Genomic DNA, 53,401 nt, shown 5'->3' on the forward strand with positions numbered 1-53,401 from the left:
TCGCTAGCAATTTAACTGAAACGATGTCGCTAATTCCATACCCATCCCCCTCTTTTCAATTTTTTTATTTTTTTTATTTCTCTTCCATAACTACAAACTATCGTATTCATGTTCTTCAAAATATATTTTCCCATGCTAAATCTATTATAATTAATATTTAAACAATTGAAATGAATGATTTAAAACCTAAATTTAAAGATATTCTCATATTTTCAACTTTAAAAATCAATGAAAAATAGTTTTCGAAAAAAAAATTCAATTGAAAAAGAAAAAGAAAAAAAGGAGTGGTAAAAATGTTACGATCGGTACTTTTGTTCTTATTGTCCAGGGAGGGAGTTGCTAAAAAGCTAGCGATCATATAGAATTACCATCGCTAGGTCGCTAGCAATTTAACTAAAACGATGTCGCTAATTCCATACCCATCCCCCTCTTTTCAATTTTTTTATTTTTTTTATTTCTCTTCCATAACTACAAACTATCGTATTCATGTTCTTCAAAATATATTTTCCCATGCTAAATCTATTATAATTAATATTTAAACAATTCAAATGAATGATTTAAAACCTAAATTTAAAGATATTCTCATATTTTCAACTTTAAAAATCAATGAAAAATAGTTTTCGAAAAAAAATTCAATGGAAAAAGAAAAAGAAAAAAAGGAGTGGTAAAAATGTTACGATCGGTACTTTTGTTCTTATTGTCCAGGGAGGGAGTTGCTAAAAAGCTAGCGATCATATAGAATTACCATCGCTAGGTCGCTAGCAATTTAACTAAAACGATATCGCTAATTCCATACCCATCCCCCTCTTTTCAAATTTTTTATTTTTTTTATTTCTCTTCCATAACTACAAACTATCGTATTCATGTTCTTCAAAATATATTTTCCCATGCTAAATCTATTATAATTAATATTTAAACAATTGAAATGAATGATTTAAAACCTAAATTTAAAGATATTCTCATATTTTCAACTTTAAAAATCACTGAAAAATAGTTTTCGAAAAAAAATTCAATGGAAAAAGAAAAAGAAAAAAAGGAGGGGTAAAAATGTTACGATCGTTACTTTTGTTCTTATTGTCCAGGGCGGGAGTTGCTAGTAAGAAAGCAATCGTTTAGAAGTACGATCGCTAGCTCACTAGCAATTTCCCTGAAACGATGTCGCTAATTCCATACCGATCCCCCTCTTTTCTATTTTTTTATTTTTTTTATTTCTCTTCCATAACTACAAACTATCGTATTCATGTTCTTCAAAATATATTTTCCCATGCTAAATCTATTATAATTAATATTTAAACAATTGAAATGAATGATTTAAAACCAAAATTTAAAGATATTCTCATATTTTCAACTTTAAAAATCAATGAAAAATAGTTTTCGAAAAAAAATTCAATGGAAAAAGAAAAAGAAAAAAAGGAGTGGTAAAAATGTTACGATCGGTACTTTTTTTCTTATTGTCCAGGGAGGGAGTTGCTAAAAAGCTAGCGATCATATAGAATTACCATCGCTAGGTCGCTAGCAATTTAACTAAAACGATGTCGCTAATTCCATACCCATCCCCCTCTTTTCAATTTTTTTATTTTTTTTATTTCTCTTACATAACTACAAACTATCGTATTCATGTTCTTCAAAATAAATTTTCCCATGCTAAATCTATTATAATTAATATTTAAACAATTGAAATGAATGATTTAAAACCAAAATTTAAAGATATTCTCATATTTTCAACTTTAAAAATCAATGAAAAATAGTTTTCGAAAAAAAATTCAATGGAAAAAGAAAAAGAAAAAAAGAGGGGTAAAAATGTTACGATCGGTACTTTTCTTCTTATTGTCCAGGGAGGGAGTTGCTAGAAAGCTAGCGATCATATAGAATTACCATCGCTAGGTCGCTAGCAATTTAACTGAAACGATGTCGCTAATTCCATACCCATCACCCTCTTTTCAATTTTTTTATTTTTTTTATTTCTCTTCCATAACTACAAACTATCGTATTCATGTTCTTCAAAATATATTTTCCCATGCCAAATCTATTATAATTAATATTTAAACAATTGAAATGAATGATTTAAAACCTAAATTTAAAGATATTCTCATATTTTCAACTTTAAAAATCAATGAAAAATAGTTTTCGAAAAACAATTCAATGGAAAAAGAAAAAGAAAAAAAGGAGGGGTAAAAATGTTACAATCGGTACTTTTCTTCTTATTCTCCAGGGCGGGAGTTGCTAGTAAGCAAGCGATCGTTTGGATGTCCGATCGCTAGCTAACTAGCAATTTCCCAGAAACGTTGTCGCTAATTACATACCGATCCCTTTCTTTTCAATTTTTTTATTTTTTTTATTTCTCTTCCATAACTACAAACTATCGTATTCATGTTCTTCAAAATATATTTTCCCATGCTAAATCTATTATAATTAATATTTAAACAATTCAAATGAATGATTTAAAACCTAAATTTAAAGATATTCTCATATTTTCAACTTTAAAAATCAATGAAAAATAGTTTTCGAAAAAAAATTCAATGGAAAAAGAAAAAGAAAAAAAGGAGTGGTAAAAATGTTATGATCGGTACTTTTGTTCTTATTGTCCAGGGAGGGAGTTGCTAAAAAGCTAGCGATCATATAGATGTACCATCGCTAGCTCGCTAGCAATTTAACTGAAACGATATCGCTAATTCCATACCGATCCCCCTCTTTTCAATTTTTTTATTTTTTTTATTTCTCTTACATAACTACAAACTATCGTATTCATGTTCTTCAAAATATATTTTCCCATGCTAAATCTATTATAATTAATATTTAAACAATTGAAATGAATGATTTAAAACCTAAATTTAAAGATATTCTCATATTTTCAACTTTAAAAATCAATGAAAAATAGTTTTCGAAAAACAATTCAATGGAAAAAGAAAAAGAAAAAAAGGAGGGGTAAAAATGTTACGATCGGTACTTTTGTTCTTATTGTCCTGGGGGGGGAGTTGCTAGTAAGAAAGCGATCGTTTAGAAGTACGATAGCTACCTAACTAGAAATTTCACTGAGACGATGTCGCTAATTCCATACCGATCCCCCTATTTTCAATTTTTTTATTTTTTTTATTTCTCTTCCATAACTACAAACTATCGTATTCATGTTCTTCAAAATATATTTTCCCATGCTAAATCTATTATAATTAATATTTAAACAATTGAAATGAATGATTTAAAACCTAAATTTAAAGATATTCTCATATTTTCAACTTTAAAAATCAATGAAAAATAGTTTTCGAAAAACAATTCAATGGAAAAAGAAAAAGAAAAAAAGGAGGGGTAAAAATGTTACGATCGGTACTTTTCTTCTTATTGTCCACCGAGGGAGTTGCTAGAAAGCTAGCGATCATATAGAATTACCATCGCTAGGTCGCTAGCAATTTAACTGAAACGATGTCGCTAATTCCATACGCATCCCCCTCTTTTCAATTTTTTTATTTTTTTTATTTCTCTTCCATAACTACAAACTATCGTATTCATGTTCTTCAAAATATATTTTCCCATGCTAAATCTATTATAATTAATATTTAAACAATTGAAATGAATGATTTAAAACCAAAATTTAAAGATATTCTCATATTTTCAACTTTAAAAATCAATGAAAAATAGTTTTCGAAAAAAAATTCAATGGAAAAAGAAAAAGAAAAAAAGGAGGGGTAAAAATGTTACGATCGGTACTTTTCTTCTTATTGTCCAGGGAGGGAGTTGCTAGAAAGCTAGCGATCATATAGAATTACCATCGCTAGGTCGCTAGCAATTTAACTGAAACGATGTCGCTAATTCCATACCCATCACCCTCTTTTCAATTTTTTTATTTTTTTTATTTCTCTTCCATAACTACAAACTATCGTATTCATGTTCTTCAAAATATATTTTCCCATGCCAAATCTATTATAATTAATATTTAAACAATTGAAATGAATGATTTAAAACCTAAATTTAAAGATATTCTCATATTTTCAACTTTAAAAATCAATGAAAAATAGTTTTCGAAAAACAATTCAATGGAAAAAGAAAAAGAAAAAAAGGAGTGGTAAAAATGTTACGATCGGTACTTTTGTTCTTATTGTCCAGGGAGGGAGTTGCTAAAAAGCTAGCGATCATATAGATGTACCATCGCTAGCTCGCTAGCAATTTAACTGAAAAGATATCGCTAATTCCATACCGATCCCCCTCTTTTCAATTTTTTTATTTTTTTTATTTCTCTTCCATAACTACAAACTATCGTATTCATGTTCTTCAAAATATATTTTCCCATGCTAAATCTATTATAATTAATATTTAAACAATTCAAATGAATGATTTAAAACCTAAATTTAAAGATATTCTCATATTTTCAACTTTAAAAATCAATGAAAAATAGTTTTCGAAAAAAAATTCAATGGAAAAAGAAAAAGAAAAAAAGGAGTGGTAAAAATGTTACGATCGGTACTTTTGTTCCTATTGTCCAGGGAGGGAGTTGCTAAAAAGCTAGCGATCATATAGATGTACCATCGCTAGCTCGCTAGCAATTTAACTGAAACGATATCGCTAATTCCATACCAATCCCCCTCTTTTCAATTTTTTTATTTTTTTTATTTCTCTTACATAACTACAAACTATCGTATTCATGTTCTTCAAAATATATTTTCCCATGCTAAATCTATTATAATTAATATTTAAACAATTGAAATGAATGATTTAAAACCTAAATTTAAAGATATTCTCATATTTTCAACTTTAAAAATCAATGAAAAATACTTTTCGAAAAACAATTCAATGGAAAAAGAAAAAGAAAAAAAGGAGGGGTAAAAATGTTACGATCGGTACTTTTGTTCTTATTGTCCAGGGAGGGAGTTGATAGTAAGCAAGCAATCGTATAGAAGTACGATCGCTAGCTAACTAACAATTTCACTGAAACGAAGTCGCTAATTCCATACCGATCCCCCTCTTTTCAATTTTTTTATTTTTTTTATTTCTCTTCCATAACTACAAACTATCGTATTCATGTTCTTCAAAATATATTTTCCCATGCTAAATCTATTATAATTAATATTTAAACAATTGAAATGAATGATTTAAAACCTAAATTTAAAGATATTCTCATATTTTCAACTTTAAAAATCAATGAAAAATAGGTTTCGATAAAAAATTCAATGGAAAAAGAAAAAGAAAAAAAGGAGGGGTAAAAATGTTACGATCGGTACTTTTCTTCTTATTCTCCACAGAGGGAGTTGCTAGTAAGCAAACGATCGTGTAGAAGTACGATCGCTAGCTAACTAGCAATTTCCCTGAAACGAAGTTGCTAATTCCATACCGATCCCCCTCTTTTCAATTTTTTTATTTTTTTTATTTCTCTTACATAACTACAAACTATCGTATTCATGTTCTTCAAAATATATTTTCCCATGCTAAATCTATTATAATTAATATTTAAACAATTGAAATGAATGATTTAAAACCTAAATTTAAAGATATTCTCATATTTTCAACTTTAAAAATCAATGAAAAATAGGTTTCGATAAAAAATTCAATGGAAAAAGAAAAAGAAAAAAAGGAGGGGTAAAAATGTTACGATCGGTACTTTTATTCTTATTGTCTTCGGAGGGAGTTGCTAGTACGCTAGCGATTATGTGGAAGTACGATCGCTAGATAACTAGCAATTCAACTGAAAACAAGTCGCTAAGTCCATACCGATCCCCCTCTTTTCAATTTTTTTATTTTTTTTATTTCTCTTACATAACTACAAACTATCGTATTCATGTTCTTCAAAATATATTTTCCCATGCTAAATCTATTATAATTAATATTTAAACAATTGAAATGAATGATTTAAAACCTAAATTTAAAGATATTCTCATATTTTCAACTTTAAAAATCAATGAAAAATAGTTTTCGAAAAACAATTCAATGGAAAAAGAAAAAGAAAAAAAGGAGGGGTAAAAATGTTACGATCGGTACTTATGTTCTTATTGTCCAGGGAGGGAGTTGCTAGTAAGCAAGCGATCGTTTAGAAGTACGATCGCTAGCTAACTAGCAATTTCACTGAAACGATGTCGCTAATTCCAGACCGATCCCCCTCTTTTCAATTTTTTAATTTTTTTATTTCTCTTCCATAACTACAAACTATCGTATTCATGTTCTTCAAAATATATTTTCCCATGCTAAATCTATTATAATTAATATTTAAACAATTGAAATGAATGATTTAAAACCTAAATTTAAAGATATTCTCATATTTACAACTTTAAAAATCAATGAAAAATAGTTTTCGAAAAACAATTAAATGGAAAAAGAAAAAGAAAAAAAGGAGGGGTAAAAATGTTACGATCGGTACTTTTATTCTTATTGTCCTCGGAGGGAGTTGCTAGTAAGCTAGCGATCATGTAGAAGTACGATCGCTAGCTAACTAGCAATTTAACTGAAAACAAGTCGCATAGTCCATACCGATCCCCCTCTTTTCAATTTTTTTATTTTTTTTATTTCTCTTACATAACTACAAACTATCGTATTCATGTTCTTCAAAATATATTTTCCCATGCTAAATCTATTATAATTAATATTTAAACAATTGAAATGAATGATTTAAAACCTAAATTTAAAGATATTCTCATATTTTCAACTTTAAAAATCAATGAAAAATAGTTTTCGAAAAACAATTCAATGGAAAAAGAAAAAGAAAAAAAGGAGGTGTAAAAATGTTACGATCGGTACTTTTATTCTTATTGTCCAGGGACGGAGTTGCTAGTAATCAAGCGATCGTTTAGAAGTATGATCGCTAGCGAACTAGCAATTTCAATGAAACGATGTCGCTAATTCCATACCGATCCCCCTCTTTTCAATTTTTTTATTTTTTTTATTTCTCTTCCATAACTACAAACTATCGTATTCATGTTCTTCAAAATATATTTTCCCATGCTAAATCTATTATAATTAATATTTAAACAATTGAAATGAATGATTTAAAACCTAAATTTAAAGATATTCTCATATTTTCAACTTTAAAAATCAATGAAAAATAGTTTTCGAAAAACAATTCAATGGAAAAAGAAAAAGAAAAAAAGGAGGGGTAAAAATGTTACGATCGGTACTTTTGTTCTTATTGTCCAGGGAGGGAGTTGCTAGTAAGCAAGCGATCGTTTAGAAGTACGATCGCTAGCTAACTAGCAATTTCACTGAAACGATGTCGCTAATTCCAGACCGATCCCCCTCTTTTCAATTTTTTTATTTTTTTTATTTCTCTTCCATAACTACAAACTATCGTATTCATGTTCTTCAAAATATATTTTCCCATGCTAAATCTATTATAATAAATATTTAAACAATTGAAATGAATGATTTAAAACCTAAATTTAAAGATATTCTCATATTTTCAACTTTAAAAATCAATGAAAAATAGTTTTCGAAAAACAATTAAATGGAAAAAGAAAAAGAAAAAAAGGAGGGGTAAAAATGTTACGATCGGTACTTTTATTCTTATTGTCCTCGGAGGGAGTTGCTAGTAAGCTAGCGATCATGTAGAAGTACGATCGCTAGCTAACTAGCAATTTAACTGAAAACAAGTCGCATAGTCCATACCGATCCCCCTCTTTTCAATTTTTTTATTTTTTTTATTTCCCTTACATAACTACAAACTATCGTATTCATGTTCTTCAAAATATATTTTCCCATGCTAAATCTATTATAATTAATATTTAAACAATTGAAATGAATGATTTAAAACCTAAATTTAAAGATATTCTCATATTTTCAACTTTAAAAATCAATGAAAAATAGTTTTCGAAAAACAATTCAATGGAAAAAGAAAAAGAAAAAAAGGTGGGATAAAAATGTTACGATCGGTACTTTTATTCTTATTGTCCTCGGAGGGAGTTGCTAGTAAGATAGCGATCGTATAGAATTACGATCGCTAGCTCGCTAGCAATTTAGCTTAAAAAAAGTCGCTAATTCCATACCGATCCCCCTCTTTTCAATTTTTTTATTTTTTTTATTTCTCTTATATAACTACAAACTATCGTATTCATGTTCTTCAAAATATATTTTCCCATGCTAAATCTATTATAATTAATATTTAAACAATTCAAATGAATGATTTAAAACCTAAATTTAAAGATATTCTCATATTTTCAACTTTAAAAATCAATGAAAAATAGGTTTCGATAAAAAATTCAATGGAAAAAGAAAAAGAAAAAAAGGAGGGGTAAAAATGTTACGATCGGTACTTTTCTTCTTATTCTCCACAGAGGGAGTTGCTAGTAAGCAAACGATCGTGTAGAAGTACGATCGCTAGCTAACTAGCAATTTCCCTGAAACGAAGTTGCTAATTCCATACCGATCCCCCTCTTTTCAATTTTTTTATTTTTTTTATTTCTCTTACATAACTACAAACTATCGTATTCATGTTCTTCAAAATATATTTTCCCATGCTAAATCTATTATAATTAATATTTAAACAATTGAAATGAATGATTTAAAACCTAAATTTAAAGATATTCTCATATTTTCAACTTTAAAAATCAATGAAAAATAGGTTTCGATAAAAAATTCAATGGAAAAAGAAAAAGAAAAAAAGGAGGGGTAAAAATGTTACGATCGGTACTTTTATTCTTATTGTCTTCGGAGGGAGTTGCTAGTACGCTAGCGATTATGTGGAAGTACGATCGCTAGATAACTAGCAATTCAACTGAAAACAAGTCGCTAAGTCCATACCGATCCCCCTCTTTTCAATTTTTTTATTTTTTTTATTTCTCTTACATAACTACAAACTATCGTATTCATGTTCTTCAAAATATATTTTCCCATGCTAAATCTATTATAATTAATATTTAAACAATTGAAATGAATGATTTAAAACCTAAATTTAAAGATATTCTCATATTTTCAACTTTAAAAATCAATGAAAAATAGTTTTCGAAAAACAATTCAATGGAAAAAGAAAAAGAAAAAAAGGAGGGGTAAAAATGTTACGATCGGTACTTATGTTCTTATTGTCCAGGGAGGGAGTTGCTAGTAAGCAAGCGATCGTTTAGAAGTACGATCGCTAGCTAACTAGCAATTTCACTGAAACGATGTCGCTAATTCCAGACCGATCCCCCTCTTTTCAATTTTTTAATTTTTTTATTTCTCTTCCATAACTACAAACTATCGTATTCATGTTCTTCAAAATATATTTTCCCATGCTAAATCTATTATAATTAATATTTAAACAATTGAAATGAATGATTTAAAACCTAAATTTAAAGATATTCTCATATTTACAACTTTAAAAATCAATGAAAAATAGTTTTCGAAAAACAATTAAATGGAAAAAGAAAAAGAAAAAAAGGAGGGGTAAAAATGTTACGATCGGTACTTTTATTCTTATTGTCCTCGGAGGGAGTTGCTAGTAAGCTAGCGATCATGTAGAAGTACGATCGCTAGCTAACTAGCAATTTAACTGAAAACAAGTCGCATAGTCCATACCGATCCCCCTCTTTTCAATTTTTTTATTTTTTTTATTTCTCTTACATAACTACAAACTATCGTATTCATGTTCTTCAAAATATATTTTCCCATGCTAAATCTATTATAATTAATATTTAAACAATTGAAATGAATGATTTAAAACCTAAATTTAAAGATATTCTCATATTTTCAACTTTAAAAATCAATGAAAAATAGTTTTCGAAAAACAATTCAATGGAAAAAGAAAAAGAAAAAAAGGAGGTGTAAAAATGTTACGATCGGTACTTTTATTCTTATTGTCCAGGGACGGAGTTGCTAGTAATCAAGCGATCGTTTAGAAGTATGATCGCTAGCGAACTAGCAATTTCAATGAAACGATGTCGCTAATTCCATACCGATCCCCCTCTTTTCAATTTTTTTATTTTTTTTATTTCTCTTCCATAACTACAAACTATCGTATTCATGTTCTTCAAAATATATTTTCCCATGCTAAATCTATTATAATTAATATTTAAACAATTGAAATGAATGATTTAAAACCTAAATTTAAAGATATTCTCATATTTTCAACTTTAAAAATCAATGAAAAATAGTTTTCGAAAAACAATTCAATGGAAAAAGAAAAAGAAAAAAAGGAGGGGTAAAAATGTTACGATCGGTACTTTTGTTCTTATTGTCCAGGGAGGGAGTTGCTAGTAAGCAAGCGATCGTTTAGAAGTACGATCGCTAGCTAACTAGCAATTTCACTGAAACGATGTCGCTAATTCCAGACCGATCCCCCTCTTTTCAATTTTTTTATTTTTTTTATTTCTCTTCCATAACTACAAACTATCGTATTCATGTTCTTCAAAATATATTTTCCCATGCTAAATCTATTATAATAAATATTTAAACAATTGAAATGAATGATTTAAAACCTAAATTTAAAGATATTCTCATATTTTCAACTTTAAAAATCAATGAAAAATAGTTTTCGAAAAACAATTAAATGGAAAAAGAAAAAGAAAAAAAGGAGGGGTAAAAATGTTACGATCGGTACTTTTATTCTTATTGTCCTCGGAGGGAGTTGCTAGTAAGCTAGCGATCATGTAGAAGTACGATCGCTAGCTAACTAGCAATTTAACTGAAAACAAGTCGCATAGTCCATACCGATCCCCCTCTTTTCAATTTTTTTATTTTTTTTATTTCTCTTACATAACTACAAACTATCGTATTCATGTTCTTCAAAATATATTTTCCCATGCTAAATCTATTATAATTAATATTTAAACAATTGAAATGAATGATTTAAAACCTAAATTTAAAGATATTCTCATATTTTCAACTTTAAAAATCAATGAAAAATAGTTTTCGAAAAACAATTCAATGGAAAAAGAAAAAGAAAAAAAGGTGGGATAAAAATGTTACGATCGGTACTTTTATTCTTATTGTCCTCGGAGGGAGTTGCTAGTAAGATAGCGATCGTATAGAATTACGATCGCTAGCTCGCTAGCAATTTAGCTTAAAAAAAGTCGCTAATTCCATACCGATCCCCCTCTTTTCAATTTTTTTATTTTTTTTATTTCTCTTATATAACTACAAACTATCGTATTCATGTTCTTCAAAATATATTTTCCCATGCTAAATCTATTATAATTAATATTTAAACAATTCAAATGAATGATTTAAAACCTAAATTTAAAGATATTCTCATATTTTCAACTTTAAAAATCAATGAAAAATAGGTTTCGATAAAAAATTCAATGGAAAAAGAAAAAGAAAAAAAGGAGGGGTAAAAATGTTACGATCGGTACTTTTCTTCTTATTCTCCACAGAGGGAGTTGCTAGTAGACTGGCGATGATATTGAGGTACGATTGCTACCTAACTAGCAATTTAACTGACACGATGTCGCTAATTCCATACCGATCCCCCTCTTTTCAACTTTTTTATTTTTTTTATTTCTCTTACATAACTACAAACTATCGTATTCATGTTCTTCAAAATATATTTTCCCATGCTAAATATATTATAATTAATATTTAAACAATTGAAATGAATGATTTAAAACCTAAATTTAAAGATATTCTCATATTTTCAACTTTAAAAATCAATGAAAAATAGTTTTCGAAAAACAATTCAATGGAAAAAGAAAAAGAAAAAAAGGAGGGGTAAAAATGTTACGATCGGTACTTTTGTTCTTATTGTCCAGGGAGGGAGTTGCTAGTAAGCAAGCGATCGTTTAGAAGTACGATCGCTAGCTAACTAGCAATTTCACTGAAACGATGTCGCTAATTCCAGACCGATCCCCCTCTTTTCAATTTTTTTATTTTTTTTATTTCTCTTCCATAACTACAAACTATCGTATTCATGTTCTTCAAAATATATTTTCCCATGCTAAATCTATTATAATTAATATTTAAACAATTGAAATGAATGATTTAAAACCTAAATTTAAAGATATTCTCATATTTTCAACTTTAAAAATCAATGAAAAATAGTTTTCGAAAAACAATTAAATGGAAAAAGAAAAAGAAAAAAAGGAGGGGTAAAAATGTTACGATCGGTACTTTTATTCTTATTGTCCTCGGAGGGAGTTGCTAGTAAGCTAGCGATCATGTAGAAGTACGATCGCTAGCTAACTAGCAATTTAACTGAAAACAAGTCGCATAGTCCATACCGATCCCCCTCTTTTCAATTTTTTTATTTTTTTTATTTCTCTTACATAACTACAAACTATCGTATTCATGTTCTTCAAAATATATTTTCCCATGCTAAATCTATTATAATTAATATTTAAACAATTGAAATGAATGATTTAAAACCTAAATTTAAAGATATTCTCATATTTTCAACTTTAAAAATCAATGAAAAATAGTTTTCGAAAAACAATTCAATGGAAAAAGAAAAAGAAAAAAAGGTGGGATAAAAATGTTACGATCGGTACTTTTATTCTTATTGTCCTCGGAGGGAGTTGCTAGTAAGATAGCGATCGTATAGAATTACGATCGCTAGCTCGCTAGCAATTTAGCTTAAAAAAAGTCGCTAATTCCATACCGATCCCCCTCTTTTCAATTTTTTTATTTTTTTTATTTCTCTTATATAACTACAAACTATCGTATTCATGTTCTTCAAAATATATTTTCCCATGCTAAATCTATTATAATTAATATTTAAACAATTCAAATGAATGATTTAAAACCTAAATTTAAAGATATTCTCATATTTTCAACTTTAAAAATCAATGAAAAATAGGTTTCGATAAAAAATTCAATGGAAAAAGAAAAAGAAAAAAAGGAGGGGTAAAAATGTTACGATCGGTACTTTTCTTCTTATTCTCCACAGAGGGAGTTGCTAGTAGACTGGCGATGATATTGAGGTACGATTGCTACCTAACTAGCAATTTAACTGACACGATGTCGCTAATTCCATACCGATCCCCCTCTTTTCAACTTTTTTATTTTTTTTATTTCTCTTACATAACTACAAACTATCGTATTCATGTTCTTCAAAATATATTTTCCCATGCTAAATATATTATAATTAATATTTAAACAATTGAAATGAATGATTTAAAACCTAAATTTAAAGATATTCTCATATTTTCAACTTTAAAAATCAATGAAAAATAGTTTTCGAAAAACAATTCAATGGAAAAAGAAAAAGAAAAAAAGGAGGGATAAAAATGTTACGATCGGTACTTTTATTCTTATTGTCCTCGGAGGGAGTTGCTAGTATGCTAGCGATCGTATAGAAGTACGATCGCTAGCTCGATAGCAATTTAGCTGGAAAAAAGTCGCTAATTCCATACCGATCCCCCTCTTTTCAATTTTTTTATTTTTTTTATTTCTCTTACATAACTACAAACTATCGTATTCATGTTCTTCAAAATATATTTTCCCATACTAAATATATTATAATTAATATTTAAACAATTGAAATGAATGATTTAAAACCTAAATTTAAAGATATTCTCATATTTTCAACTTTAAAAATCAATGAAAAATAGTTTTCGAAAAAGAATTCAATGGAAAAAGAAAAAGAAAAAAAGGAGGGGTAAAAATGTTACGATCGGTACTTTTCTTCTTATTGTCCAGGGAGGGAGTTGCTAGAAAACTAGCGATCATATAGAAGTACGATCGCTAGATCGCTAGCAATTTAACTGAAACGAAGTTGCTAATTCCATACCGATCCCCCTCTTTTCAATTTTTTTATTTTTTTTTATTTCTCTTACATAACTACAAACTATCGTATTCATGTTCTTCAAAATATATTTTCCCATGCTAAATATATTATAATTAATATTTAAACAATTGAAATGAATGATTTAAAACCTAAATTTAAAGATATTCTCATATTTTCAACTTTAAAAATCAATGAAAAATAGTTTTCGAAAAACAATTCAATGGAAAAAGAAAAAGAAAAAAAGGAGGGGTAAAAATGTTACGATCGATACTTTTATTCTTATTGTCCTGGGAGGGAGTTGGTAGTAAGATAGCGATCATGTATATGTACGATCGCTAGCTAACTAGCAATTTAACTTTTTCGAAGTCGCTAATTTCATACCGATCCCCCTTTTTTCAATTTTTTTATTTTTTTTATTTCTCTTACAATAACTACAAACTATCGTATTCATGTTCTTCAAAATATATTTTCCCATGCTAAATCTATTATAATTAATATTTAAACAATTGAAATGAATGATTTAAAACCTAAATTTAAAGATTTTCTCATATTTTCAACTTTAAAAATCAATAAAAAATAGTTTTAGGAAAAAAAATTCAATGGAAAAAGAAAAAGAAAAAGAAAAAAAGGAGGGGTAAAAATGTTACGATCGGTACTTTTCTTCTTATTGTCCTTGAAGGGAGTTGCTAGTAAGCTAGCGATCATGTAGAAGTACGATCGCTAGCTAACTAGCAATTTAACTGAAATAAAGTCTCTAATTTCATACCGATCTCCCTCTTTTCAATTTTTTTATTTTTTTTATTTCTCTTACCATAACTACAAACTATCATATTCATGTTCTTCAAAATATATTTTCCCATGCTAAATCTATTATAATTAATATTTAAACAATTGAAATGAATGATTTAAAACCTAAATTTAAAGATATTCTCATATTTTCAACTTTAAAAATCAATAAAAAATAGTTTTAGGAAAAAAAATTCAATGGAAAAAGAAAAAGAAAAAAATGAGGGGTAAAAATGTTACGATCGGTACTTTTCTTCCTATTGTCCTTCAAGGGAGTTGCTAGTAAGCTAGCGATCATATAGAAGTACGATCGCTAGCTAACTAGCAATTTAACTGAAACAAAGTCGCTAATTTCATACCAATCCCCCTCTTTTCAATTTTTTTATTTTTTTTATTTCTCTTACCATAACTACAACTATCATATTTATGTTCTTCAAAATATATTTTCCCATGCTAAATCTATTATAACTACAGTGTTTTGGTGGAGTTTTTTCAATCCCCTCACAGATTGGCTTTTAAAATTGGCATTGTTTATGACTACACGCACACATTGTCAATTCCCATAACAGATTGAAAACTGACTTTGGGAATGCAGGATATCATATTGTCAAAATTGTGTTGTAAATTTCAAATGTAGTAATACGAGTTGCTCTATACATAGAGCACTCGACTGCAATCAAAAGATACATAAAAATATAAAAGAAGAGAACGAGAGAAAAGATCAGTAACATCATCTATTCCTCTGCCTTTTATTTGTTATCCTCTTGTGCTATAATTTTAGTGTGACATTTTACATCTGCCTCGCACCTACCATTAAAAAGGTTACCTCTCTAACTTTGATCTATTTATAACAATACATAAATTTTTGGTGGGGGTTTGAAATTTTCATTGATTTCCAAGGCAGCTGCGTGCGTGTCACACGCATGGAGCCTCATCCACTCGACCCGACCCGACTCCGCCTCCGGAGTTCTCGGAACACAATATTTACCTCTTTACATTTCTCCAACGACTAACGGCAACCATTTTTCAGTTTCTCCCTTCTTTCTTCCTCTTCCCACTTTGACTCTTCCAGGTATCTCTGTCTCTGTCTCTCTCTCTCTGTTTGGATGCCGAGAAAATCCCAATTCTCCACTTTCTCCTTCAATTGGATTGAAATTTGTTAACTTTTTGTTAAATTCGTTAGCTTGTAAGTTGTAACTTTGTGGTTCAATTTGTGAAGGGCATTTATGGAAATGGAAATTGATGATCTTCTGGGTCGCAACCGGCCGGTTAGTATTCCGACGAAGAGTGCGATTTACGTGTGGGGTTACAACCAGTCCGGGCAGACGGGTCGGAACGGGAAGGAGGTGCAGTTGAGGATTCCGAAACAGCTGTCGCCGGAGCTTTTTGGATGCACGGCTGGGGCTAATTCGCGGTGGCTGGACATTGCTTGCGGCCGCGAGCACACCGCCGCTGTTGCCTCCGATGGGTCGCTTTTCACTTGGGGTAATTAAGCTTTCATCTTTTTGTTTTATTGTCTTAATTAAAAAAAAAAAAAATTCCATTTTTGAATTGTTTGATATGGTTTTTGGTGGATTAGCTCAGATGGTTTTTTATTTTTTATTTTTTATATCTGGGGTACGATTCATCCGTACGGTTTTGTGAAAATAATCTTTCCATTTATGAGTTCAATCATTTGCTTTGTGGGCAAGGACGATTTCCCGTCTTAAATCGCCATCTTTTGGTTTGGAAAATGGTTGGTTACAATGATGGGGACTAGCCATTTGTTTGCGGTAGCTGATAGAGTAAATATGTATTGTATTTGGTTTTTGTGCACTTTGGATAACCTGGATGTGTAAGCAATTGACCAGGAGCTAATGACTTCGGCCAATTGGGAGATGGAACGGAGGAGCGAAGAAAAAATCCGAAGAAAGTGAAGCAATTACAGACAGAGTATGTGAAATCTGTGTCTTGTGGAGCACATTGTACCGCTGCTATTGCAGAACCTCGTGAAAATGATGAAACCGTCTCAACAAGAAGGCTTTGGGTGTGGGGGCAAAATCAGGTCCTACTATGAATTTCTTTAGCTTCATTCCTACTTTCATTCCCTTCTGGCAGATATAATAATTTGTTTACCTTTTCCCCTACTTCTCATACAGGGATCGAATTCTCCACGTTTGTTTTGGGGAGCCTTTACTCCAAACACGGTATGCTACACTTCCTATTCATTATGCTTTTCTTTTTAGGTTGGAATTGTTCGGTATTAGAACTACTATTTTGTTTGGATAGTCGATTTACAAATGACTTGGTATGAGCTCATCAACTTTCAGTTGTGGCTAAAATCATTTTCTTTTATCAGGTAAATTAGTTCTATTAAGAAAAAATTGGGGCGGTAATTTTAATAACCTTGATTTTTGTCATTACCTGGGTTGGTTCATGAACAACTACTAGGGTTTTCTGTCACTGCGGGCAATGCATTTAAAAGTGAGAACTAGTCTTAGATCACAACTCTAAAACCTGCAAGAAGATAGATACGAATACCTGTCATATCAAATGCTTAACTAAAGGAACACTACATAATGGAATCGGAATTCTTTTACTAGAGTAGAGTGGATGGTTATCAAATTTAATACCTTCTACTTACTAAAAAGTCTTTCACAGATTATCTGTCAAGTGTCTTGTGGGGCAGTTCATGTGATCGCTTTATCAGAGGATGGCCTGCTACAAGCGTGGGGTAAAAGCATATTCCACTTCTTAGTTTCTGATAATGTCGTACATTTTTTTTAAAGCAGCTTCAAGGTACATATGTTAGAGCTGAATCTTATTCTAGCGAAATTTTGCTAGAGTTACTGCCCCTTAGAAACTGAAAGAAACCTTAAATTCATCTTCTCCCACCTCTAATTTGTCAAACTTTAATACTGTGATGATACACCAGGATATAATGAATATGGTCAGCTTGGCAGAGGATTTACATGTGACGGATTACAGGGGGCTCGTATAATAAATGCATATGCAAAGTTCCTAGATGAAGCCCCTGAGCTTGTGAAGATTACCCAAGTGTCATGCGGGGAGTACCACTCGGCAGCTATATCTGAAAAAGGCGAGGTGTAAGTGATCTGAGGAATTCTTAGATGGAGATTAGGTTCTATAGTTAAGCTTAAGTATTGTGGTTATCCGCATGGCACATTTAACTCAGAAGGTTTGCGAAAATCTTCGTATAGGAATCTCACATTTGAAAGGAGACAGGATGCCTAGAATACTGGATTACATTTATATTTGTGTTTTAATCTGTGATTTGAGTTGTGTCTTCAGAATTTTTTTTTACCTCAGTTGTTTTACTAACCAAGGTTCTAGATAAAGAGGTTACTCTGATATTGATACATGTTATGAACTGATATTTCAATTATACTCATATACTCTTTATCTGTTATGTAGTCTTCCCATCGAGTAAGTCGTATTCTGTTCATTTGTTTGTTTATCTTTGGTTTCTTTGCTGAATTCTTCTTCACAATAATTTTATTTGGCCCTCGTAGGTATACTTGGGGGCTAGGAAACATGGGTCAACTTGGGCATTCTTCCCTTCAATCTGGGGAGAAAGAGTTATTGCCTAGGCGAGTGGTTGCACTTGATGGAATAGTCATAAAGGATGTTGCATGCGGTGGCGTACATACGTGTGCTGTGACTCAGAAGGGAGCTCTTTATGCTTGGGGTGGTGGTCGAGCAGGGCAGTTAGGCCTTGGCCCTGAAACGGGATTATTTTCATGCAACCCTAATGAATCTCAGTCTTTTTTCCGTAACATTCCTGCATTGGTTGTTCCAACTAGTGTGCAACTCATTGCGTGTGGACACTCCCACACACTTATCTCTACAAGGGATGGAAGAATTCATGGATGGGGCTACAATAGCTATGGTCAGGCATCTAACGAGAAATCAACTTATGCTTGGTATCCATCCCCGGTTGATTGGTACGGTACAGATAAATTGTTCATGATCAGGTTCTTCGTGGTTTTCTTGATTGGTACATTGATTGAAGTTTGCATCACACAGGTGCGTTGGGGAAGTGCGAAAACTTGCAGCTGGTGGTGGCCATTCAGCCGTGTTGACTGATGCATGTTCCTTGAAGGAATTGTGTGAATTTAGGCTTGCAGATAGTGTTAATCTAAAGAATGCTTCTACAATTGAAGACATTGCGTCTAGAACAGGCTCAGATGCTTTAGCACGGCTTTGTGAAAGATTAAGGTATGGATTTCTTTTCATGGCTGGTCCGATTGTCAGCAAATTTAACCTTCTTCCATGATCTGATTCCACAATTATATATTGAATTATTGATCGTTTATCTGCCTTGGTAAAAATAGGAGAAAATATTTTAGAACTCTGTTTGAATCGCATTGAAAATGTCAAGAAATAATGGTAAATTTGTTAAAATTAGAATTACAGGGAGAAGATTGGAATCAGGTTTAGACTATAGTAACAAAAAGTGTAATTTAGCTTCTTTTTTTATGGAGTTATTTTAATAAAAGGGAAGAGTGGAGAGAGGTCAGAACATATGTCATACAGTCAATAGGAAATAGAAACACAGGAACTGAAACTACCTCGTAAGAGTTCTCTAGTTCATAGAGGCGCGCGTCTCCTCCTTACAGCGTTCTATTTGTTGATCACATAATATTCCATTAACTCGTAATGCACTTGGAGCTTTGCACCATTGGTTTTGAAATGCTTCTGTTCTCGTGTTCTTTATTTTTATCTTTGATGAAGATGCCAATGTATTCGTTTCTTTTTTCTGCAGGCAGCACGTCCTCGAGGGTGGCGACTGTGAATATGAAGACAATTAGGCCAGCGGTTATAGCAAGTGAAGAAACAATTGGATTAGATTTAAAACTGACATCCATTATGTCAATTTGTGTCAATGTAATCACTTTATTTCCAATCTGGTTATGAATTAGGTATTCGGAGTTGTCGTTATCAGATTGTGAAGGGGTTAAACCCTTTGAATTTATGTCAAACTGCTATAATTTGTAACCAAAACTAAGAAGTACGGAGTTAGTTGCGTCAAGAACCATCATATTGAGATGTTGAACTTGTTTACGTAACCATTCACTATTAGTTGTATAAAAAACATGAAATAGACTTGATTATCGACCAAGATTTCTTACTATTAGCTACTAAATAATCTTATGTTCAAGCTGGAAATTACGTTTTAACTTCTGTCTGTATCGACATCAACGACATGCCAATAATATGGCACATATGATTGTTAGGTTTTCGATGTGGGATTTTACATACTTGTATCGTATGTGAACCTCAAAATTCCTTTCAAGATGATTAGAATAGTACAAGACTGAAGAAACATTGTTTTTCTTATTCTTTAATTATAATAACAAAAAACACATTAACAGTAGATGTAAATTAAATGTTGATTAGTGATATGCATCTTGGAACATTTCCACAACCCAAAACATTTTATTTGACTAGTAGGCACGGCAAAGCTTATATTTCATCCAAATGGCGAAGCATCCACAGTGGCATGTGTGTGTTTTTAGCAGCAGGCGGTCGAGGTCTTCCCTCGTAATCACCGTCATCCGTTGCTCCTCTTGCCTGGAATCCCCCACTGCATGATTTTCTATGTAGATATAATTAGCTTTTCCATGCAACCCAAATGTCATTCCACTTCTAAAACTTTATATAATTATAAGGAGGCTTTTTAGCTAAAATGGTCTTTAAGATTGGTATAATTCCTCATTTTATTTATTGAGATTGAAAATCGATAAAACCCTAAGTTTGTCCACCGTCAATCATTTTGGTCATTCCGTATCTTCGTTAAATTGAGGGTATTTTCGTTCAATCAAACCCTCCAATTACTCTTCCATTTAACGAAGATTTTTCAAAGAAGAACCAAATAATTAACAGTGGACAAACTCATGGACCACTTCTATCGATTTTCAAAAGGACCAAGGAGAGAAGTTATGCTAATCTCAAAGACCATTTTGGCTAAAAAGCCTTCTAAGAATACTAATTAATTATGCATGAGCATATGATCTTATGGAAACATTGCTGTGGGGAGAGAGAGAGAGAGAGAGAGAGAGAGAGAGAGAGAGAGAGAGAGAGAGAGAGACCTGGTGCTTCGAGAAGTAGGTAGTGATGGTGTTGATGGGGGTTGGGGTGGCGGCATTAACATGAGGGTGGATGAGTTGTGGCGGCCTTGGTTAGTTTGCTGCTGCCGCCCTACTACCTGCACCTGATCATGCTCTTCCTCAACCATCTTTCCATTCTCCTTCACCTTGAATCAATTAATATTTGCTGTTAATCCAAGATTTAATTTTATTATTATTCTAAGAAAATATTTCTCAAATAAACATATAAGAGCGCTTTTGAATTTTTTAATACCTGCTTTGCTAGCGAGTTGTTTAGTTCCCGTAGTGCCTTTTGCTGTTACAAGTCAAAGTGTGAGATGTGCGACACATGCATGCATAAACACCAGTTTCATTCATCTTGAATATGATGCTAATCCAACTAAACAAACCTAAAATATGATGCTAAAACCCACCTGAATGAAGGTATATGCGTAATTAAGGGTACAATTAAGCTAATCAACCAGAAACATATAGATTAATGTCCACACAGATGCATGAGGTATTACTTTATACCTTCTTGTGCATCTCTGAAATGGATTCATGCATGAGTTGGTTCTGAAAATGCCAGAATTATATATGGAATTAGTATTAATTAAAAATCGTTTATTAATTAGTTGCCCAGAGGTAGCATACCTGTAAATTATATATGACAGGTTTAATATTAATTGAGGTAACTTCATTACCTTTCTTGTTCGTATGCGCTTAAGAGCTGTATCAAGCTGTTGCTCCAAATTTTGAAGCTCTCTCAAGCTTAAGGGTTCTAAATCTTCTCCCGTAAAATTCCTAGATCGACGTTAAACACAACCCATGAACATTTTATCATAACATTTACAATAGCTTAAATAATTTACCTCAGCTTCCTTTGTATGACTTCAATCCTTGCCGCAAGTTTGGGGTATTCCACAGACCAGTTTTCCTATAAGAAGTATACAAGCTTTATTAACGCAATCTAAAATTCAGAAGTTATTGCAAGTGACCTTTTACCACGGTGGTGGAGAGGAGCGTTGCCCTTGCATCACGGTGTGGGTTCGGCTCTCTATTCTAACATCTAATCTAACAAATCTAATGTTTGACAAAACAAAAAATTCAGAAGTTATTACAAGGGTTTTCAAATGCAGGAAAATCTCCATTAGTATTACAAAAATTGGTTAGGCGGCGGCTCACATTATTTCTTTGACAAGGTTCAAACCATGACAAGGTTTAAACGAGGCTACATTTTGCACCCTTGCTTTTGTACGGTTCTTGAATATTAAAGATTATCGTACTTATCTAAAAAACAACGAGGTGAATATATAATGAAACATATAAATAACAGAAAACAATGGATTCTGCAGGATCTCAACATGAGGTGAATATATATGAAACGTATAAATAATAGAAAACTATGGATTCTGCAGGATCTTTATTAATGGCTTAACCTAATCCAATCCTATTAGAAAGACAAGTTTAGCAATCAATTAACAACCCTAAATCCTCTCTTGCCTATCAGTATTGCACTGAAGGAAACACACTCATATAAATCGGATACAGAACATGAAAGGAGAAAAATGCTCTCAATTTGTAACCAATTCTCAACTCTAAAAGCATATATACAAGAAAGAAACCTAACTGATGCAACTTGTCATCTTCTTCTACATATTAGTACTAGTACTAGCTCCAGGATGCATATATAAAATACCTGTGATTCAGAATTAGTTCCGTTTAGTTGCCGTTCTGCAAAGGTATATTGTTCGTATCGATCCAGAATCCTCTCCATGCTTCACAAAAATGAAATCTTTCAGAACGACAAGCCAATGAGAAGCTTATAAATATGAAATAAGCGCACATCATACATAGTTGTCCAAGAATATGCATATCAGATTCATAAAAGTAGATGAATTGTTGAAAAGCGAAATTCAGAAAAAGATCACCAAAGCACAAAACTTTTGTTATGTATAGCCTTGGATACTTATCATCTGGAAATTAAGAAAGAACCCCTAACTTGAACAATCGGCGCATATATACATGCAACCTTCCATATTTTGGCCATATAAACTTGCTCTAGACCTAATATGCTGGCAGAGAAAGAAATACGTAAGTTCCGTTTAGTTGTAGAGTTCTCCAACTATATGTGCAGCAACTTACGTATTTCTTTCTCTGCCAGCACCACTCACTATGAAAAACCGCAGATCCAGTTCAACATTTGCGGTTGTAATCTAGTGTAATGGCTTAGACTTCAGTAGTGATTACATTATAGTATTGTGCAAGTAATTAACAGTGTGTATTATTCCTAATACGAGAAATGGAAGAGTTCACCATGCCAAGCACGTGAACGTAAATGTTTGGTTTTTAATTGCAAACCCTACAACTTAATAAGCATAGGAATCACAAGGCATATATACATTAGGTTGTGAATCTTACAATAAATTTATTGCAACAGGAAATGACCCTAGAATGAACCATTCCACTTAGGAAAATATTAGGAAGACCACATTTTTGTACCACATTGGTGAACCATTTGATGTGGCAAGTGATGTGTACATGTCATGTAAATTAATGAATTTATGTCATTGGACGTTGGCTGTATGCATTACTTGCTACATGAGATGGTACACTAATGTGGTATAAAAATGTGGTCTCTCTAGTATTACTCTTTCAAGACTAAACATTTAAAATGTAAAATATAAGATATAATTGTTGGCATATATTCAGCAAAAATTTCAAAAATAAAAATTTTATTCTTACTATCTATTTGTACCCATTCTCTAATAAAGATAGGACACATGCGTTGACGGACCCTACCTTTATTGTTCTAAAACTCCCCGCCTAGGTGCTGGGCGACTGACCACTGCTTCGATTAATGCCAAGGCGTTTGAAAATTAAGAAAGGGCACCTAGACCTATTGAGGCGCCCGCCTAGCCCGTCCAAACGCCTAGGCACCCACCTATGTCGCGACTCACTTTGACAGAAAATAGATAACTTTATTTTGTATTTTAGTTTTTTCAATAACTTGTAAGAGACTTGTTGAATACTTAAATGAACACACATTATATGCTTGTTCCCCATGTTTTCATTATATATGTCATTTTATTTTGTAGTTTATGGTGTAATTATATATATTTTAAGTATAAGTAGACACTTATTTACACGAAATATAATAGATTTACTTAAATCTACCTAGGCCCCACCTAGCCGCCTAGGCGTTAGGCCCCAATCCGCCGCCGGACTAGCGCCTAGTGTCTTTTAGAACCTTGCTTCTATTAGAGAGATGGTACAAGTAGATAATAAGTGTGGCACTACTCTTTTAAGAATAATGTGTAGTAGACCAATAACATTTGTCATATAGACATAATTCGCCCCTCCCGCTTAATTTCTTGTTATATATTTTGAACGTCGCCAATGAGAAGGAGAAGTAGGTGTATACGTTAGAAAAATAATTTGAGCATAATGTAATTGTTGACTCATGAGCTCACATCTTAATATATAGCTTGAACTGAAGTTAGGAACAGAAATTCAACTCATAGATTCTAACATACTTAGCTTGACGGTTTTAGGTAAAACTCTTGAGTCCTATTATCTTGGTTAAACATTAAGGCGAAGGGGTGGCTACAGCTCCTTAGCTTGCAGAAACCCTAGACTCAGGAGATAAAATTGTAAGGTTGGAGGCCGAATAAATACAAGTGTAGAAAAGATACCAACTTGTTGGGATCCAAAAGGCCAATATTTTGAAGAAAAAGTTATTAAAAATGTTTTTGGATTGTAAAAACGCTTCAAATGTTTTTTTATTGCTTACTTTCATGTTCTTTTTCAGAGTGCCTCTAATACAAAATACTTTTTGCAAAAATGCTTACAAGTAAAAGTGATTTCGAGAGAAGTATTTCTAAACGGGCCAGTAAACCTCAACTTTATGAGTAATGCTTTCTTGTCATCAAGTTTAGCTTGTTATATTGTTGCATGCAAGTGAAATCCTTTTTGCTGTGTTTCAATGAGGGATTTCCCAGTACTAATGAGTTTAGTCTAAATTAGTTAGAAACACACAACAAAACATTAGATAGAGGGATTGAAAATCCACTAATTAAAGTCACTAAACAATGGTTTCAAATAACTCATTTTAAGTAGTAGTTTCAAATCCCTTGGTACTAATTAACAAATTCCACTAAGTGCATTACATAGTCTTCCAAATCCATATATCTTATATTTTTTTTAGTATATTTCTTGCCAATATAGCCTAAATCCCTTAGTACTTGGTAATCACTCGCTCGTCCAAACACAACATACATGTTGGGAAAAATGCAAAATTTATACTTGATGATTATATAACATTACTCATGAAATTGAGTAACTTATTTCCTTAAAACCTATTTAGTAACTTTTAAATTTTGATTTTAGTTTTCGTTGTTTTGAAACACCAAAAATATATACGGAAATGAAGGGTAAAGGAGGATGGAATGAGAATGAAGAAATGAAGGATAATAAATGAAACAAAACTTTAAAGTAGTGTTAGTTTTTAATTAGTTTTCATCTTATATAGTATTCTTCAAACATTTCTACCACCTCCCTCCTACCACTTTTCCCCCACCATTCTTTACCACTCTTTTCTTTTGTATACCTCCTCGCAATCTTAAACAAAAAGAGAAATTTAAAACCAAGAAGGAAAATGTTACACAACAGGCCCTTAGATTCACATAATCTCGTAGATATAAGTTTCCTAATAATATCCACACTTACATTCTATTATGTTCAATGGTATCATGCATTTTATAAAACTAATCCAAAATGAAAAGAAAGAGAATTTTTTTTATACAATGAAATATTTCCATTAAGGGGTGGGAGGAATAAATTGATATTAGATTTGTCATTCACGAGATTCGATCTTGAGACTTCTCACTAACAAGTAAACGCTAGACCGTAGTACTAATTAAGTGGTGAAAGAAAAGAAGTAGTTAATAATATAAATTTTGAAATGAGCAAATATTCATTTATGAAATCTATTAGGTAATTTCAGGCTAGTTTAAAATGTCTTCCAAAATTTTGAAAGTTCTTATCCTCCATTTGAAAGTTCTCATCCTCCGTTGTACTAATTAACTTGGATTCTGCTTAATTACAGATGTCCCTAATTCTTGTTGTCTGTCCAAATAGTTAATCACACCAAAATGAAAAATCCTTTTGGGAATCATAATTTTTGTATCACAAGTGATTAATATTCTACTCTAATTTACTTTAAAGATGAGGCAGAGAGAGTTTAAACCCGAAACACAATGAGTTTGATTCGAAAACTCTAACTACCAAGGCAACTCACTATTAGCCTTTGCAGAATCAAATATAGTAACGAACCAACATACTTTTTCCTCTCTTTTCCTTATGCAACTTTTCCACAACTTACTGTATGATTGGAGGAGTGCTTTCTCCTAAGTCCTGGGTGCACAACCAGCATTATATGGGATATGCTACATTTACAAGATGCTCAAACATATATCCTAGGTAACGCAACCTAGGAAAACACCACCCCGATCATGACACATTGCTCAATAACCCTCACCCGGGTCGAACACCTGTAAACAAATTATTATAAAAGATAACTACTAATTTGAAAAGTACAAGCAAGAGCATATCCCCCTTGGTACTGCGCTTTCTTTTGGTTCTACATGAGAGACAACCGTTTACTCGGACAGTACTCAGTAGTGGTGGTATATATTGCCTTGTAACCAGTGTCTTATATAATCTTCATACATAAAAACCACTGGATTACAGAAATGGATTAAATGTCCCTTTTAAGTACATAGATATTCATATAAAATTAGCACTTAAAAGTTAATTAATTCATTCTGCTGATTTGACCAGTAAGTACTTATTCTGACAATATATGTTATTTTAGATTTTTACTATTATTAAGGAATAAGGAGAGTGGGAACCTATTACAATAATTTAAGAGAGCGAAGAGTTTTGAATTTGTGATGTATGGGTAAAAATCTAAAACTCCATCTACTTATTCTGACAATAATCTAATTAGAAAAGAGCAAAACAAACTAAAGATAAAACAAATAAAAAAACAAGAAGTTTTGTATGCTAGTGATTTCTAGCTAGTAAGTCAAAGAAAGAACATTTATAAAAAAAATCTGTACTAATTATTTTTGCCCATAACTTTGTCATGTATATATGTAGACCCCTTAGATATGGTACCAAAAAATAGATAAAAAGGGCCGATCCAGAACAAACTAGAGGGAGAGAGAGCTTAAGTGTATACGTTGTTTAATTAAGTTTAGCTTTGTTTTAGTATTTAAGATTTCTGGAGTAACACAAGCAAAAAACACCGACAGGAAACAGGAAAAAAATATTCATATATATATATATATATATATATATATATATATATACCCAGATAAATATATGAGCTTAAAAAGCTTAAGTAAACGTAAAGACCTGGAATCAGTAGAATACTCAAAGAGCTTCCCTTTGGTGGAGAAGACAATAAGTGCCACATCAGCATCACACAGAACCGAGATCTCATGAGCTTTTTTGAGCAATCCGGTCCTCCTCTTTGAGAATGTCACTTGCCTGCTTATCGTGTTCTCGATTCGCTTCAGCTGAACCTTACCTCTTCCCATTTTTTTCCTTTTTATTTTCCCTCTCTTTTTTTTTCCCTTATATATTGCTAAATATAGAAAGGAGGGAGAAGAAGAAGTAACACTTGCTTTTTTAGTGCTTAGAAACCCAAGAGATTGAAAATATACCCAATTTGAGAGAAAACCCTAATTTGGTTCATACAAGAAAGGAAAGGAAGCAGCTGGATGATGATAAAAAGCAAAAGCATGATAAGGAAGAAAGAAGGGGTTTTTTTTGTAGTGTCTTTCTATTTTTGTATTGGGGAGTGTTCTGGTTTAGTTCTGTGGAAGCAAAGGCGCTGTGCATAAATATGGAGAGAGAGAGAGAGAATGGTGGTTTTGGGAAACCTGGTGGTATTGGGGTAATGCGTTGTCGAATTGGTAGTGGTCCAAAAGGCCAATTCACCTGCAGTGTCTCAATTTAGTCACAGGACTGCAGACAGTCCGTACAAATATCATGTCAGGTTAAGCTCTGCGGGACCAAACGGAAGGCATCATAGGAGCATGGTATGCATTTGCCGTTGCTGACGGCACTTCTCAGCTTTATTAATTATTCCAACAAAAGATTAATTAAGTAAGAATTATAACGTTATATTTCTAACCATCCAAATTTATATGGCCTATCTCTCGATGAAAACAATATACTGATAGAATGTTAATTTTGTATTGCCCTCCTAAACACTTCGTGCTTTTCCACTTTCGTCCTTCAACCTAATTTCCTCTCCAAGTTTGTCCTTTATGTGTGAAAGTGTAATTATTAACAAAAAAAGTTACATTCAATAAAAGAAATTAATGAAACAGCATGCGACCACTTTTTAAAGGGATTTCGATAACTCATTTTGTTAACAAAAAGCGAATTCGATAACTCATCTATATGTCTAGGACGCCCTTTCATTTGGTGGCACTTGGCAAGCAACCATTTTTCTTTAGGAGTACTATAGGCCTTTGTTCTTAAAAAAAAAAAAAAAAAAAAAAGAAAAAAAAAAGAAGAATGAAAGCACCAAACCCAAATTGATCAGTTTAATTTGGAGCTTTTTTTTTTAATCACTACTAAAACTAAATGAACAAAAAAAATTGTTTGTACTTTAAAAAAAATCAGTTGTGTAGTAGAATAACCGAATAATATGTTTTAATTATTATCCTTTTGTTACATATGCTCTCAATAGGAGTGTTTTTAGTGTTATATTGGTTAATAGAAAACTTTATATCAACTTATTCGGTGTCGATCTAAATATTTTTTGAGCTAACATAGTTGACCCTACGGTATGTTTAAACAAACAAAAAATTAACCGAATCGAATTGCGCTTCAGCTTTTGAAAATGAAGTCATTTTTGTCTCATTTAATACATATCTTTAAAACTTTAGAGACATGTTTGAGAACAGAAGTGGAACAACCACCAGAAATAGGGGAAAGTTCGTAATTACTCAAAATTATATTTAATATAATTGGTAGATTCACGTTGTACTAAATTTGTAACACTGATAGTGTTGTCACATTGAACAAGATTTTTTTTTCTCTATGCACAGCACCAATTTGTATCGAATCAAATCATGATAGGTTAACCAGCCAGCTCCACCAAGCTTTGTTTATGTGGAAAATAAAAATCTCTACCATTTTTAGTATATTAAGAATGGCTTTTTAGACAACATGATCCATGAGATCGGCATAACTCCTCAATTTGGTCCCTGAGATTTAAAATCGATAGAAGTGGTCCCTATGTTTGTCCACCATCAATCATTTTGGTTATTCTGTGAAAAATCTCTATTAAATAAGACCAAAATGACAAAATACCCTCAAATTTTGTCAAATCATTTTGGCTCATTATTTATTAAATGGAGGGTATTTTTGTCAATTTAGTCCTTAATTATTTAACAGAGATTTTTCACGGAAGGTCCAAAATGATTGATGGTGGACAAACTCATTGATCACTTCTATTGATTTCAAATCTGAAGGACCAGAATGAGAAGTTATGTCAAGTTTAGAAACTATTTTGGCTAAAATGTCATTAAAAATAGATATCAATTTTATAGCTTTCTTAACACACATGAGACAGGTTAGAGAAGAAAAGCTCCTAATTGTTAACCTATACCCAAAAGTCAAACAGCACACTAGATCAACATTTAGCAATTCAGTTTTATACCATTAAAGGAAAATTAGTAGACTAAGATTGAACTTCTTCTTTTAAAATTATCCAGTCAGATCAACATCACCAGCAGTTGAATTTCATACGCGAAAAATATATGACGAAGATAAAGAGTATCTTCATGGGAAAGAGGAGTGAAACACAAGCATCTTCAACTTAAATTTAGATGTGTATACACATGGATTTAGTCAAATTGGTTAGAGCAATGTGCTTACTCTTCGTATTCAAGTTCGAATTCTCATCTAAAAACTTTAGATGACTTTAATTTAATTATTTAATCGGTAACAAAATAAAAATAAAAACTTGAATTTTACTTTCTTTTTTTTTTTAACAAAAAAGGATTAAAAGATTTTTCTATCCATTTCACTCTTTTAATCTCAAGTGGCTTGTCGCGTTCGCCGTTGAATCCGATGTCCCACACTTCTTCGTAATCCTTATGCGTAATTTAATGTATATTATCCTATCACTTGTCAAAAAAAGAAAAAAAAAAAACCCTTTTAATCTTTTGTCTCAAACTTAAATGATTGATTGCTTTTGTTTTTCTTTTCCGAAAAGATTTTATTTAACTTTATAAAAAGCAGAAAATATAAGATACGAACTGATGATAATTTGTGACGCCTATCTAGCACCAGGGTGCTCATCTAGTATGGCAGCTTCCAGGCCACACCCACACCGTTAAAGGGAAATGGGAAGAGTCTTCTTTTACATTTTTCTTGAAGGGCTTTATAACTAGTGAACTATTTATATGGGATTTCATTTTAATTAGCCCACATATACAATTGCATGCTTATTTATCTGAAATGTTGATTATTTTGATTTATGATTTTTGTTTGTTTACTAAAACATACGAAATAAAAAATTATGCAATTAGGTTTCATATTATAATTTGTAATTCAATACCTGAAGAAACAAGATGCATTAGAAGGTAGTTGATCTCATACTCATTTATTTTCTCCTACGTTATTAACTTTCTTGTTCATGACTTCCCTTATCCATAATAACCACATAGGAAAAATACTATTAGTAGCTGCAATAAAGCCACGTTCAATTATATCGGCATATATATTTTTTATTTCTTTACTAGATTTATGCACAATAAATCTAGAAAATAAATATGTACATCCAAGGATGGAATCTTAGGTCGAGCTCTTTGAGCACTGCATATATTCAATCACCTAAATATCAATAACTATAAAATGTTGTTCATATTATTAACAATACATTTATTTTAATTACATAATTATCAATATCGGGTTGATAGGTTTGTTTAAGAAAATTTGCGTAAAAAAAAAAAACAATTTTTGATGTAACATCATCGTATTAGACACAATGTCCCAAGTTTTTCTAATTATAACATAAGCGTCAAAATCCTTTTTTTTTTTTAATGTTGAAAACTGCGGATTAGTTGTTAGTCAAACTTAATCAATTGAAAAGGGAATTATGAGGTAACTGTAGAACGTGGGTGCTGCCCCAACTATATTTGGGAAAGTAGTTTGGTAACTATATATTTTTTTTAGTTAAATTATAAAACAACTATATTTGGGAAAGTAGTTTGGTGACTATATATTTGCCAAGACAAAAAGGAGGGATCATTATATCTCTTTTCTAATTGTTACCTGCTGCTGCTGGGTTAGTCTCTCTTGTCAAATTAATTAAAAGAAGTTTTAACGAAACACTTTTGGCATTGTTCACTTTTCGTTAGTGAGATGGCTTCTTGTGTTTGTATTTGCCTTTTGGTCTTTTGAAAAAAGAACTTTCATGCACTCTTCGGATTTGGTCTCTTCTTTCGTTTGGGAAGTCATGCGCCACAATAATGTTTCGAACCCATATGTAGAAATGAATACTTGTGTCTCGTGTGTTCCCTCATCGGAAAGATCTCCTAGAATTGAATTTTTTTTTTTTTTTGAGTAATTAATTTGTTTACTTTTATGTTCCCTTTTGTGGTGGTTTGTGGCCGCAGTTGGCCACTAACTTCTTCATGCATCATGTTGACCTTGTTCATTAATTTTATATTGGGTTAACCTCACTTTACACCACAAAGTTTGAGGATCATTTGTAAAATGAGCCACGAGTTTTAATTTTCGCATATTACATTACATGATTTCTGAATTGCATCAATTTAACGTTTTCTTTAATTTTACCGTCTAATTAGACATTATGTCCTCACGTAGCATAGACTGGACCCACATTTGAATCATATGTTGACCGTCAATTTCTTAAAATTATTAAAAGAGTGAAGTACTAAACAATGAAATTGCAGTCAACGTTGCTTTAAATGTCAACATAATCTATGTCACGCAGCACTAAATGTTTAACTAGACGGTGAAACCCTGAAACTGATGAAGAGGTTAAATTAGTGCAATTCAAAAATTACGTGGTATAACATGTAGCTAAGTTAATTCTTTTTTTATTTTTTATTAAAGAGACGAGATATTGACAATTCATATTTTTAAGGAAATATAAAAAAAATACTTTAAAATGATAGTAAAGCATGATTTTCATTTTGTGGTCTAGGCTTAGGATAAGTAATGAGAGTTTTCGTTGGTTTCAAAACTCAGACGGAATCTAGATTAGGTTCAATATCTATTTTTTCCGAGTGTTGTTTTCGGTCTCAGTGTCACAAGATGGTTTGAGAGAAAAAAAGAAAATAGGCGTGCGACTGCGGGAGGCTGCCAACAAACATTGTTTGTGTTTGACTGTGTGTGAAGTTGCGTGTTAATCTGACTTCTTAACCAAATGATTGTGCAACGAGTGGGACGCTGGTTCAGTTAAGTTCTTTTATGTGCCTCAAGTGAACGAGGACTTAAGGTTCAGTATAGTTTCGTGTATGTTTGCCTAAAAGAGTAAATAAAAGCGAAATAGAAACTAAAACGAGAAACACAATGTAATCATTTCATGATGGAGTCAATTACAAAACGTTCACAAAAGTAAAATCTAGGCAGATGAGTCGAGCTACATGACTTGACATGTAAATTGACTGGAAATATAAAGAAAGCAGAAAAAATCTAGCAAGATTTAGGCTTTGAAGAGCAAGATAATGCTTGAGGAGTCGAATGATATCACTGGTGTCAGGTTGGATTTAGTACAAAGCACCTCAGAGAGAAAATCAAGGTGGTTGAATTTGCACATCAAGAAAATCATACCACAGAGTCGCAGCGCTAACAAGTTTTAGATCTCAGGGATCATAGACAGTGTTTGCTTCGAAGGAAGCCTTTGGGATTGTAGCTGAAAAGCTACGAGAGTTTTACTGAAGAGCAATTAAGTTTGTGCTGCAAAGCAGTTGGATTGATTGAAGAATCACTCAATCAATCAAGGTTTTGTTTAAACGTAGAGGTTGAATTTAACGAGCGTATCGAGCTTGAAGGCTTTTGGTTCTATTCATAGGCAGGGGAGAATGAGCAAACTCGATCATATGGCTGAGCTAGATCAGGGATATATCAGTCATTTAGCGTTGGCAATGACAGTAATTCCTGGTAGGTGACCTTCAACTATGTGTTGAGACGGTTAACACGATGTAGTCGTGATCTCAGTGTGTCAAATGACGTGTGTGTTTGCATTTTAGGGGGCAAGATATTCCCTAGCCCTGGATGTCTACGTGGCAAACCCGCCTCAAAGAGAACCATGTTCGAGCCCTCAGACAGGTTAAAGAGAACTGATATGGTCGTCTAAGTCTTGATTTGAGCTTCGAAGTTTGTGGGCTAAAAGTTCATTTGAGTAAATAAAAATAGATAAACCCCATAGCAAATCTTATTTTTTATTTATAGTCCAAATAGTTTTGTTGGTAATTGAGATTTAAATATATATATATAAGTGGATTTAAAGATGACAATATATAATCCCTTTTTTTTTGGCAATATATAATCCTTAAGGCTCATTTTTAGGGTTGTGAGTTTGTTTTCCCATATATGTGTTTCGTTTATATCTTTTCCCTAATTTTTAACACGTACTCCTTCACTTAATTTTAAATTCAGAATGGTTACTTTGCATAAAATTTAACTAAAAATAAAAAAACTGAAAAATTAAAGAAAAACAAAAAACCACTGCATAAATTTAACAATAACCTCACCCAATCTAGCATTGCTGCCACCAACCCCAACCTCCCCACCATGCATTTCGGCCATATAGCTCTTCCTCATCGAGGCAAAGCTTCTTTCCTCTCTTTCTATATCTCTCTCTTCCTCTCTCTTGCCGGCGAAGTTGTATCGACATTCGTCATCGTCGCGTACATGACCGTCTTTGAGATTTTGGGGGCTCTATGTAAAATTTATAAAAGTGCCCCTCCTTAAGATAGTCTTAAAAAGTGTAAGACAATGTATTGACACTAAAAACAATCACTTAAATCAAAACAAAATTTAGCACTCGCTGATTGAAAGTTTTAAAAATGTCATTAATAATAAGTAAAAAAAGCTACAAACATAACGTTCACTAAACAATCAAACAAGAAAACAAACTTCAAAAACTCTAACTTTGAAGTTTCACTTGAACATGTAACATTATTATATAATAATATTAAAAAAAATAACGTCTTTTATGGTTTATTATTGGCACTCAAAATTTCTTATTGTTCTCTAAATTTTTATATTTAGAAAGGAAAAAAATTACGGTTATAAGGAGTGTAAAATGAGATTTTAAAATGCTAACAAAATCAATTTTTGAATATAGAACATTATTTCATAACAAAAATAATTTTAAATATAGAATATTATTTCATAAAAATATTAGGTGACAAAAATTTTGAGGGCCTCTTCAAATTTGAGATCCTGTGTGACTGCACCTTCTGCACCCCCTCAACGTCCCCTCTGGTCCTGTAGCGTTCAATTAAATATCCCCAAATTTCAAACTTCACACATTGTTTGTTGTTTGACGGGATGGATCGATCATCATATGATCTAGTACCGGAATTTCAAGAGAAAGAAAAGAAAGGGAAGAAAGCTTTTGCCGGCTACGAGGAGCACCGTCGGCAACGATAGGTTGTGTGGTTATCGACTGTTGGTTTTTACCTTTTTAATTAGTTTATAAAAAGTTCAGTATTAAATTTGGTGTTGAATTGATAAAAGGGTCAAAAAATCAAATTGGGGCATACCCCTGATCCATTTTTAGTGGTCTGGTCCCATTAGTACTAAGACCTTTATTTATTTTTTTAGCTGGACATTCCGGCATCTGCTACCATCCTACTCTTGAACTTGGAATTGGTATTTACAGCTCTTTCAAAGCACCGTATTCCATACCTTTTAATAATACAACTGACCTCGTACGGCTAGATGCATAAGAGAGGGGACCATTTGCTACAAAACAATGAAGTCCTCCTAAAATGTCAAATTAGTAGGGTGGAGAACAAGTGCGATAAAAAGGAAGACTTCTCACTTTTTTGGTGGTTGTGCACTTTATTTATTTTCTATTATTTAGTTAGTGGCATTCGCCTTCAAATTTTTAAAAGGATAATATTATGGGGATTAAATTTGTAGATAAAATTTGCAAACTAAATGATGTGTCATCAATAGGAGTGAGCATGTTTATCAACGCTTAAGTCATAATTCAATAATCAACTTCTATGTTATTTAGTTTACAAAATTTTGCCTACAAATTTATTCTCTCTAGCATTACCCTTTCTAAAATGAACTTATGGGATTTGGGTAATGATATTAAATTCCGTTAACGAGTTTTGCATCCTCCGAGCGCTTAAAGTGCATGATAGGCCTTCAAGAGCGTCCAAAATCTATGAGGTGTTTTGTATGAGCCTTTGGTATTGCTACTGTCTTGTAGGCAGAGCTTCGAGCCATAGATCATGTTGTCAATATGGCTTCGGAGAAAGGTTGACATTTTTCTTGGACTGAGTACGATTATGCTCTAACAATGCATTTTCTTTCTAATAGATCTTTTCAGGAGCTTTGGCCTAGCATGATGAGTCCAAGTTACGGCAGCTCCGGATGAAAGGAGAATAGGGGGTATTAAGAAAAGGGATTTCCCGAGGATCTAAAACCCTTTATCGTTTGATTGGTCTAATTATTAACAATTCTCTCTTCCATGGGGATTTGGCTTTCTCCTATATATATCGTGAAGGTAATCAAGTGACTAATTGTTTAGTAAACTTTGGCGGTCATGTTGGAATTCATTGATGAGATTCTTGTCTTCCGTGTGATGATGCAGCTTTTGTTCATGATCTTTCAAGAGTTCTGAACTTCTACTTCTTTTAAGAGTTGTTTTTAATGGATTTCTCATCTTCTAAATTTGAGTTTCGTTGTTGGTTTAAGCTGGGATCATCCCTTTCCCCGCGGTAACACTTTTTTTTTTTTTTTCCCAGAATAACAGAGACATGATCGTTGCTGCCATGCTTTACTTTTAGTACCAGTACCGATCTGTACTTTAAAAGGAGGAAAAAAATATCTGCTATCACAAACACATTTCACACTATCGAGTAGCATCTAGCTGCAATACCTACCAAATTACATTCACATGGGACGTGTAGTTACATAGATACATGGCAATTTTCACTTTTGAGGGAGAAACTTTCGTGTTGCAAATGCAACGTGCCAATGAACTCTTGCGTATGTGAGGAGTTAGATAGGCAGAAGGGTGCAATGCACCCATGGCAGCGTATAGCATGTGTGTCACGGAGCTAGAAATAGAAGTTATGGGGGCCTCCAAGTTATATAAAAGAAATATTGGACAAAAATAATATAATTAGTGGGAGAAAAAAGTTTCATTTTTTTTGTAATGTAATGAAAATTTTAATAAAAAAAGAGTAATGGAGCCACAAAAAAAAAAAAAAAAATTGAGATATCATAAGCACTTAAGTTTTTTTTATAAGTTCTTACATACAAGTTGAACAAAAATTAATAATCATGGTTCAAAATGCAGCTATGAAAATTGTCTTTCAAAATAAATTCTTAATGTATTCCATACATGTGTAGTTTCATTGTAAAACAAATCATGCAAAATGGTGAACTAACTAATAAGGAAGGCTAGTTCCTATAAGGCTAATTGGGAAGAAAAGCACATAAATCGAAGAATGTAGATTATCCAACCAAAACCATTCAAACAGAAGCTATAAGGTGAAGAAACTTTAGAATAGGCGCGGACCTTCCTAGTCCTCAAGTGGCTTCGCCACCGTGTGTCTCGTGAACTCTGATCATTGAATTTTCTTTCTGCGTGCAGGTAGCTATATATATATCAATGAGTGCAAACTCGATCTTCTCGATCAGGAGAAGAAACTAGAGAGGTCCGTTCAGAACTAGTCTATAAATATCAATGTGAAAATAATAATCAAAATAATATCAACTATACTCTAATTATTACGTTAATCCTCGTAACATTATAATTTGTAGACCTACTCCTAGCTAGATAGGAGTATAAAGTGTTTTTTATTTTTTTTTTCCTTTTATAAATTTTGGTTTATTATATTAACATCTTACGTATTGTTGAATAAACTTCAAATACTTAATACACCCTACATTTGTTTTTTTTAATTAAAAATTATCTTAATACACCTCATATACTTCCCTATAATACCCTCATACCCTACATTCTCAAGATACACCTCACATTTTCTTCATATACCCCACATTTTTCAAATCTTATAACACTCATTTTTAAATGTCTTATGATTTTTTTTTTCGTTTATTTCTAAACGGCTTAGTTGGCTCATTGAACTGTGACTCGAGTTTACTGCTTCACCATCCGAATCACGCTCTAACATCTTAGAAATTAAACGTCTTATGATTTTGTTTTTCATTCTACTCTTTTGTTCAGGCAAGGGCTTGCCTATGTAGCCTATTAATTTTTGATGATGATTTTGATACATGTGAACTTTTAAGTTGTGCTTGGATGTAGTATCTTACGAAGCAATATTTGGCCTGTGTAATGAAACCAAAAGCTCTTACGAATTTGTAGGCATTTTTGATATCAAATATTATGGTTCGCTAACAAATTTTATAGCTATCAGATATATGTGTTCATCCAATTTGTAGTATTCATGCTTCCTAAATGCTCTGTACTTTCTATTCTGTTAGATAAACCTAGTTGAAAATAACCATAAAAAAATGGAGGGTGGGAGAAGTTTCGATAATTGAAGAAGATAAATAATAAAAGTGATTTGTGGTGTATTTAGAAAATTTTTATTTTTTAAAACCTAATAAGGTCAAAATTGTCATTGCATAGTAGGATACATAAATCATTTAGTATTAAAATTTAATATGGTGTGCATTCAATATTGTGGAGTGCTAATATAAAAAGTCTAAATTTTCTAACAAAACGATTTTTTTCCAAACAAAAGGAGAACGACTAGGTTATTGGCCATGCCATTTTTTGTTGTTGCTTATTGCCTTCTATTGTTTTTTGTTTTTGTATATATCAAGATTAATATGATTGAATAATATAGTAGTAGTAGTAGTAATAATAACAACAAACAACAACAACAACAATAATAATAATAATGTATTCGTGTTAAGATCTCTACTTATCAAGATTAATACGATTGATAGAACCACTTGGTGACTTGATTGAACTGTGGAGAATCTAGGGCTCTCGTTCCATGCATGCTGAATCAAATCATCGCCAATGCTGATTTTTTCAAGCTTCCTGGTCGCATCCGTCGAAGATGATGGTTTTTTTTTAGAAGGAAACGATGCGTGTGCATCTGTTGTGCACATGAGTAACCAGTGCTGGGAGGTACTCAAGAAAAAAAAGATGGGGCTGCTGCAGAGGTATCTCTCCAATAATATGGTAGATGAAGGAATATTGTAGAAAGGGGGCCGCAGAGCTTTCTATTTTCCGGAATTTGGGAGATGGTGATGGTGGGAGGTTTGGGGATGCAAATGGCAGCGGCAGGGTTGGGAAAGGCAGATGAAGGGTTAGTCAGGTGATAAGAGAGAGGTGACACTGTTAAGTTGGTTTAAGTGAGTGGACATGTATCACAAAATTAGGCAGGTCACACCTCTTTTGGGTACATAAGATTTGAACTCTTCCATCACATGTAGAATTTTATACAAAGAGATAATGCAATTAATAGTGGATAATACTCAAGGATGTCGGAGAAAGTTGCATATTATTATTATGAGTAAATGAAGCTGAGAGACGGGGGGCCAAAACATCATGTAATGTAATTAAGCTGGATATTTAGTACTAATTAAAGAGCAATATTCTACATATGGTAATGGAATGATTTACTCATGTAAATTAACTAACAAAAAGTGAACACGTAGTTGTAGTGATGATGCTAATCAAACATTAGTTAAATGGAGTGGTCCTTCCTTTAGCATTATCCTTATATAAGTATGTATATTTTGATTGATTTTTTATGAAAGTGGTCCTTTTTTCCACCTTGTTATTTGATTGGATGTTCTGGTTTAGAAGATGCGACTATGATGCTGACGTTCAGGACAAAATGGGTGGATAAAGACATATGAAGACTTTAAAGAGACTGCAAAAAAAGATATGGAGTCACTGGAGCTACCAGAAGACTTGAAGCAAAACCGAGCGCAATGACGTTCTAAGATTTTTATAGTCGACCTCACCTAATGGGATAAAACTTGATTGTTATTGTTGTAGTATTTGATTGGAAAAAAAAAGGGAAAAATTACGATAATTGTAAGCAAAACTAAAGTTCCCAATGAATCAAACGTTGTTAATCAAACCTCGTAAAGATGTATCTCTAATCTCTGTGACCTAGCACATGCATATACGGGACCATATCTCATATTGCTTTGGAATATGCACCTATTTATGGGGTTTATGTATCAATGTATAGGGTGGTAGATTCAATGAAGGATCCTCAAGTAACATTACTTGAGACCACTCTTAAGAGTTCACTCCGTCTGCTATTTCCGTCATTCAAAGTATTTAGCTTTTGGTCTTCCTTCAAAAATTACCAATGTAGTAAAATATCATTTAAATATGAAGCCATTTAACCGCTAATTAAACGGTTGTCATTTGGATGGTCTGTATGATCGCCTATATAAAAGAGTTGATCAACAAAGAAATCCGTATTGTGTGTCTGAATAATATTGCCCTTTCTTAAAATATTATGTTTGTCTCAATGAAAAAAAAAATTGTGTTCCTCGAATTCTTTGTAAACAAAAGATTAAAAAACAAACTATTCAATTCATTGAAATAAATTTGGGAGCAAGCCCCACGTTACCTCTCTCTCAAATAAGGTGATTTAAGGAATTTTTCAATAGAGCTCCATGATCTCTTAGTCCTCTAATATATCCACATACTTTTTTTTTTTTTTTAATAAACGATATTATCTACCTACTTCTTTAAAAAAAATAATTTAAAAAAAAAATTTATTCATACCTATCTATTAATAAAAAAATTTGTTGATTAAAAAAGTGTAAAAAGACAATTTAGCTATATATTCACAATTCAATAAAATAATAGAAAAGAAAAACCATGGGCTTAAAGTGATTTCATACAAAAAGACATCTCACCCACTTCTATCCATACCCCCATCTCTCTCTCTCTCAATAAAACCAAATCAACCCACATTGGCTCCCATAAATTTTAATTTTTTTTTTTAAATTGGGCTCAAGTTGTAACCAAATTACATCGGCTTATAGTAATGAAAACGTTGTAAACCCAAGGATAGCACAAACATATAGGCCCAACTTTTGTTTTTCAAAAACTGACTGGTCTTAACATAATTCAGAGACCTTTGATTCAACTAAGGTCCAACAAAAGCAAACGACAAACTAAGACTTTTCTAAGATTTTTCTCGTGTCTCAATTTCGAATCCTCCTACAAGGTCTACCATCTTTATGTACAATATTTAATGTGCATGAGAATAATAATATATATATATATATATGAGTTAGGATTCGAAGAAACATACTTTGACACTTTTGTATGACCCACTTCATAGTGTATTTCAAAGATCCGAACTGTTAATGTCAAAATATGTCACAAGCGTATCCCCCAATCCTACCATATATAACCATAGTCTTCTTTTGAAAAAGAGGAAAACATTTTATAACCATAGTCTCAAAGCAAGAAATGAGTTCTCAATATTGTGAATTTCTGCTAAGCCCTCTGTAACTAACGTTAAAAGGACTTTAGGCCTTTGAAAGGTCCCCTTGAAATTCAGTCACTGCTGAATTTATGTGAAAATAAGTTACATGCATATTATATATTGCCAGGAAAAAAAGCATAAACTTGGGCACGCATTCTTATGAGTGATTAGAGGCACTGATCAGATTCATCAGCACAATCTCAAAGCATCCATCCAGGGATGAAACAGTTCACTTGCTGGGCATTAGTTGTAGCACTCATCTGCTCTGACCCCGCTGCAGAGTACCTGTAAATTAATCAAAGTAATTAGCATCTAATTAAGCTATTAATGTAGTTTAACATAACTTATTCAGATGAATAATTAAAAATTAAATACTAGTATAATTACCCCATTTGCAAAGTGGGATTGCAATCTAAAGGCTGGAAGAATCCTTGGGATTGAGCATGGTGATGCTGGGTTGCATATGCCATACCCTGGTCACCACCTTCCCATGATTGTCTAAGTTGATTTCTTGAACTAATTTCATCCAACTGCAATATATTCATATGGTAATATTATTTCATGTCATATATTCTAAATTAATAAAAAGCGCATATTGGACCGTCGTGAGACTTGTTAGTTTTTTCATACTAATGACAGCATTGCAATTAAAAGAGCACATTAATAATTTAACAGTGAGCCATGAGACAGAAATTTACCTTCATTGTCAAATCCCTGTTGGCTTCTATTAACAGTTGTTCCTGTAATTAGAACAAGGTATATTATTTACTTTTAAGCACATGAAGCTGCAATGCTTTCATTTCTCAGCAAAACTGAAAGGCATGCACATACCTTGTTCTGAAGGTCAGAAAGTTGGTCCAGCATGTACTGGGTCTGCAAAGCAAGATGAGATGAACGATTAATGCCACATCTCCTAAAAGAGCTGAAGGGGATAGTTCAAGCCAATACTTCATTAAAGTCTGAAGGGTTTGCTTGAGAACGCTTTCTGAATGGCTAAATGCGCTTCCAAATAACGAAAAGTGGTTATGGCTATGCTAGGCATAACTTAAAGTTGTTTGAATCCTCAAAGCACTTTTACTAAAAGATTTGTTGTGTTTCTATTGAATCACTTCGAGCAGAAGCACTTAAGAGAAAAAGTGTTTTGGACATAAGGAATCTCAAACGGGCCCTAAAAATGCATGATAAAATCTGCCATATGGTGAATGCATAACTCATTTGATTTTAAACTGGTGTTACCTTAGTGGACCTAACTTGCTTCAAGGAGCCCTCAAGTTGACGCTCAAGCTGCTCAAGCTCCTTTGTGTTTAATGGACCCAAGTCCTCACCAAGAAGATTTCTATATGATTCATCATAAGTTGAAATTATTCTTCAAAAATGTTAACTTCTAAGCGGTAAACAATTCCATGAAGACCACTGTCCATTGTGCTTAATTTATAATTCACAAATGATTCTTTACCTCTGAGTTCGTTGTAGGGACTCATATCTACCTTTGAGTTTCATGTACTCACGATAGCTGCTCTGCTATATATACATGCATGGCAACAAAAATGTATTAGCCACATTCTGTTTCTTCTACGCGAGAGGAATCTATAAGCCAAACATTCTAAAGGCCGAGTAAAAGGTTTTAAATTTATACACAGTACAGAAAACTAGCAATTTGTTAAGTGTTACCTCAAGTTCCTTTGCAGGTCTGTTAACTTGATCCACTGCACCATAACTGCATTTTTGGTACCTGTCTAGCGTTTTGAGAATGCTAAAGAAGGGAGGAGAAAAGGAGGAAAAGAAAACGACCAGTTAATTAGGATAATAAAAGATCCAAAATTTTAGGTATGAGAAGAAACCATGGCATGCATGGTAAATCCATGTTGTAGAACTATTTCCTTCCCCACAAAAGACATATAGCCAAAAACTTCCTACTCAATTGACTTAAACCTGTTCAGGGAAACTGATATACTTCTGTGAATCTTTCCGGCTCTCAAAATAGTGGACTACCGTAACGAAACCAACTACATGTCTTTTTTTTTTTTTTTTAATTTTTTTATAAAAAGATTGATATAAACTTGGCACGTTTCAAGTGATTGCTTAGGCTTAGCTAGTTGTATATATTCACTCATCATACAAACGTAGATACGATTTATAGTTACAAGAAAATAGGAACATCAAATATAATATCTTATTACTTGAAGTATTATAAATCAAAAGTTTAATATATGATGATAGTATAAGAACAAACTTGTTAATTTCTAATTTTCCATGCATAATTCTGATACAGAAAATTAATTCTACAAAGTATAAATTAATGCATTTATGACAGAATAGTCATCTTAACTAATGTATTTAGCATATCAATATGCCGTGTATTCTTTTATCGTTGCATTTTTGTTCATCACCCTCAAGTGCTCAAGTGGTAGTAACTCATCACTCTATTTATCATTGTTGGATTAATTTAAATTTTGAGATTTATGTCTATCCACTAACAGATTCCGAAAATTAAACTCATCTAACGATAATACATAGGGTGATGAGCATCATCATTACTTGAGGGTGGTGAGCAAAAATATTCCGAGATAAAATCTTCTACACCCAAAATAGGTGTGGCCTCTCTGTGGCCCCAATCATTGTTTGACATATATTAAGTTTATGACAATAAAACTAAGAAAAGTTAAGTTTATAATACGTGTCAGTCAACAATTAAAGTCACTGCACTATTTTGACAGCAGAAGATTTGGTCTCAAATATTCCCATTCTTTCATGCTAGCAACCAATAGTGACATAGTCAGTTACCCAAATATAACTCCATTACAATTTACAATAAAGCAAGGATTTGCTCATTTTACTCAAGAAGGGTTAACTAACAATATATTAATACTTACATAGTTATATGTATATTAATTCTCATACAGGACAACTTTGCGTATTGTGTTGTCAAACTTTAAAATTGGACAACTGGTTAAAACAAAAAGGTACATGATCGACAATTGAAATTGACAACATAATACAACTACATCCTTATAGTTAGTATTAACAACAAATATACTAGTTTTTTTCTTTCACGGCATGAGAACATAAACACAAGAATTTTATTTCAAAACGTAAAGGGCTTTAATTCTGTTTGAAATAAATTATATTAAAAGAAAAAGATAATGACACAAACCAAATTCATCATAAGATAATGTTAGAGACACCAAAATTTTAAACCAAATGACCTGTTACATTAGGAAATAAACATGTTAATCAATACTTAAGTAATAATCCAATTATTAACAATTTACAAAATTTAGTCTTTCAAACATCACCCTTTATCAAATATCTTCATCAAGATTACAAAAATACCTTTGTTGAAACTTTTTACTTAAACCAAATGTATGGTTCTGATTGGACATCTTTTCATATTAGAAAGTACGTATATACCAAACTAATTAGTTCGAAAACTTGCCTCTCATTCCTTGCATTGGATTTGAACCAAATTTTCTTTTCAATTTTGTATACTATCTGTTTCAATGGATATGGCCATCCACTTCTTGGTTAAATCTGTTTGGTTTATGAATATCCTACACATACCTGAAAATATAATAAATCCTGAACCCCCACACGGCAAAACCCTAAATATTTTCTCAAGAACACAATGGAAAACTATAATTTCCACTGTTAAAACTTAACAAACATGATTTGCATGCACAACAGACATACATATATAATCACAAAGAATGCTAAAGAGAAATAAAAAAATACAGTCTTTAAGAAGTGGTGAAGCAAAAAGAAGAAAAACTTTAATTTCTCTTTAACTCATGATTTGAAAGATGTCACACAGCTTATAATCCACTGTGCAATAGATAGAGTTCTTTACTGATAGATGTGTCAAAATATACGGATTTCAGAACAAAAACAATCGCAACGAACTTTCTCAAAGCCATGCCACAGAACTGTGAGTCCCAAATTCTATAGGGAAAGAAATATAGGATAATTATGATCTCGGGCGTTTGATACTCACACCTCCGGAGCCAATCCGCCATCCTCTCTTTCACTCAATCAAGTCACACGAGGAGACTAGCTAGAACAAGATAGTGCAAAAGATGAACTTTAATTTTATCTAATTAAATAAGTCTATATGAATTTTAATTATAGAATAACGATCTTTACACTCTCGTTTTCTGCTTTTGCACTTCTCCCTTTGGTATTTCCCCCCCCTTTAAAACCCCTTAATTTGTTCAGCCCTAAGGATAGAAAAAGAGAGATGAATGAAATGAGAGAAAATTGGAGTGCAAAAATTACTTCTTTATTATAGGAATTTTTTTTGAAATGTCATATGAACTTATACACATATTTCAATATGTCATGTGAACTAAAATTTTAAGTGATTTGTCCTACTAACTTTCCGAAATCATTAATTTGTCATTTCTTCTTCTCTAAGCTTCTATCTCTCTGAGCTTCTCTCTCTACTTTCTCTGTCAGTTTCTTTGCTTCTCACACTTGGTTAACAAAGGATGAGATGACAAATTAATAATTTCAAAAAGTTTGTATGACAAATTGTTTAAAACTTTAGTTCATATGACAAATTTAATTAAAAAGGTGTATAAGTTTTGAACTAAAAAAAAAAAAAGTGTAAAAGTTTATATGATATTTCAAAAATATTTCCCCTAATTATATATATTTCACAACTAGATTCTAGACATGGAAAGGGAAGAACTTAATTGCAAAGAAATATAAAGACAATTTTTTTTTTTTCATTCAACAAAAAAAAGGAGACAGTCCTTTCTTGCAAAGAAGAAATCAAGTTAGAAGAAAAAACTCCAGAGATCAAGTAAAATGGGAATGTTTATGCTTCAGATCCAGTAATACAAGAACTAGTACCCAAAAAACTAACAAAATATCAGTTTGTGCAATCTGCAGGTATATGAGATTAGATGAAAAACAAGAACCTTAATTAGCTATGCAACAATTAGTATCCCAAAAATGCAAGAGTTTGCCCCAAAAATTGAACAAAATATCATTTGGTGCAATCAGATAGATGGAAGTAGATGAAAACCCAACACCTTAAACATCTAATGCAAGAATTAGTATCCGAAAAAATGAAAAAAAAAAAATCACTCTGTGAAACCAGATACCTGAATTAAATGAAAACTTAACACCTTAATTAGCTAAACAGCACACACACAAACACACACAAACACACACACACACATATATATATATAGCACAAAAATTAATTTTAGAAAAGGATAAGAAAATTAATCTTTTTTGGTAATCGAACTTAAAATTAATATCATCAGCCTTTTGAGACTGTATAATTAAAATTTTCAATATATATAGCACTAAAATTTGATTTCAAGAAAAAGAAAAAATTTAGAAATAGATGCTTATGAAATTAATCAATTAAGCATAAAAGAGAGAAAATTATGAAAGAGGCCTTCACTTGTTGAAGCAATTAAAATCATATATATGGATCCAAATGAAACCTTGAAGAAATCAACATTTGTATCATCAGCTATATGAAAAATAATTAATTAAACAATTAAAAAGAGAGAATCTTTGTGAAAGGCTTGCACTAATAGAGCCTAGAAGCAATTAAAATCGTATAATATTGATCCCAATGAAACCCACGAAGAAATCAAAGAAACTAGAGAGAGCAATTAACAGATCCCAACTCAAATCCAGAAATTAAAGAAGCAAATAAAAAAAATGATCAGACCATATAATTATACATAAGGAATTACCTAGAGCTGCTGCAAAACTCATAGAGCTTGCCACGGTTGGAGAAGATGATGAGAGCAACCTCAGCATCACAGAGAACGGAGAGCTCATAAGCTTTCTTCAGAAGCCCATTTCTTCTCTTTGCAAATGTGACTTGCCTGTTTATCTTGTTCTCTATCCTCTTGAGCTCCACTCTTCCTCTCCCCATGTCCTTAATTACCAAAAATATTATTTTGTGTATCTAATCTCCAAAAGTTTTGATCTTGACAATATTTTCTTTCCCTTTCTTGTTCTTCTCTCTCTCTTTGGTACAAACTGATCCTCCTTTTCTAGGTCAGTACCAAACTGTAACCAAATTTGTGAAACGCAAGAGAAACTTAGATACTCACTCAGTTGGAAAACCCTACAGAGAGAGAGAGAGAGAGAGAGAGAGAGACTGGAAGAGAGAGAGAGAGATTAGAGCTGGTTGTCTTGTAGTTCTGTCTCTTGAGTGATGGCTTATCTTCTTAACCTCAGGTTCCAATCCTGATTTTTCTTTTGGGTCAATAACCTCAGGTTCCAATCTACACCCAGAAACTCTGAAATGAAATTTAGGGTTGTGTTCTTTATAGTTTCATATAAAGTCTCCTTTTTTATTTTATTTTTGTTTTGTACTATTTCTTCTGTGTGAGAGAATTCCACAACCAATCACAGTTTGAGCGCGTTTGGCTGTCTCTGTATGTCTCCATACTTACCACATATATCTTTGAAAGAAAAGATTTTTGTGTCACATGTACTGTTCTGAAATTATGTCATTTACTAATTTGACCATTACAATTTTGCAACATGAAATCATTATTTTGGTTGTCCTTCGTCAGTTTCCTGACGAGTTTGAATCAAATTATTATGGTTGGCCATTGTATATGGTTTAGTCTAATTTCCACTCCTTATTTCTTGTTTAGGGTGATTACAAAATCATGGCTTTCAACGACATCCTAAGAATGGATATTTTTAGATATTAGTAGTTGTATAGAAGAATGGATATGATATAGATATTGATATTAAAATTACATCATGAGGTTTTGAAATTGTATCAATCTATATTTTGACTGCATGGATGGTTGATCCTTTGTTAATTGAGATTTTGTCATGGTTGGTCTTTGAAATTGAAAATTAATCAATAATTGGTCCCTAAAAATGAGTGTGACAAATCAATTTGGTTATTCCATTGCCTTTCCGAAATTTTTAGTTTCATGAACCATTTTGATCCATGTGATTTCAGGAACGTATCGTGATTAAAACCCCTGTTAGTTTGATGTCGGGATAGATGATGTAACATTTCTGGGGTGTAAAAGCCACACTTGAAACATTATGGCAAACTATGTAACTAGTTGTCGTTTTGGGATACAAATTTAGAATGGGTTAAGAAGAAGAAGAAGAAGCTTCGTGATGACTATTGTAGGTCCATGTAATGAAGCACCAAAATGCTTAAAAGTCCACAATTCATAGATTAATATGATTTCAAAACATTTGAATATCATGTGAGAAAATAAAAACTTTGTGGCCCCATTTTGAAGAACTACCCTAATCACGTCAAGACGCTTGTGAACAAACATTATTTTTTTAAAAAAAAAAATATTCTCTAAAGGACATTAGCAATGAGCATGTCATTTAGTTAGTTAAGAGCATTATCTTGCTGTAAATGTACTAAGTTCGAATCTTCCATCCTCGAGATTCTTAGTATAAAAATAAGCATTAAGAAAAAAGAAAAAAGAGATCATATTTCACAAATGATTTGGGAGGTGGTACTACACGCAATATGGCGCGTGGTCATTTGTACCTGTTCGAGTTAAAAATGGCCCGTATGATATCTATTATTCTCACAAGTAGTAGAACGTCGGTCACTTTGTGATTTTTTTTTTTTAGTGTTTAAAGAACACGGTTAGGTATACTAAGTATTATAATACAATAGTTGAAATTTCTTTTTAAGTATCCCACCACTTTATATTATAATACTTGGTGTACCGATCCATGTTCTCGCTACAATGAAAAATCTCTCGTCACGTACCTTGAAACAGGTCTGTTTGTTCCTCACTAGCTTGATCTTTCTTTTTTAAAATAGAAAATAAAATTGGTGACCAAAAAATGCACCCTGCAACATAGCAACCTCTATCAAGTTTTTGCCAAATTAGAGATGTGAAAAAGAATTTGAGACACATCAAATCCTAATTATAAATTTATTAGCCGCAAGAGTAAATAATATTGTTACAAGCGTTACAGTTATTGGTTACGTTGTAAGAGTTAGTTTAGTTGTATTTTTCTTCCCGCACCGAATGAATTCTCATTCAAACTTTATTTTCTTTCAATACCTTAATTTTTGAGAATGTAGTACCCCAAACAATGTATTACCATAACCACAATAATGTAAGAGACAAGAACCAATGAACCACCAACTTTAGAATGAAAGAACCATTTCAAGAACAAAAGGGTTACGAAAGCGTCCTTAACCTTTAACTTTGACATGGCTAGCTAACCAGCCTTATATAGAAGATAAACCTTGTTTGATAGGGTTACATGGTTACCACAATTCTCACACAGCGTGAAACCATCATGAGGCAGTGTGAGACCAAAATATAGAGTTTTATGCTTGTTACTAGATCATGCATCATCCAGTTAAGCATTTTTTGTAGGGAATGACTTTAGAATGAGGTCGTGCGAAATCAAAATACGGAGATTCTCATGCTTGTGACCAGGTCATCATCCAACGGCTGACATTCACAGTAGGAAAGTAAATAACATCCATTGCATATAGTGGGGCCTTCAGCACTGTCAAAAGTCTAACCAGACGCGTAAATAGGATGCCAAGGATTGGTTTTTCTACAAAGCCAGAAGTGGTACGTTGCTTCGACCGGAGGGCAAACCAGATTTGCCGAATGCAAGAAGGGCATTCAAATTGCATGGTCAAAAAAGAAAAGGCATGTACTCGAGGATGGGTAGTTCGGTCAATTCACAACCACATTGCCATATGAAGACAGCCCACGTGGGTGCAGGATAATCCAATACCCAAAATGGAAAAAGATGTGTGATTTTCTTTCAAGTTGCAACAACTGATGGAACGTATATGGCATATGTGACAATTCCAGGCAATTTTTTGCGGCCACAAAAATAAATAAATAAATATATATATATATATAAAAGGCAGGTAGGTTTCTTCATATATAATTGAATACAAAATAAACGGTTGAAATATTTTATTTGAACCCATTTATTTATTTTACATCTGCATTGAACCTAAAAACTTCTTTAATAAAATTTCAACATTGCCCTGAAATAAATAAAAAGGATTTGAAAACAATTAGAACTTGTATATGCTCCAGCCACCATCGAGAAAAACACATTGGGAGGTTTCACGCTGCCCAGCAAACCAGGACACCGCTCCTTTTTTTTTTTTTTTTTTTTTTTCCGGTAGACACAATTGAAACTCCGACGAACCCAATCGATGCTCTCCTTTCTCTCTTTCTTGCTTCTTTATGCGAACTCGGATTCGATCAATTAGGAAAGAGAGGGGCAGCTGAAAATTGGTGTTGATGGAGAATGGTGTGGAGCCATGACAATGCATGGTGGTTCACATTCTTCTCAAGGTTATGTGAAGAGCGAGGAAAAGAAAAAGAAGAAAAAGAATGGAAGGAATTAACCATCGTCGACGACCTCGATCAGGATAAAATTTTGCCATTGTTTGGTTTGGGTTCGTATGAAAAGATGGTGAGGTGCAGTGGTGCGGTGAGTTTAAGGTTATTGGTGTAGAGAGAATTCACCATCTTTATTTAGAGCTCGTTTGGATATGTTTTTAAAATGATTGAAGGCGCTTTGGATGAAAATATTTTTTAAAACAATCCTTAGTAAAAATGCTAATAAATTCTAGAAAATCACTTAAAGTGTTTCCTGGAAGAAGCACATAACTGATGCTTTTCGTAGAAAACACTTAAAAATGCTTTTGGAATCTAAAAATATTTTCTCTAAAAACACTTTCAGTCATTTTAAAAGTACATACAAACGAGCTCTTATTTATTTTTCTTATTTATTAAGGGCAAATTTGTAAGTTTGGTGGAAAAAAATTATTTTAGTTTGGTGTAGATAGAAATAAAACAAATGAATCCAAATAAAACTTCCCTAAAAGATTTCAGAAATTAAAGGAATGAAAGAATATTACAATACCAACCTCCTCAGGTTTTGAGGTCCTTTGCGTCCCCACAACTCGCTAGCACTCGATTCCCAGACAAGGGGTAATAATGTCATTGGAAGAAATTTTTCTCTTCCCTCGACAAAATTATTAGGGTTTCTTCATTTTTCTTCCTTCATTTATTGACAAACACACACACACACACACACATATATATATATAACATTTTTTTTTTATAAAAATTTGTTATATATATGTGAGAGATCTTAGATTTGATTCTAGTCAAAGATAAAATTTGAGGCTAAAGATACCCCTCCCTTTAATGTAGATAATATCGTTTATTCAATTTTTATTTTTATTTTAATAACACATACATTATCTCTAAAATGTCGATTTATTAAATTATATACGGTAAAATACTAAAATATGCATGCGATTCGTATGAGCATATATACGTGATCTTTCACGTAATGTATCTTCGTGGTTTAGGGTTTAGCTGTTAGGTATCAAAATATAATAATTAAGAAGAAAATGAAAAAAATTAAGGCTAGTTTGATAGTTATTTTAAAATAGCTGAAAACGTTTTTGGTGAAATATTTTTAGAACCAATTCTCAGTAAAATGCAAGTTAATTCTGGAAATGCACTTGAAGTCAAGTGCTTTCTGCAAAAAAAGCATAATTGATACTTCTTGCAGAAAATATTTCAAGCATTTTTGGAACTCAAAAATATTTACACTAAAAGTGTTTTCGGTCACCTTAAAAATATTTCCAAACAAACCCTTATCTTCTAAAATATCAACAACATAATTATTTCTACAATTTTTTTTGGTGACATGAGAAGTGACTGAATGGCGTTTCTTTGATAGGAATATTAGAATCCATGGTACATTGCATATGGAATTAAAGTGATGTTTGGTACGTACGACAGTTTTTTTAAGTTATGAACCACAACCATGCATGGGCATGATGTTAAAGATGCATGAGTACAATTATTCAGTGTGTGGAACCCACCTAAATTATTCCTCTTCAGATTAGACTTCAGAATTGTATATCTACGACAGATATTTTAGTATACTTTGTGTTACGAGTATGCATAAAAATTTATGAAACATGTATATGTATTAGAGCAACTCCACCATTGCAAATGCCCCTAGGGTAAGTAACTATTGAATAGCCTCTAATGAATAGTAACTGTCTTTTGCATCTCTACCCCTACACTGAATAGTCATGGCAATAGACAATAGGCAATAAAATATTAGTTTTTTTTATTTTATAAAATAATTTTATTTGTAATTTGGATAAGATTTTTAATCGTTCTCGTTGCCCCACATGTCATTATCCGAGAAGACAAATTTTGGTGATAGAATTCGATAAGATATTTATCCAATGCCCTCGTGCCACGTGTCGTTACCTTTTCAGAATCATTGAGGATAGATTTCCGATAAGATTTTTAACCAATCATGTCGCGCCACGTGTCACAATCTGAAGACAATCTTTGAGGATAGATTTCAATTAGATTTTTAACGAATCACGGCATGCCACGTGGCATTATCTACAACATAATCCTTTCTTTTTCCTCCATATAACCCACCATCCAAAACCAGAAATCACACACCAAATTCAAAATCTCTATCATTATTCATACTTTCTGTTTCCTTCTTACAATGTCTTCTTCTTCAAGGATGTTGTGGAAAATCAAGGAGCAAGAGAAATAATTGTTTAAGCAAGGCGAAGAAATGTTCAATCTCCAGGTGACCCAAAATGAGATGGAAGACGAAGAGGATGAGGAGTGTAGAAGGAAAGATGACGAAGCAAGAAGCCAAAGAGCCTCACATTCCTGTCGAGTCTTCTAAGCTGTGGCTCAGATCTGCAGGCCCAACCGTTTTGCAAACCTTGATAGAAGCAGGCAACGACGAGGTACGAATCTCTTGGATGATTATTTTGTCTGTAATAGTGCATTTCCTGATACGTACTTTAAACATCGTTTTAGAATGGATCGACATTTGTTCAATAAAATCATGATTGTTCTTTGCAACCATGATTCTTACTTTGTGCAAAAGAATGATGTTTTTGGTGTTATGTTATGGGTCTCATTCTTGAGCAAAAAATTCATGCTGCCTTGCAGATGCTTGCATATGGAGTATCTGCAGACTAAGTGGATGAGATAGCGAGGATGGGGAAATCAACCATTCTTGAGTCCCTGATGAAGTTTTGCTCCATAATCAAATCTCTCTACACTGCAGAGTACCTCTGGAAACCTTATGAGATGGACTTGCAAAGGCTTCTGAAGAAGGCTGAGATGCGAGGTTTTCCTGGGATGATTGGAAGCATCGACTGTATACACTAGACCTAGAAAAACTATCCAAGTGCATGGCAATGAGCTTATTGGAACAAAAAATGAGCAAAAAATATCATTTTGGAGGCGATGGCTTTATTTGATACATGGATTTAACACATTTTTTTGGGTGTTCTAGGGGCTCAAAATGACCTCAATGTCCTTGCCCAATCCCCAGTGTTCAATGATGTCCTGCAAGGAAAAGCACCAAGAGTCACTTATCGAGTCAACGGACATAAGTACCACGGGCCATACTACCTAGCTGACAGCATTTACCCAAGGTGGTCATCGCTTGTCAAAACAATGCCATGTCCCGTGAAGTGCAAAGGAAAAACACTTTGCAAGTTGTCAAGAGGGGTGTAGGAAGGATGTGAAGCGTTGTTTTGGTATCCTCCAAGCTCGTTGGGCGATTGTCAGGGGTGCTGCCAGAATGTTTGATTTAGAGTCGCTTCGATCCATCATGATGACGTGCATAATTCTTCACAACATGATTGTGGAAGACGAGTACGATTATGATGTCATTGATGAATATGAGCCAGGCACGATGAACAATTCCATAACACAAATATATTGTGCTCATGACGCCACCGAAGAACCCGTGCAACACGAGTCATTACAAAGGGATGAACGTTACAATGAAAGGCTTATTCAACGATATACTGTGATTCATGACCCATATATGCACAATGCCTGACAAATTGACTTGACAGAGCACCAGTGGGAATTGAAACAAGCTCAAGATACTTAAGTTCATTTAGTGTGTTTGTTTTTATTTGGTGTGTTTATTTAATTTTATTTGGTGTGTTTTTCAAGTTCATTTAGTGAGTTTTTTTTTTTTTTTTTTGGTGTGTTTGTAATTTTATTTGGTATGTTTATGTAATTTTATTTGGTGTGTTTATGTCATTTGAATAAAGATTCTCTTAGTTTAAATAAATTACCAAATTAAATAAATATACTCTTAGTTTTAAATAAAGTACTAAA

General features: G+C 32.4%; 4 protein-coding genes across 6 annotated transcripts; 2 read left to right on the forward strand and 2 right to left on the reverse strand.

Moving 5' to 3' along the window:
* The first annotated feature begins 15,312 nt into the window (after positions 1-15,312).
* On the forward strand, positions 15,313-19,370 carry LOC137707784 (ultraviolet-B receptor UVR8-like). Its single transcript, XM_068446708.1, has 9 exons — positions 15,313-15,467; positions 15,615-15,880; positions 16,246-16,439; positions 16,534-16,581; positions 17,036-17,108; positions 17,310-17,481; positions 17,908-18,339; positions 18,422-18,613; positions 19,161-19,370. Exons 2-9 carry the CDS (start codon positions 15,622-15,624, stop codon positions 19,204-19,206), a joined length of 1,416 nt encoding a protein of 471 aa, XP_068302809.1. The 5' UTR covers positions 15,313-15,467; positions 15,615-15,621; the 3' UTR covers positions 19,207-19,370.
* Positions 19,371-19,522: 152 nt separating this feature from the next.
* LOC137707785 (agamous-like MADS-box protein FUL-L) lies at positions 19,523-27,345 on the reverse strand. Of its 2 annotated transcripts, none has more exons than XM_068446709.1 (8): positions 26,905-27,345; positions 22,184-22,262; positions 21,357-21,421; positions 21,189-21,288; positions 21,019-21,060; positions 20,759-20,800; positions 20,488-20,651; positions 19,523-19,994 (listed from the first exon to the last, which is right to left on the reverse strand). In XM_068446709.1, exons 1-8 carry the CDS (start codon positions 27,087-27,089, stop codon positions 19,862-19,864), a joined length of 810 nt encoding a protein of 269 aa, XP_068302810.1. In that variant the 5' UTR covers positions 27,090-27,345; the 3' UTR covers positions 19,523-19,861. The 2 variants fall into 2 exon arrangements, with proteins under 2 accessions (XP_068302810.1, XP_068302811.1); XM_068446710.1 differs by having other exon boundaries at positions 19,566-19,982.
* Positions 27,346-40,168: 12,823 nt separating this feature from the next.
* Positions 40,169-46,297, reverse strand: LOC137708136 (agamous-like MADS-box protein MADS2). 2 transcript variants are annotated; one of them, XM_068447138.1, is made up of 8 exons: positions 45,950-46,297; positions 41,907-41,988; positions 41,692-41,753; positions 41,472-41,571; positions 41,067-41,108; positions 40,934-40,975; positions 40,623-40,765; positions 40,169-40,520 (listed from the first exon to the last, which is right to left on the reverse strand). In XM_068447138.1, exons 1-8 carry the CDS (start codon positions 46,132-46,134, stop codon positions 40,436-40,438), a joined length of 741 nt encoding a protein of 246 aa, XP_068303239.1. In that variant the 5' UTR covers positions 46,135-46,297; the 3' UTR covers positions 40,169-40,435. The 2 variants fall into 2 exon arrangements, with proteins under 2 accessions (XP_068303239.1, XP_068303238.1); XM_068447137.1 differs by having other exon boundaries at positions 41,692-41,756.
* A 5,961-nt stretch (positions 46,298-52,258) lies between these two features.
* Positions 52,259-52,783, forward strand: LOC137709228 (uncharacterized). Its single transcript, XM_068448326.1, has 2 exons — positions 52,259-52,421; positions 52,560-52,783. The coding sequence occupies exons 1-2, from the start codon at positions 52,259-52,261 to the stop codon at positions 52,781-52,783; spliced, it is 387 nt and encodes a 128-aa protein (XP_068304427.1).
* Positions 52,784-53,401: the final 618 nt, after the last annotated feature.

The sequence above is a fragment of the Pyrus communis genome, chromosome 11 (genome assembly GCF_963583255.1).
Source record: "Pyrus communis chromosome 11, drPyrComm1.1, whole genome shotgun sequence".
Classification (NCBI taxonomy): domain Eukaryota; kingdom Viridiplantae; phylum Streptophyta; class Magnoliopsida; order Rosales; family Rosaceae; genus Pyrus; species Pyrus communis.

Coding starts and splice junctions, on each gene's coding strand:
- LOC137707784 (XM_068446708.1), top strand. CDS start 15,622: ATGGAAATGGAAATTGATGATCTTCTGGGTCGCAACCGGCCGGTTAGT. Junction 17,482..17,907: donor ATATCTGAAAAAGGCGAGGT/GTAAGTGATCTG, acceptor TGGCCCTCGTAG/GTATACTTGGGGGCTAGGAA. Junction 18,340..18,421: donor TATCCATCCCCGGTTGATTG/GTACGGTACAGA, acceptor TGCATCACACAG/GTGCGTTGGGGAAGTGCGAA.
- LOC137707785 (XM_068446709.1), bottom strand. CDS start 27,089: ATGGGAAGAGGTAAGGTTCAGCTGAAGCGAATCGAGAACACGATAAGC. Junction 22,263..26,904: donor GAGTATTCTACTGATTCCAG/GTCTTTACGTTT, acceptor ATTTTTGTGAAG/CATGGAGAGGATTCTGGATC. Junction 19,995..20,487: donor CCTACTTCTCGAAGCACCAG/GTCTCTCTCTCT, acceptor ATATCTACATAG/AAAATCATGCAGTGGGGGAT.
- LOC137708136 (XM_068447137.1), bottom strand. CDS start 46,134: ATGGGGAGAGGAAGAGTGGAGCTCAAGAGGATAGAGAACAAGATAAAC. Junction 41,757..41,906: donor GACCTGCAAAGGAACTTGAG/GTAACACTTAAC, acceptor ATGTATATATAG/CAGAGCAGCTATCGTGAGTA. Junction 40,766..40,933: donor ACAGGGATTTGACAATGAAG/GTAAATTTCTGT, acceptor AATATATTGCAG/TTGGATGAAATTAGTTCAAG.
- LOC137709228 (XM_068448326.1), top strand. CDS start 52,259: ATGGGGAAATCAACCATTCTTGAGTCCCTGATGAAGTTTTGCTCCATA. Junction 52,422..52,559: donor GATGATTGGAAGCATCGACT/GTATACACTAGA, acceptor TGGGTGTTCTAG/GGGCTCAAAATGACCTCAAT.